Source organism: Lepus europaeus, chromosome 18, assembly GCF_033115175.1.
Source record: "Lepus europaeus isolate LE1 chromosome 18, mLepTim1.pri, whole genome shotgun sequence".
In the NCBI taxonomy this organism is placed as follows: domain Eukaryota; kingdom Metazoa; phylum Chordata; class Mammalia; order Lagomorpha; family Leporidae; genus Lepus; species Lepus europaeus.
The window spans coordinates 64261675-64333763 of NC_084844.1; the positions used below are offsets into that span (position 1 = coordinate 64261675).

The 72089-nt window shown below is 41.4% G+C and overlaps 2 pseudogenes; one reads left to right on the top strand and one right to left on the bottom strand.

The window, feature by feature from the left end:
- Positions 1-7993: 7993 nt before the first annotated feature.
- Positions 7994-8496, bottom strand: LOC133746903 (nuclear transcription factor Y subunit beta-like; annotated as a pseudogene).
- Positions 8497-25813: 17317 nt separating this feature from the next.
- Positions 25814-27289, top strand: LOC133746775 (nucleus accumbens-associated protein 1-like; annotated as a pseudogene).
- Positions 27290-72089: the final 44800 nt, after the last annotated feature.

Genomic DNA, 72089 nt, shown 5'->3' on the forward strand with positions numbered 1-72089 from the left:
TTCCACTGTAGTGGTCACCATGCTGATTGTGTTGACCAATTTTAATGTTGCAAACATGGAATGAAAGACACAGATAGCATTGCTTTTAAGAGATTTGTCTTAACTATGAGACCCTGAATAAAGTGGAATCCTGATTGTTGAATGAGCTTACTGATTGAATTTGCACAGTACCTTCAACTGACTCCATTGTTGGGGATACAGTGTTCTTTGGCAAGACATGGATTTTTCTGACCTTCTGTATGGAATGGGCAGTCGATGTTCTTGACCTTCGACTTCCTTTTCATCTAAAACACTTTAGACAAGATCCTGGAACAGTATGACAATAAAGACAGCTGTTGACATCCCAATGGTGGGAGACCACAGAGAAGTGTTTAATCATTGCAGTTCCTAATTTTCATCCCAGTTTTCACATTCAATCATGCAGAACCATCTTCTAAATCACAGTTGGATGTTAGGCAGATCTTACACTTTGATGAACATTTCCTACCAACAGTTTGCTAGTGTAGCTAAATACCTTTGTTGAGATGAGAGAACAGGGACTTGTGCTTGATGATTCAGATCTTAGAGAGAAGCTGCTTGTACCTGAGAAGTTGCAGAGTCCTCCCACCCCCCCACTCCACCCCACAACCAGCATGTGTCTAAGTTCCCTGTTTTGAGATGTGGAAATATTTATATGGCCCGTGTTGTGTTGTGTTTGAGCTCAAGTGATTAAGAACAAATGAATCTACATCAAGCCTGATTGTCTGAAATTCTTCAATTTTCACATGCCTGGAAGCACAAGCTGACCACCTGGTAGTGATCGAATGCAGGGAGGATAACTGACCACAGAGGAGAGGATAGAAATTATTCTCCTTCCTTTTGATATGTAGGAAGCTTTACAGCTCATGGACAATCTCGGTCAATCTTATGTTCCTCACATAGCCCCAAGCTATAGGCAGATCAGAGCCCCTTTCATGTGATTTACTATGAAGCAAATTGAAAATTAGGCATTGTCTGTGAGTTGTCCACATTCATAACACTGAGAAGTCATGGACCTAGGACAATCTCATCATTGGTTCCCTAAAGGATAGAGGACCATGAATATCTCCACTAGAACCCTGGACTAAGAACTCTAAGTGGCTTTCTGACCTCTTCCAGGGCAGCATTTCCTTGGGAACAGTCTTACTAGGGCAAAGCCCTGGAGACAAGAGAAATCATGACTCAGATGCCTCCCTGACTTAAAATAGGTTTCTATTTTAAGTTTCTAACAGGTTTCTATTCCTGACTTAAAATATGACACTTTCCTCCAGGACATCCTCTCTGAGGGTCTGGAGAAACCCAAACTTATGCCCATCATGGCCCAGCATCTTCACACTATTACTGGCTCAGCCTTATCCATGGCCAGATGTCCCCACAGGGCCAGTGGTGTATTTGGTTTTAAAGCTGGGTCAAAACTCAGGACATCCCAGAGACACTGCCATGTGAGGGTGAGCCAAGCATTGACTTCTCTGCTGTGGCCAATGCTGCATGAACACTGAACAGAAATTCACCCAAAATGGGGCCATTCCATTGTTGTGGTGCTGGGGGATGGGGAATTTGTGATCAGATTGTTGAAGGGAATTCATGTGGCTCTCTCGGTACTGAACTGGTTAATACTGGGGAGGTTCATTAGAACATAAGGCCAACCCCTCTTCCTGTGTCTCTTCTGTGTGACTCTGCTTGCTCTTCTAATTTTCCATGATGATAGGACACAATATGGACACTTGATATGGGTATCAGATCTTTGAAACCTGGGCTTGAGAATACTGAGCTTATGGGTCTTTCTTTATAGTTTACCTGTCTCATGTGTATTTTTTAATGTCACAAAAAAACCTAATACTCATCCTTCATAGAAAGTGGCTGAGCAGTCTAAAATCTCTGTCTGATAAAAAGACAGTGTCTGTACCAACTCTGTGTGCCCACCTTCATGCCCATGACTTCCCTCACCAAAACCAAGTCCCTAGGAACTCTTCTCCTCTCACTAGACCCTTCAGGATCAGCATATACAGTTCCCTCTCCCACTGGTGAGGCTCATCCATCATCATACTTGCCCCATACAACCTGTGATTCAGGACCCTCTTCTCTCTGTCTTCAGATGTCTGTCCCAGTGACCAACAGCACTGTCCCTCCTTCCTGTTTTCCTGACAACCCCCAAACAATGGGTTTCATGTGCTTATTCACCCCATGGAAACCCTCCCTGAAATCCCACTCTCTTTCCAATGTGATAAAAATTATTTGGATTCAAACTGTTCTTACAGTCTTGGTCTCAGATGGTGAACTCTACAGACAGAAGAGATTGGCTTCAAAGTTCCTTTTTGTGTGATGTCTATGTGTTTGGTCTTAATTTTACCTGACCTGATGACAGTAGTGTGAGTTTCTTTCATTCATTCTCTGAATAAGTAGTGAACAAACTCAACATTAGGAATACTGTACTTTTCAAAATTTAGGAAATATTTTGAAACAACAAACTTAATAGCAGCATCAAAAGTAGAAATTGAGTAATACAAATGACAAATGCGTTTAGAAATCTGTAGACAGCCTGGAATGGGGGAAATGAAAGTTCATGAGGAAAGTGTATTAAGCAAAAGTTAAGTGGCCCATTGGAAGAAACATCATTGTGAAAGTCAGTGTGAACCTACCTGCTGGACAGCAGTTGAGATTTCCCATCTTGGACCACTCTGGATATGATGATACGCATGTTACCACTGCACTCAAGTTTGAACCTTTCAGCTCAAGAGAGTGATGGTTGGAATGGCAGGATGATGTCATTCACCATGTTACCATGGTGACAGGACACCATGAAATTTTTAAAGTGAGCCATACCAGACTTTAGGTGATGCTGTGCTGCTGTCTACATAAATATTTTTGTGTCCAAGCATGTTTTTTTAGAGTCCAAGTTTTGTTTCCTAAACTGACTCCAAGACAGACATGTTATCATTCTCTTCTTGTGAAGGAAGTTGAATGACTTAAAGGACCATTACAGTTGATGGTTAACAGTTTTAACGTGAGGCACATGTACTGAATCATGTCATCTGCAAACATGGCTATTTTGATTTTCTCTTTTATGGGTTGTGAAGCTCATTGTTTCTTTAATTCTGTAATTGCTCATGCTAATACTTTAAACACTATATCAAGTAAGAGTGGTAAAAATTGGCCATCCTATTCTTGTTCTAGATCTGACAGAAAATGCTTTCAAGTTTTATGAATTCAGTATGATACTTGTTGTTTTGTCATATGCATATATGTATACACACTTGTAGCTGTATCATTTTGAGAAATTCTCCTTGTATAACTAATTTTTGAGAGTTTTTATAAAGAATGAATGCTGAATCATAGCATATGATTTCCCTGCATCTATTGAAATGATATTGTGTTAGTTCTTCATTCTGTGTCTGATCTTTTTGATGTAGCATTGGACTCAGTTTGCTAACATTTTGTTGAGAATTTCTATTTCTGTGTATATCAGGAAAATTGGTCTAAGTTTACTTTTCATGTTATGTCTTTGTTTGGTTTTGGTGTCAGAGTAACACTGGCCTCATAAAAAGAATTTAGCAGAATACTCTGCCTTGAAAACAGTAATTTCATGGCTGGTGCAGTAGGCTGAGCTGGTCCATGTCCAGCTGCACTTCTTCTGACTAAGCTCTCTGCTTATGGGCTGGGAAAGCCACTGATGATGGCCCAAGTGCTCAGACCCCTGCACCCACATGGGAGACCCTGAGGAAGCTCAGGTTCCTGCCTTTGGAACCAGCAGACGGAATACCGTTCTCTGTCTTTTCTTCTCTCTGTAATGCTACCTCTCAAATAAATAAATCTTTTTAAAAAAAATCCTAAAAAACTGAGCCTGAACAGTAATCCCTTTGATTTTGATTCAACATCATATATTTTGTGTATCTTAAGGAGAAAAATTTATAAATAAATAAATATATATATATATATATATATATATATATAAAGATTTGTTTATTTGAAAGGCACGGCTATGAACAGAGAGGGAGAGGCAGAGAGAGAGAGAGAGAGAGAGAGAGAGAGAGAGAGAGAGAGAGAATGAGAACCTTCTATCCATTGGGTAATGCCACCAGAAAATGAACCAGCGGATTCAAGACCAGTTCTTCCACCCTTCCTTCCTTTCTCTCTCTTTTTCTCTCTCTCTCTTTCTCCTGAGATTTAAAACAGTTTTGAGATCCATAGAGTACATGGAGAAATGGTAGTCATAATAGGAATATTTACTTTTCTGTTATTAGATGCTAATTTAAATTAGGTAGTTCTACTTACAATTGTCTTTATAATTAGTCTTTTTTTCTATTTAGTTACAGAATCATGAATGAATTTTTCTCATAAATTTTATTGTACTATTCTGGTGTATGTGTAATGTTATGTACTCACTAATTTGATGAGTTAATGTCTTAAATTTCAATTTTATTAAATTTGCTGTATCATTTTCCATTCTCTTCCTTTGAGTCATTTTTGATGTTTAGTATGGCCACTGACAGAAGTGATGATATAAGGACACACAAGTTTGGCACATCATCCTTGTGTAATGCACAAAATAAAGTTTTGGTCATTAAAGTATCAGAAATAATGCCTTTTATTTACTAAGAATAAAGAAGTGCAAATGTTTAATGATTTTAGGTGTTTAAGGAATAAATATATTCTGTTCCTACAGGACTAAGAGTCTTTTATTCTTCCATTGGAACCAATATTTTAAATATATTGAGTAAAATGCTCATAAAAATGATGGCTTTATTGAGGACTTACATTGTACTACATACTACACTAAGCACTTTATATACATTTATGTCCTTTATTCTTCCTAATTCCATTTTGTCATATAAACTACTAGTTGTCTTAATTTTGGGGAAATTGAAGAAAACCTATTTTTAAAATTTTATTAGAGAGGCAGTCAGAGAAAGAGACAGAGAAAGCCCCTTTCCACTGGTTCACTCTCAAAATGCCCACAGAAGCCGGAGACCAGGAACTCCATCCAGGTCTCCCACATGGGTGGCAAGTATATAACCACTTCAGCCATCACCTGTTGTGTCCCAGGGTGTGCACCAACACAAAATTGTAAGTGAGAATGGACCTAGGACCCAAACCCCACCACTTTTTTATGAGATGCAGATATCCCAACCTATGTCTCAACTGCTAGGCCAAATGTTCTCCTCAAGCATGTGTTTAGATCCGTGTTGCCTGTGCCTTAGCTTTTAATCATGATGGTCCTGCATCCTGTTTTTTTTAAACTGAATGTGACAGTTTAAGTTTATCATTTTTGCTTGGGGGTGCGGAAAAATCTTTAAAGTTGAACCAGGGATCATTTAAAGCATTTTTATGCTCCTTAAAATCTTAAACCACTGTATGTGTATGTGTATGTGTATGTATCTGTTTTTGTATATATCTGTACATCTATCCATCCATTGTCTATCTGTTTATCTGTCCTGGACATATTTGTATTATATTTCAGAATTTTCCACTTTTCATTTGTCATTGATTTCTTATTTTCTCAGGATCAGATGATAATTTGTAAGATTTCAGTCTTTGAAATATATTGATATTGGGGGCCGGTGCTGTGGCCTGGAGTGCCTGCATCCCATATGGGCACCGATTCAAGTCCTGGCTCCTCTGCTTCTGATTTAGCTCTCTGCTGTGGCCTGGGAAGGCAGTGGAGGATGTGCCAGGCCCTTGGGCCCCTGCACACACGTGGGAGACCTGGAGGAGTCCCCTGGCTCCTGGCTTCGGATCTGGCCATTGCAACCAATTGGGGAATGAACCTTCAGGTGGAAGACTCTCTCTCTCTCTGCTTCTCCTCTCCTTGTGTAACTCTGACTTTTAAATAAATAAATCTTTAAAAAAAAGAAATAAATTGATACTGACTGTGCCCATACCACCCTGAATGCTGCTCCCAATCTTGTCTGAAATATATAGACACTTACTTTGTGGTCTAACATATGGTCTGTACTGCAGAATATCCCATATTCAATTGATTTATTTACATATTCTTATTTTGTTTGCTGATGTTTTCTTTCTTTTTTTTTTGACAGGCAGAGTTAGACAGTGAGAGAGAGACAGAGAGACAGAGAGACAGAGAGAAAGTTCTTCCTTCCATTGCTTCACCTCCCAAATGGCTGCCACAGCCAGCACTCTGGGGCTGGTGCGCCATGCCGATCTGAAGTCAGGAGCCAGGTGCTTCCTCCTGGTTTCCCATGCGGGCGCAGGGCCCATTGCTGGTGTTTTCTATATACAGGGGGACTTGAAAAGTTTCTGGAAAAAGTGAATTAAAAGGTAATTCCATTGTAGTGCAAAAATGTTTAAATCCATCCATAGTTCTTCACATAGTATGAAGTTCTTGAAGACCCTGTATTCACACAGATCTGATCATTTATAGTGTTGGGCAGAGTTGTTGAAGAGTATAGTAGTCCATTTGTTAGTGACTTCCCAAACTATTTCTGAAAATACTTACTGATTGTCATACGTAGTGATTGAGGTCATTGTTTCTTGTGTTTAACAGAGATATTCTTGAATGTCAGGAGCTATTAAGAGCAACAGCAATCACAACAACAAAACCCTAGTACTGGAAAACCAAGTGGCACCATGTCTTTGTAGACTGTGCTGCCAGAGTCCTTAAACATTTGCTCAGGCTTGCACTCCTTCCTGCTGGGGAAGCTGTCTTCTCTGTTTCTTTCGATCATGCCTATTCCTCTGAAAGGCACATGGCCTTCTGCCTTCTCCCACGTATATGAGTCCTTTTGAATGTCCTAATTTCCCAAAGAAACTCTCACTAGTTTTTGCTCCGAGGCATTGGGTTGGTCTATTTTGTGTTTCACTTGTAATCTTTTGCCCCAGGCATCCCTGGGCTCTTAGTTTGCCTTGCAGTATGTTCCAGTAATGCCTGATGCTTTCTTCTAAGTTGCCTAAACAAAGAGAAATGCCTTTTTGGCTACTCCTTCAGATTGCCCCTGAACAGGTTCAAGCAGATGTGCACAACAACTTACAAAATGATCTGCTGTGCTCTATCTGGATCCAGGTACCAGAATCCCAAGCTGGGTGTGTGAACTTCCCTCTTGAATACTGCTACAGCCAAGGTAGAGGGTGAGCTAAGGGCAAGTCAAAAATGCCACAGAATTTCCAAGTTCTCTTTTTCTTGATTCTATATTCATTAGACTTTTGCAAATCTTTGACTGTGTCTCAGAGTTTTGACACAGTTTGCTTGATTAATTGCTTGTCTTTCAGTGTTTCTATGGGAGGACAAGTACTTGGAGTTTCATACTCTGCCTTTTTGCTGATGTCAGCCTGCTTTTTTTAAAAAAACTAATTCTGTTTATGATTTAAAAGGAATTACAAGATGTCTTCTAAAATTAAAATGGCCTACCCAAAAGTGTTTTTTATTTAAAATAGTTCACTATATTTCTGTTTTAAATCTGACCTTTCTTCATCTAAAAGAGGAAAATTTAAAATGTTAGACAACTCATTATGAACACTAAGATATTAGAATGCAGATAAACTAATAACACTCAATGGGAAATTACAAAATTCACAAATTTCACATCTTGACCTTAGCACTGACTCTTAAAATCTAATGGGTACTGCTGAAATTTTAGCATAAATAGTTAGCCTGTGAAGGTTTACGGTTACTCTGATTCCTGAAATGAGGTGATGTCCCTCTTTTCGCTACTGGTGTGTTTATGTCATCATAAGAATATACTTTTCTCATAGATTTCTCAAAGTCATTCACTTTATTAGGGATTTTATTATTTTTTCTCATACAAAACAAAACTATTTTAATACCTTTAAATTCCAAATTATTCTTTAAAATCATTCATGAAAAAGATTCTCAAGTCAGAATTAACACCTCAATTAGTTAAGCATCAGGAAACTACATTACACCTATTTAATGTGTAAAGAGACATTTTTTCACGTCATTTTCTTCTGATGTCTGTTCCAGAATCACAGACTCTTGCTTCTCTACACTTCCATCCATCATTTCTGCAGATCATGAAAACTGAATTTGTTGAACACCAGAAAGCTGTTGATATGATGTTGTATAAACCATAACATTTTGTTGCTGACCATCTGCAGTTATTAAGCCAGCTGGTAACCGGTTAGTGAATGCCTCCTCTGTAAGCTCTGCTCTTAGTCCATCTGTAGCTGTGACTGCTCCACCAATTCCTTTGTCTCCTTTCATAGCCTCTCTGAATTTCTGAAGGTACAATTTCAGAGGTTCCACATAACTGTCAAAGCCCAAGGTGGACATGGCAAAGAGAATGTCTTCTCCATTGATTGTCCTCTGTTTCTCTTGATGGCACCTTTCACTGGCTTCAGATGCTATAAAGCTAAGAACTCACTTACACGTTGAACACATTCTTTGGCATCTGTTGCGATCTTTCCTGTTTGAGGTATGGCGTTCTTCATTATCCTAGCCACATTTGCAATTGGAAGATATATTTCTTCTTGAGAAGCATCTGTGGTAGAACTGTCACCGTCCATTGTCACGAAATACTGTCAGAACCTTGGTGTCAGTGGTGCTCAGAGCACCTTTTTAACAAGGTGTCTAATCTTTGCTCAATTCCAACCCGTGTTTAAAGCATCTTGTTCTAGTACTTCGGGCGAGATAACAATTTGTGGGTGCTCTGTAATTCTTTGTTCTCCGAGACTACTGCTCCGTAAGCCCCTGCTTATCCTCCTGCCTCCCACCAGCGATGATCGAAACCTTAGTGCAATCCCAAAGGCTTCCTTCGCAAGTCCAGGGACCACAAGCTACCAGACGGCTGCATTCTTTACGTGCAAACCAGACTGCAGGACACCAACGCCATTCCTTCCTCCCAGGGACCTCGCTGCCTCCCCACGCAGGTGCGCGGGGTGGCCGGAGGCCCCACGGCCGAGCCCACCTACCTGTCAGCCCCACTAGTGCTGCGCGGACCCCCGATGGCCCAGCCAGCCCGGACCTGCACCCAACGCCGGTCTCCCGCCCGCCGCGCGGGGCTGGAGTGCGCTGGCGGACAAAGCGGCCGGACTCGGCCAGGCCCCGCGGACCCACGAGCCGACGGGCAGGGGGTGCTCCGCGGGGCCCGCGCGGCTGCAGAAGCCGAGGGGGCAGGGTCGGGGTGGCGGCGGGGACCCGGGCCACATCCCCGCTAGCCGGCCTGCTCCCCGCACAAAATGGAGCCGGCCCAGGGCGCCACCTAGAGGGACCCCGACCGTGCCCCGCCGGCAGCCCTCTTTGGCCTCGGCCTCGGAGTTCAAGGGTGGTGAGTGGGAGGTGGCCTGGCCCAGGCCCAGGCCCAGGCCCAGGTCCGGGCGGGCGGGTGGGAGGGTAGTGCCCAGGCCAAGGCAGCATTGGCGGCGGGGATGGATGGTGCTGGGACGATTTTAACTAAAACACTGTAGTTGATTTAATTAAAAGACGGAAATCCTTTAGGATCTTTACACCACCCACCTGGGACTGTTTTCGTCTTCCTTTGCACCAAGTCATTTTTCTCTTCGTATTGTTACATATCATACATAATTGGTGATGATCCTCTAATAATTCAGAGACCATGTCTTATTTTTCTATTAGATTTCAGAATTCATAGCTAGTGTGAAGTGATGTGTGACACCCAGTGTTTTCAGATGTAAACTGAAGGCACCTTTGAGTAGGTGCTCTTACTGTGTAGTGTTGTTCTGGCTGTTTTTAGCTTAACCTAGAAGCAGACAGATGTTTGTGCATAAAACGGACTGCAGAAACCTGTTGCATATCTTCCTTTACCATGATTGCAAACTGCACTGATAAAACCTGTAGATGCCCTGAGCTAAACTTGACTTCAGTTCAGGAGTCTGAATGCCATTCCCTCTGTTAAAAGTATGTTAGAAATGACTTGTAAAATACTGTGTTTTCTATCCTTATTTAAGCCAAGACAATTTACTAACATGTATTTTTCAAATTCCTAAAATACTTCAATTCTGAATGTTATAAATTCATTTTATAACGTTGTTTAATAGTTAACATTATGTAAATTTTAAACTCTTCTTGCCCTAAGTAATTGGTGAACTGTTTCTTTAGATAGAAAATGTATTGTGTTTTTACCTATATGGTGACATCTAATACGTATAGTACATATTATTTATGCCTGTATTTAAAATGCATAAAGAACCATACCCAGATTATTTTAGTGCCTGGTTTACATTACTTATTGATATACCTCTAAAATTACAGCTGTATTCTAGAAACTTACTGTTAGTTAAATTATTACTCAAACAAATGAAATGTGTTAGCTTAAAACATTTTTAGATATTGGTACAGTTTGATCATTTAAAGCTCCTTAGGTAAAGTATGATTGGAAAACATCCTGAGCATTCTTGTTACAATTATGGCTGCCTGACAACTTAGTTCAAAATCAGAATAGCAATGAAAAGCATCATAGTAAACTCCCTTGCACCCTTTATTGTTATTTTTGGGCAACACTACACATAAGTTCTGGTGAATGTATTGTCATTATGCTTATTTAAATCCTTGATAAAATCATTACTTATTTTGCTTACCTAGAAATTAGATTCAGAGGTAAAGCAGCGTTTGTTTGTAATTATTAGTTGGTATTCTCTTGTGTCACCAGATGTGTTATGGGAAATGGGGAGAGTACCACTCAGAGACTGAATTTGGGTAAAACTTTATTGATGAGTTGCAGACTGATTGGCTAGGGACATAGTACATAATTGGGAGCCACACTGTGTTGCTGGTTCCCTGTCTAGCAAGACTTATATGGGGCAAAACCAAAATGTAGGTGGCAGGGTTCGGTTACAATTTTCTGGTGTAATAAGTAGAGGTTTTCAACTATGTTTGCATGAGCTAATGACATTTCTTGGAATTGGCAAGGTTACAGAGGAACTGGCTGTCTTTCAGCTAGGATGTGGTTAGGCAATAGGACATTTCACAGGGTACATGCAACATAGAATTTTTTTAACTGCATGGGTGGGGGTAGGTCACTTCTTGGTCATAAGTATTCAACATGGCATTTGTCCTGCTCTCTCTAACATATGTTTATATCATGTAACAGCTTAGATGAAATATGGAGCTTTCTGTCTGTCTTTGATTTCTCCTGGTTACCAGTATTAATCCCCTCCAAATGTTTCACACAAATGAAAACTCTACGGGATGTAGCCCATTGAATGTACAATTTTCCAGAATTACAAGTTCTGTCCTCAGCTCCCGGGCAGCCCTAGAGAGCTGGTGCAGGCGGCATGGAGGGTCACGTGCTCTCAGCCCGCGTCTGGGCCTGCGGGAGAAGGCCCTGCTGAGGGTCCCCGGCAGTGCCCCATCTGCACAGGCTCTGCCTTGGGCCACCTTAGCCCCAGCTGCCCATGCCAAGGCTGGTGCGGGATGTTTCGGCCAAGACTCTTAGCGCTCCTGGGTTCGGGTGTTCGCTGGCGCCCCGCGACCAGGCAGGGAGCACGAAGACTCCTGCACCCTCAGTCCGAGGACACAGACACCCTGTGGCAGCCCCGTCGCAGGTTCTGATCCTTGTCATTTGTTAGGAGGAACACATGATATATTTAGTAGTATACAGTGTTTTCGTAACTAAATGTTGAAATGTGTATTTAAAAATTAGACTATTAAATCTCTATCAGTAAGGACATATATTTTACATTGGGGCATTGATAAGTGTTTTTATAGTTTCTTCAGTAAATTTATTTTTATTCTATACAATTTAAACTGATAGGTGTGAATTTGTTCTAACTTTTATTTGATGAATATTCCCATTTCTTAAGTAAATATTTTTTCTAGATGTTTGATAGTATTGCAGGAGACATGAATACTTTTTGGTATTTCTGTTTTCTCATGTTTTAAATCACTGAACTTTTGACAGATCTATTGTAAGTTAGCAATTAAAACATAAATATTTGGGTAAACCTCTAAGGTGTATTAGAAGTTCAGTAATTTTTTTTTTTTTTTTTTTGCTTTCCTTCTGATTTATTTGAAACGCAGTCAAAGCTAGAGAAAGGGAGAGAGCGCGCCCATCCGCTGGGTCACTTCCCAAAAGGCCGGCGCTGGGCCAGGCTGAAGCCAGGAGTCTGGAGTTCCATCCAGGTCCCCCACGCGGGTGCAGGGCCCCCGCACTTGAGCCCTCACCGCTGCTCCCAAGGTGCGCATGCGCAGGGAGCTGGGCCCGGAACACAGTCTGACCCGGGATGCCCTGGTCTCAATCCCAGTACCAAACACGGGCCCCTAGGTCCCCGCAGGACGAGGCACCCAGCGTCTCAGGTCAGAGCTCAGCGGCCTAGCCTGAGAGGGGAGCGCTGTGTGCGGGACCCCAGGGCAGGCTGGGAGGACGCCCGCTCCCCCCATCAGATCCTGGGTTCCAGCTCCAGCTCTGCTCCGGACTCCAGCTGCAGGGGTGGCTTGGGCACTCCGGGCCAGCATGGGGAGACCCCGATGGAGCTCCCGCCCCAGCACTGCGGGCCTGGGGAGTGACTGGGAAGGGAGCTGGGTCTGACTTCCGCCCCCAGCACTGTCTTCCATGGCACAGCTGTGGACCCCAGTTCCCCCGCTGCTGTCAGCAACATGGCTCTGCCGAGGGGAGGGGGACATGGAGCAGCCCACCGTGACCCCTGGGCCTCTGGCTGTTCACCTCAGGTGAAGGGCGGGGCAGGGGCAGGGCAGGGTGGGCGGGAGGCAGGGCGGGGCGGGCGGGGCCGGGCATGGGCAGGGCTGGCGGGGGCGGGGCCCGTTGCTCGCCCAGGATCTCCCCCGGCTGGCCCACTCTGGGCCTTCCCTGGGCCCCGGGGCTCCGCAGCCGCCACCACCACACACGTCCATCACCAACACCATCAACACCATCATCATCATCACCACCAACACCGTGAACACCGTCACCATAGCCCTCGCCAGACCCGTCCTGCGGGGGCCCGAGGGGCGGCAACACGGCCCCCACCCCAGAAACCCCACCCCTTCCCAGTGCCCCCGCCCCTCCCCAACCCGAGGCCCCTCCCCAACGCCCCGCGGCCCCTCCCCAGAGCCCCCACCCCTCCCCAGCGCCCACAACCCCCTCCCCAGAGCCCCCACCCCTCCCCAGCGCCCACAACCCCCTCCCCAGAGCCCCCAACCCTCCCCAGCGCCCACAACCCCCTCCCCAGAGCCCCCACCCCTCCCCAGCGCCCACAACCCCCTCCCCAGAGCCCCCCGCCCCTCCTCCGAGCCCCGCGCCTCGCCCTAGCGGGGACCCCCGGATCCCCGAGGCCCGCGGGGGAGGCCCGGGCCGGGCGCGGCCGCCCTGACCCCGACCCGCTGCCCCGCGCAGCTGCGTCGTCAGCAGCCTGGAGTCCTGGTGCCCGAGGACTACGGGATCCTGTACCTGAAGGGCGCCATTCCGGCGCAGGATCCAGCTCAGGACGCGCTACCCGGTGACAGACAGGAGGTGAGGGCGCGGCCGGGGCCACGCGGTGCTCCGCGCTCGGTCCGCCGGCCCCTCAGCTGCCCTTGGCTTGTGGACCCGGCACCGGCCCGCCCCTGCCGCCCTACAATCTGTTTCTGGCCACTGCCTGCCACACCTGCTTTCTGTTCATCTCCGCCTCCTCAGTGTCTGGCAGGTGGAGACATGGGAGCTGGAAAACCTTCCGGGCCTGTTCTCTCCTGAGTTTGTCTTGGGCTGTCCCGGTTGTTAGCATGGAGACTTGGTCACCAACAGAAAACTCCCTTTTATGAAAATGCTAGCGTGTAACTAAATGGTTTATGCCTTTTAGGATTTTCTGTCAGTTTTGTAATTTTGTGAAGAACGAATGATCTGTTTGATCATGGGAAACTATTGTTCCATAACTAAACTTTGAAATATATATTTTGATAACTTTTACTTAATATATATTATTTTGGCATTGATTAGCATTTTAAGTTTCTTTAGTAAAAGTATTTTTATTCTACCAAATCTGCTTTCTGTTCATCTCTGCCTCCTCAATTTCTGTAAGTGTATAAATTTATATATATAATATATGTATCAATGTATAAATGTATAATTTTTTATAAATGTATAAATTTTTAAGGAAAAACCTGTATTATACTTCATTTATTCTTCTTAGTAATTACATTGATAGCATTACACTATTATTATGCAAATTAGGAGTACTGTTGGTTTATATCGTGGCTTCAAAATGAGTATTTTTCCTAAAAGAAGTACAGAAGATAATTTAGGGAAGGGGCAAGGGGACATTTTATTGTTGGCTAATAGACTGCATAGAACTGTTACACAGCTGTTTAACTGAGACGTTGCTTTGCAATCTCCATTATTTTACTGTGTTTTTAAAATTTTTTCCAGGAGATTCTAATAAAAATGGAAGAAGAACCAAGTTCTGCTTTGGACTCTGAAGAGACTTTTAATTCTTGTAGGTAGGTAGTAAATACAGAGATATATAATATTACAGGATAATGTGTAAGATCCAATATCTTAGAGGAGTCTAATCTTAGAATAGCAAGGAATTAGGACTTGTGCTTTTAAAATGTGATAATATTTAAATAGTACTGATATGTGATTATCTGCAGAAATAATGAGTATCAGAAAATGTAATAACCCAAATTCTTGTGAATGAGCTTACATCAGATATCTGTTGCTCTCCTATCCTACAGTACACTAATTAGGACAATGTACATATAGTATTAACCTTCATTATAATCTGCTTTTTGTTTTTCCCATATATATTTTACAGTAGTAAAGACTTCTTTCGGTGTACCTAAGAAAGGTTAAAATGCAAATGTGATTGAATTAAGAGCTGTTTGTTAATGCCCTTTTAGGGCTCTTCAGCCAATAGGAAGGTTACAGCTCAAACAGGAAAGGATTCAGTTGGCAGGGCAACACTGCTGTTAAATGGTTTTATAGTATTTAAAGTGTGAAATTAATATTTTTCTACCCAGTAGGCAGCAGCTCTTATAATGTAATAACTTAATTGTAAATTTGGCACTTGGGTTAAATGTAGAATTCATAGAAGCACAGTGCTGGTGCATATTTTCTTATTAATATTAATAGACAAAACCTAGAAAAATGTAGCAGTGTCACATTAAAATAGCCACAGAATTATTGGTAAAATTTGCTTCAGAAGATGAAAATTATTTTTCTGTTGCCATTATAGCTCTTTTAAACTAGCTAGTAACAGGTTATTAAAAAATACATAAATTTTCCAGTGTTCAGAAGTCCTTTTGTGTAACAACTATTTAAACTGCCTCAGAAATCCTAACCTTTCTTCATAATCAGACAGCTCAGGCCTTAAGCCTACCACTGACATACTAGAGCTGATGTCTAGGGTAATGAGTTAGTTTCTCATCTGTAAAAAGGGCATTATGTTGTCTGATCTGCTTCCTTCCCACAACTTTTAAATACTGGGGTAAAACATGTAAAACAAAGCCTCTTGAAAATCTAAATGCAGAGCATGTTCCACGGCTCGCTAGTCTAATCCTCCGCCTGTGGCGCTGGCACCCCAGGTTCTAGTCCCTGTTGAGGCGCTGATTCTGTCCCGGTTGCTCCTCTTCCAGTCCAGCTCTGCTGTGGCCCAGGAAGGCAGTGGAGGATGGCCCAAGTGCTTGGGCTCTGCACCCACATGGGAGACCAGGAGGGGGCACCTGGCTCCTGGCTTTGGATCAGCGCAGCGTGCTGGCCTTAGCGGTCCTTTGGGGGTTGAACCAATGGAAGGAAGACCTTTTTCTCTGTCTCTCTCACTGTCTAATTCTGCCTGTCAAAAAAAAAAAAAAGTGCTATCTGGAACTATAACAAATAAATTATGGAACTTAAATCTGTGGACACTAACTACAGCTTCATATGTCTAATACTCACAGATTTATTTTTATGGCCTATGAGGTTTTACAATGATTTGTATTTCTTAGTGGTTTTCTTCATTGATTCAGATAGGTAGAAAACAAATGGATTTAACTCTTGAGACACTTGTAGGGGGTTATATGATGCCTGAATGGTTTTAGGCCACAGCTTGCTTTGGAAGTGTTGATTTAAATTTAAGTATTTGGCTTCCAACTAATTTGCAGTGATGTGTTATGAGAATGTATTATTAGTTTTATGCAATACATCTTACAGGTTTTACAGACCACTGTTACATGTTTTTTTGTCAAGTTACGTGTGAGACAACACTGCCAGATGTGAAGGAAGAGAGAGAGTGTCCTGTGTGTGCTGCAGTGGATGTTTAACTTAGGGAATGGAGCACACATGTCCACATGGTGGAAGGAATATTGTTTCTCCATCCTCCCCTCCTCTTCCCAAGGGCAACTGACCTTCTTGCAAAAAGAGGCGAGTCCTTGCCAGCACAGATGACTACAGACTATTACATTAATCTGTCTAGCTGCAGGACCAGCTGCTTGCATGTTTTTAGTTATCTTATTAGATGGTATAACAGTGACCTATGAAATAAATTGAAGGTGAACATATTTAACTTTCCTTTTATTATCCTATGTTTCCCAAAATCTTTTTGATTAGATTATAACTTTCTACAAAAGTCCCTAGGAAGTCTGTTTTGTTTCTGATTCATGTAATGCTTTTTTTAAGGTTTTTAAAGTATAATGTCATAGTGCACAGTATAGAAAATAATTTAATTTCTGTCTCATTTATTGATAGATTTTAGTCTGTTTATATAGTCAAAAAGCCATAGTAAACTTACCTTATTAGGCAATTAAGTTAGATGGAACTCAGACCAATTATTTGGCATTCTCTGAGAAACTCAAAATACTCCTTTATCTTGGCATTGCAGAAATGGCATAGTATAGAATGCAAATTATTGTATCTTGCTCTAAAATAAATTTTAAATTATATTTAACTCTTCTCTAGGTTCTTATATATGGTAGTTGATCACCAAGTTTACTCTATTTTTTAATTTAATTTAACTTGGCATCATTGATGAGTATATTTTCCCAAGCTGTGCTGTTAGGAAAAAATGTATTATTCTCTGATTTTTGACAAAGGGATAATTTTGAAGCAATAATCTTTAAATGTGATGTTGACTTTAAGAGACACACAAAATAATAAAAACTAATGATATTCAATTATAAGTCTTAGCCAATGTTCTATTATAATAATTTAGCTAGGGAACCTGATGCTGAATCTAAGAAAATAAAAAAGTTCCTGAATGCAAGAAAATCATGAAATACTTCTAAGTGTCTTTAGATAATAAATCCTACAACTGATATAGTAGGGTGACTGGAGACTTAATTCTTAAGACATGATATTTGTGAGTCCTGTTTCTTTTTTTTAAAAAATGTATTCATGGCCGGCGTCATGGCTTAACAGGCTAATCCTCCGCCTTGTGGCGCCGGCACACCAGGTTCTAGTCCCGGTTGGGGTGCCGGATTCTATCCCGGTTGTCCCTCTTCCAGGCCAGCTCTCTGCTATGGCCCGGGAAGGCAGTGGAGGATGGCCCAAGTGCTTGGGCCCTGTACCCGCATGGGAGACCAGGAGAAGCACCTGGCTCCTGGCTTCAGATCAGCGCGATGAGCCGGCCGCAGCGGCCATTGGAGGGTGAACCAACAGCAAAGGAAGACCTTTCTCTCTGTCTCTCTCTCTCTCACTATCCACTCTGCCTGTCAAAAAAAAATGTATTCGTACTTTCTGACAGGTGTTTTACTCTGAAGAAATACTAATTTCATATTTCAAAAGAACTTTAATTGAAGAATAAAAGGAGTGTTTCTCTCTCTCTCTCTCTCTCTCTATATATATATATATATATATATATATATATATATAATATATTTTCTAAGGAAAGACAGTAAAAGGCACTTGGCTTCAAATAGTGGTGGTCTAATTCCTTATATTGAAGAGAGCTTCCAAAGTCACTTCCCTTTCTCAATTTGTTCTGTTCTCCATATCACTGAGACAGAGACTACCTTGGTAAAATGTCTTTTTATTATTATTCTATTAAAATATTTTTATTAGCATGCAATACTTTTGTGGTACAGTATTTCAGTACATATACAAAGCATACATCAATCAAACCAGGAAAATAGCTTTTCTATGTCCTTAGCTTTGTTCTGGTAGCTACTAGTTGCTCTCTCCTGGTTCTTTGTGCAGTGTATAATACATTGTTGTGAGCTGCAGTGGAACAGGAGCACTGTGCTGTGAACACTGGAACCAGTGCCTTCTGTCTGTGTTTGGTGCCTGTTATCCAGTCTCCTTCCATTCTCTTGCCACACCCTTCCCAACCTCACTGTGGTTTTGATTTACATGTCCCTGAAGGCTAGCGATATTGAACATTTCTTCATGCTTTTGTTTTCTTTTTGTCTCTTCTCCAGAGAAATATCTATCCAGATACTTTGCCTGTTTGGTAACTGGATTGTTCGGTTTTTGTGGTGTTTGGGGTTCTGTATATGTTCTGAGTCATAGTCCTTTGTTAGATGCACAGCTTGTAACTGTTTTCTGTCAGCTGTGCTTTGTTCCTTTTGCTGTACAGAAGCTTCTTAGTTTGGGATGATGATCACATTTGTATGTTTCTCCTTTCCTCTCTGCTCTTAGGGTCTTAGGGTCTTTTTTTTTTTTTTTTTTTTTTGACAGGCAGAGTGGACAGTGAGAGAGAGAGACAGAGAGAAAGGTCTTCCTTTGCCGTTGGTTCACCCTCCAATGGCCGCCACAGCTGGTGCGCTGCAGCCGGTGCACCATGCTGATCCGATGGCAGGAGCCAGCTGCTTCTCCTGGTCTCCCATGGGGTGCAGGGCCCGAATACTTGGGCCATCCTCCACTGCACTCCCTGGCCACAGCAGAGAGCTGGCCTGGAAGAGGGGCAACCGGGACAGAATCCAGCACCCTGACTGGGACTAGAACCTGGTGTGCCGGCGCCGCTAGGCGGAGGATTAGCCCAGTGAGCCGTGGCACTGGCCCTTAGGGTCTTTTTCAAAAAAATTTAATGTTTGCCAGTGTTTTCCCCCAGTGGTTTCAAAATTTCAGGACTTACATTTATATATCTTTTCCATTATGAGTTGATTTTAGATTACGGTGGGAGGCATGGGATGAAATTTTGGATTCTGGGTATGGATTTTCTATTTTAAAGTTTTATTTATTTTTACGTGAAATACAGAGTTATAGAGAGGCAGAGGGAGAGAGAGGTCTTTCATCTGCTGGTTCACTCCCCAGATGGCCACAATGGCCAGAGCTGCACCGATCAAAAGCCAGGAGCCAGGAGCTTCTTCCAGGTCTCCCACGTGGGTGTAGGGGCCCAAGAATTTGGGCCATCTTCTTCTGCTTTTCCAGGACACAGGAGAGAGCTGGATCAGAAGTGCAGCAGCCAGGACTGGAACCAGCGCCCATATGGGATGCCGGCACTGTAGGTGGTGGCTTTACCTGCTAAGCCACAGTACTGGCCCCATGGGTATGGATCTTTAGATTTAGATTTCCCAGCACCATTTATGGAAGAGACTGTCCTTTCTCTGGTATGAGTTTTGGTAGATTTATCAAAGAGCAATTAACTGTAGGTATGTAGATTAATTTTTGAGATCTCTATTCTGTTCCAATAGTCTGTATTTCTGTTTTTATGCTGATACCATACTATTTTGATTACAGTAACTCTATAATATGTCTTGAAATCTGATGTTGTGATGCCTCCAACTTTGTTGTTCAAGATATCTTTATCTATTTGGGTCCTTTTAAAGTGCTTCTATATAAATTTTAGGATTGTTTTTTCTAGTTCTGTGAATAATGTCTTTATTATTTTGGTGGTAATTATATTGAAGCTGTGAATTGCTTCAGGTAACATGGACTTGTACTAGTATTAATTTTTCTAATCTGTGTACAGAGAAGAACTTTGTGTTTTCTTTTGTCTTCTTCACATTCTTTCATCAGTGTTTTGCAATTTTCATTGTAGATATCTTTCATGCCCTTGGTTAAATTTATTCTGGGTGATGGGAGAGCAGATCTTGGCCTCACTGTTAAATTGTTAAGACTCTTCATGTCCCATTTGGAGTGCCTGGGTTCAATACCCGATTTCACTACTTACTCCAGCTTCCTGCTAATCCAGACCCTCAGAGGCAATGGTAATGACTCAAGTAATTTGCCTTCCATTTCTGGGACCTGTGTTGCGTTCTTAGATTTTAGGCCTGACCTAACCCTTTTTGTTGTGGGCATTTAGAGATTGAACCCAGGAGTGCAGTGGAGGTTAGCCCAAGTGCTTGGGCCCTGCACCCCATGGGAGACCATGAGAAGCACCTGGCTCCTGCCTCCGGATCAGTGCGGTACACCGGCTGCAGTGTGCCAGCCGCAGCGGCCACTGGAGGGTGAACCAATGGCAAAGGAAGACCTTTCTCTCTGTCTCTCTCTCTCATTGTCCACTCTGCCTGTCAAAAAATAAAATAAAAAATTAAAGATATCTGTGGTCATAGAATTAAATTTTTATGGCATTTATTGGGGGAATATTCAAATTATTAGGAATATAGATAACACAATAGCAAATTTAATATACCAAAGGGAAAATCAGGACCAGGTTTAGGTTCTATTAAAGTATTTGAACTTTAAAATAGTTTAAAATTTTTGTAATAGGGTCACTTTTAGCTTACAGAGTTTTGATGAAAATTTAATTTGGAAAAGGAAATAATAAGAAAATGGTTAATCTTTCATTGTGATTTGGAGAAACTATTTTTCAAAAATTAGTAAGAAAAATACTACTCCTGGAGCCAGCACTGTGTGCAGCTGGTTAAACTGCTGCCTATAGTGCCAATATCCCATATTGGCACCAGTTCAAATCCCGGCTGCTCCAACTCTGATCCAGCTTCCAGCTACTATTTCCGGGAAAGATGGTGCAGTAGAAGATGCCTCAAGTGCTCAGGCCCTTGCACCCCTGTTGGAGACCCAGATGAGGTTCCTGGATCCTGGCTTTAGCATTGACCAGCCCCAGCCAATGTAGTCACTTGGAGAGTGAACCAGCATACTCTAACCAACCAGAATATAATCAGAAACTTAGAAATAGAGGAGAATAATTGGATGGCTGAAAGGCCTGTTGATTAAAGTCACAGGAAGGCTTTACCAATCAATCCTATTTTCTTCCATTTAGTCTTATTTCTCATTTCTCCCTTTATTTAAACTTTAAGAAGATGATAGTTTATGATGTCAAAATAGACTGAAATATGCAATAAATGTAAAGTCTGAGCAAATGACAAAGGTGTATAGATTTGAGATTTCTAAAAGCTAATGTCCAGTAGTCTCCTCTTATTCCCTAGTACATTCTAAGACCTCAGGAGTGTTGTGTACATCAGTAGATGCATGAAACCACAGAAAATTCATGCCTTGGCCCTCCAAACTAAGTCCTTACTATCACATACTATGGCTTAAACTTCTGTAATTTTAGGCGCAAGGCTAAACTAGCCTGACATTCTTTTTCTCCTCTCACAAAATCATTGATAAAAGTTTCATCCCTAATGTAGGTCAACATCAGGGTATATTTTTTTTTCTTTAATAAGTCAAACTGTTTTACCTTTTTAGTTTGCTTTTCTGTGAGATACCTGAATTACCACATCACTATTCTTGTGCTTTGGAATCATTTTTAAACAGAATAAAGCTTCCTTGAGCATAAGCATTGTGACTCCCTAACAGCCACTCTGATGACTTGAAATGGCTCCCAAGTGGCTAATGGGTGGTAGTGTGCACAGCATGGATACACTGAGTGAGACAGAGCAAAATGGCGTGAGATATCATAACGCTACTCATTACCACGTACAGTTTATAACTCTGAAATTGTTTATTTCTGGAATTTTCCATTTAATATTTTTGGACCCTCATTGACCAGGCATAACAAGCCATAGAAAGCGAAACTGCACATAAGTGAGGACTACTGTATGAGCATTAAATGGACTGGTAACAGATAGCCCTGATGGGCATATGAGAAATGCCTCTAAAATAGAAAGGAGAGGTCTACAGACAAAACCATTATTTAATGTAGGGACACATAGCCATGTATTTTTGAACTGTACACCACATATGGGCAAAAACAACTTTTAAGTTTTGGAATGTATTGGTACTCTGCCTGGCGCTGCAGGTGGATGAAGGGTGTTCAGCCAGTAAAGTCTATGCAGATCTTCCAAAATCTTAAAAATCTGAAGCACTTCTGAATCCTAACCATTTTGGATAAGGATGTTCACCTTGTAATGATTTTTAGTGAGTTTTTTAGGAGGCTTAGGTGGTGATGTACATCTGCAGAAGCCTCTGTGAATTGTTTATTCAAGTACATTAATCCCAACAAATTTGAAGTACATATTTGACCTTAAACTAAAGTTGATCACATGACCCATTTACTTTCTTTTTAACCTGTCCTTTCTTGGTTCTTTTAGACAATCTGTTGCTGAGTCTGGTTATATCCACATCTGGTTCAGGGTCTTTCCAGCAATGCCACCATTGGTACCTAATAGAGCTAACACTGTTGCCACTGAAGATGGTCTTTCCTCACTTTCACATGTGTATGTGACAAGAGTTTGGTGAGAGGAGACAGTGGCCGAGGGTGGTGGTGTGACAGAAATACCATGGGAAAAGGCAATGAGAGGGATGGGAAAGAAAAAGAAACTATTACATACTTATCTGATAGTTCTGACTAGTGCCACTATGCATTTAGAATTATGACATACTGTATAAAAGCCTCTTTTCAGGAATTACTTTGATTTATTTTATGAGTTAACTTAAAAAAAGTTTTTTTTTAATTGAATTGTATTTAGTTACACAGAAATGCACAAATACACACACTCAGTGAGAGAGGAAAGAGGAGAGAGAGAGAGAGAGAGAGAGAGAGAAGAAAGAAGAGAGAGAGAGAAAGCTTAGATCCCCTAGTTGGGGTGGAGAGAGAGAGAGAGAGAGAGAGAGAGAGAGAGAGAGAGAGAGAGAACAAGCTTAGATCCCCTAGTTGGCTCTCCAAATGCCACAGTGGCAGTTAGGCCATGCAAACACTGGAGCTGAGAACCAATTCAGGGCCCCTCCTAGGTGGCAGGGACCCAAGTACTTGAGCTATCACCTGCTGCCTCCCAGAATGTACATTAGCAGGAAGCTAGAAATGGGAGTAGAACTGAGATTCAGATCAGATACTGATATGGGATGTGGGCATGTTAACTGGCTTTTTAACCACCAGGTCAAATGTCTGAACCTTTTTACTTTTAATGTTTGTTTTCTTTCTCCAGTTGTACTACATATGATTATGTATCATGTGTATATTTATCTTTATATTCCTTGAGACTTTACAGTTTTGCTTTAAAACCAGTGTGTGTGTGTATCTGTGTGTGTATGTGTTTGTGTGTGTGTGTGTATTATCATTGTTAAAACATTTTGAGCTTCACTGTCCAATATGGGAACCATTAGCCATATAAATTTTGACTTAAATTAGTTAAAATTAAATATGTAATTCTTCAACTGCATTAGCCATATTTCAACTTCTTAATTACTATGTGTGATGAGTGGTTACCATTTTGGACAGTTAGTTATGGAACATTTCTGTGTTCTCAGAAAATTTTGTCGGATAGTGGTGGTGTAGAACTTGTGCAGTGAATGATGTATTCACTTAAAATGTAACTTATTTTCATCTTTAAAAAGAAAATATTTAACAGAAACATCTATTTCTATTTTTATAATATTCCATAAGTCCATCTAGTGTTGGAAAACATGCTTTAAGAGATAAGATGGAGACCAGCATCATCGCGCAATGGGTTAAGCCACCACCTTTGACAGCAGCACCCTGTACAAGGGCAGGTTTCAGTCCCAGATGCTCTGCTTCCGATCCAGCTCCCTGCTAATGCCTGAAGAAAAAGCAGTGCAAGATGGCCCAAGTACTTGGGCCCCTGCCACATATGTGGGAGAATGGATGGATTTCCAAGCTCCTGGTTTTGGCCTTGCTCAGCCCTGGGTATTGGGGCCATTTAGGAGGTGAGCTGGTGGAAAGAGGATCTCTCTCTATCTCCCTCCTGTCTGTGATTCTACCTTTCAAATAAATAAATCCTTTTTTTAAAAAAAGAGATAAAATGACCTTTTAATTAGGACTTGGGATTTTACTAAATAAATGCCTTTTTTTTTTTTTGACAGGCAGAGTGGACAGTGAGAGAGAGAGACAGAGAGAAAGGTCTTCCTTTTGCCGTTGGTTCACCCTCCAATGGCCGCCATGGCCAGTGCACTGCAGCTGGCACACCATGCTGATCCGATGGCAGGAGCCAGGTGCTTCTCCTGGTCTCCCATGGGGTGCAGGGCCCACATACTTGGGCTATCCTCCACTGCACACCCTGGCCACAGCAGAGAGATGGCCTGGAAGAGGGGCAACCGAGACAGAATCCAGCACCCCAACCGGGACTAGAACCCAGTGTGCCGGCACCGCTAGGTGGAGGATTAGCCTATTGAGCCATGGCGCTGGCCATAAATGCCTATTTTTAAATTGTTGGAAAATAATTTGTTCTTGACTGTATAAGTATTTCCTTTTCTGTACTGCTTACATTACAAACTGTGTGGCCAATTCTTTACCTTGTTATAGAAAGTTAGACATCAAGCTTATGTCAGTTATCCTACATACCAACATAAATGAGGTAGGATGGCAGTAAGAAGAGCGTGGGGGAGATATGCAGAGAAACGTCTCAAGGAAGGGCATTCTTCCTTATGTATTAATGATATCAGAAAGGCCTTTAGGGGCAAGTATTTGGCCTATCAGTTAAAATGCCTACATCTCACATTGGAGTACCTAGATTTGATCCCTAGCTCCAGTTCCCGATTTCAGCTTCTAGCCAAGGTGGACCCTGGAATACAATGGTGATGCCCAAAGTACTTGAGTCCCTACCACCCATATTGGAGCTGTGGATTGAATTCCTGGCTACCATCTTTGGGCTGGTTCAGGCCTGGCTGTGCAGGCATGTGGGGAATGGGCCAGTGGATGGGACATCTCTTTTTCTATCTCTGTTTCACTCTATATCTCTCTGTCTCTCAAGTAAATCAAGAAAAAAATCAAAAGAAATCACAGTAGACCACAGAATAGAAAATTTATTCACTTCAGATCATTTCACAGAGATTTCCTGGTACAGTATCCTTTCCTCACCTCATTCCTAAATGTTGATCCTGTTTTAAAAAAATAACATAATGACATGTTATATATTACAGTTTTATGAAATTAAAAAATGAGGTAAAAACATTCCATAAAGTTAAACTTATGCACATTTTCTTGATTGCTTTTATGAAAGAATAATTGAATTTCCCTACTTTAATGTGACTTTAGAGACTGCTAAATTTTAGTTTTGAAGGAAAAATATATGTTTTTGTACAAAATCAGGCATTATATCTGACAGTCCACAAGGTTTTTTTAAATTCAGTTCTTTATGTCCTTGTGGATATTGAGGTGGAATCTCAGGCTTTCTCAGTTCAAACCTTAACCTAAAATCATCGTAACTTTAGCAGTCAGTCCCTCATGCAGGGAAGTGTTCGTTGCTTTTGTTTCAGTGGGGCCTCCTCATATGGGAACATGTTTCATCTAGACATATGAAGATATTTGTATTAGGCAGATGATAATTGTGCATTCTGTCTTTATATGTATTTAAAATGTGTCAGTGATGTGCCCTGATGTTTCATTATGGAGGGAAAAAAGCACTCCCAGGCCACAGCAGAGAGCCGGACTGGAAGAGGAGCAACCAGGACAGAATCCGGCGCCCGGACCGGGACTAGAACCTGGTGTGCCGGCGCCACAGGCGGAGGATTAGCCTACTGAGCCATGGCGCTGGGTGTACATCATTTTTTAAAACAATTAAATTTAACAGTGAGTGGCCGCCGCAATTGCCACTGCTGCTGAGGCGGAGGCCATGGAGGCCATGGAGGCCATGGAGGTGGAGGCCGAGGCCCCTGCGCAGGGGGCATGCCCAGGGCTCAGGCCAGGCCTCAGTTGCCACGGTGCAGCCCCACCATGGAGCAGAGCCTGCAGATGGAGATCCCCATCTTCGGCCACGGCATCTTGGAGCGCCTCAGCGAACAGCGGCTGCAGGGCTGCCCTGTGACGTGTCGGTGGTGGTCAGTGGTCAGGCCGCGCTGGCCACCTGCAGCTCCTACTCCTATTCAACAGCAGCCGCAGCGCCGCGGTGGACCTGCCGGCGGCCATGCAGCCACTGTCGTTCCAGCAGACCCTGAGCTGCTACACGGGCCGCTGAGCACGGACGTGGGGGGCCAGTTCCTGCTCATGGACACAGCTGGCTTCCTGCAGATCCAGGAAATCCTGGAGAAAGGGGCCAAGTTCTTCCTGAAGGTGAGCTCCTGGAGTGGCATCTCCCAGGGCCTGCACGCCGAGGGGCGCCCTAGTCCGAGCCGCAGAGCCCTGTGGTGCAGACTTCCAGCTGGCCGGCCTGCAGCTCGCCGCTGCCCCTCGTGTCGTGGGTCAGGACGGAGCAGCAGGAGTCGGACTCAGTGCAGTGCATGCCTGAGGCCAAACGACTGTGGGACGGTGGCCCCAAGGAGGCCGGGGGCTGCGGCGGCAGTGGTGGTAGCCGCAAGATGGCCAAGTTCTCCGTGCTGGACCTGGCGGCCAACAGGCAGCCCCCACAGCAGGCCCCCACCAGGGTGGCCTTGGCCATGGGGGTGGGGCAGGGCAGCCAGCCAGCGGGGTGGTGGCAGCAGCTGCGGGCGTGGGGAGCGGGCCCAGCATGTCAGAGCGCAGGAGCCCGGGCACCTGGAGCGCCTACACCAGCGACAGCCCAGCTTCTACCACAAGGAGGAGGACGTGGGGGAGGAAGGCTAGGACGAGCAGTGCCGGCAGATCTGCAACAGGTACACCGTGCACAGCGCGATGAATGTGGGCCCGACAGCTGAGAAGGTTGAGGCCCTCCCAGAACCTACAGTCGGATCCGGGTGTGGCAAGATTGGCGTCGCTCCCGGCCCAGCTCATCGACCAGATCGACACCCGTTGTCATCCCAAGCTCCAGGACGAGGGCGACCCCTCCGAGAAGCCAGAGCTGGTGGCAAGCGCCAAGGTGTGCATCAGAGGGCGCAGCTCAGGAACCCGGCACGAGGTCTTGCCGTGGTCGCGCATCGCCGCCTCCTTTGACCTGAACGCACTGGCCCACAGCTGTGGCACCAGAAACCGCTGGACAGCCGCACTCTCCACGCTGTCCAGTACCACTGCCGGAACTTCAAGGAGAGCGAGAGGAACACCATCGCGGCCGGCGTGTGCCCCAACGCATGCCGGATTGTGCGCCAGAGCTGGATGCCCAAGCTAAAGCTGCTCACCTGAGGGTGACCCTACACCACCTGCATCAGGGACTCAGGCAAGATGGAGCTGGAGGTGACAGGCAGGGAGTATGGCTTCCAGCTGGCCAGCTATGGGGCAAGGCGGCCCCTCCGCAGAGGCCCTGCAGTAACTGCGCCCCCATACCCCACCCAGGAGGGCCATCACACTCCCCCCACCTCACCCAGGGGGGCCGTCACACTCCCCCACCCCACCCGGGAGGGCTGTCACACTCCCCCCACCCCACCCAGGGAGGCCATCATACTCCCCCACCCCACCTGGGTGGGCCGTCACACTCCAACCACGCCACCCCCATGTCCTGTCACACTCCCCCCACCTGGGGGCCCATCACACTCCAACCACGCCACCCCCATGTCCTGTCACATTCCCCCCACCTGGGGGGGCCGTCACACTCCCCCACTCCACCCTTCTGTCTTGTCACACTCCCCCACCCCACCCAGGGGGGGCATCACACTCCCCCCACCCCACCCAGGGGGCCATCACACTCCCCCACCCCACCCAGGGGGGCCGTCACACACCCCACCCCACCAGGGGGGCTGTCACACACCTGACCCCACCCGGGAGGGCTGTCACACTCCCCCACTCCAACCGGGAGGGCCGTCACACTCCCCCACTCAACCCGGGGGGGGCTGTCACACTCCCCCCACCCCCATGTCCTGTCACACACACCTTGGTCAGCAGCTACTGTCTGTCCCTCCCCAGGCCCCGCGGGGGGGGCACTGCATGCTCCTGGGCCCCCCTCCCCTGTCCCAGCTCCTTCCCCATTGTGAGAGGCCAGGAGGAGTCAGCAAGGGTGGGCAGGTGGGTGGGGGGCAGGCCCGGGTTTCCTTCTTCCACACACAGTTCCCCCCTTCCCTCACCCCAAGCGTTGTGCCCCCTCACTCACTAATTCGGGCACAGGGCAGGGGCCTGCCTGGCGGAAGTCCTTCTTCAGACTCCGCTGGGACTCGAGGGGGGCTCTCAGGACCCCTCCCCATCCCCCAGTGCTTCCAGGCCTCCAAAAACCGCCTCCCTGCCTCTTTCTCAGTCCCTGTGCCTGGGGGCTGGGGGTGGCAGCCCAGCACCCTGCTCTTACCCCTCCATCTAGCCTGTTTGCCCCTCCCCCATCACCTGGAGCCCAAGGGAGGGAGATCCTCAGCCAAGGAGGCTCTTGGGGCGCCCACCTCAGGCTAGCGGAATGTGTGTGTGAGTGTGTGTATGTCTGTGTGTGCGCATGTGCGTGCAAATTGAATGAAGGTAAAGAGGCAGAATTGGACCAGGGTGGGCATGGGGGGAGTAGGCTGGGAGGGGCGAGGTTGCTGCCCTGCCCTCCACTCCCTGCCCCTGCCCTGCTGCCACCCCACCCCTGGACAGGGCCCCCAGCCCCTACCCGTGTACATAACTTTTTAAAACATTTTTTAGCGACTGAAATATTGAAGTGTAAGATTTTCTTTTATTTTTCAAACCACCGGGACTGGGTCTGACCCCACCCCCCATCTCCAGGTCCCCGGTGGGGGTGGGACGCAAGTGGAAGGCAGGATACTGGGGGGGCGTGTGCTGGGCAGGCAGGCAGAGTGTGCGTGGAGTGTGCCTGTGTGTTCCTGACACGGGTCCCATGGGTCAGACCCTCTCCCCTCCCTCCCTCAACTCCCCCCCCCACTGCTGTAGTTCAAGGAAGGTCCTGGCCTTGGCTGGTTGGGTGAGCCTGGTTACCCCAGGGGCAGAGCAGGGTCCACTTGGGCCGCTGGCAAAGTTTTTTCTCTCACCATTCCTCTCCTTCTCCTCGCTCAGGGCAAGTGTGTGTGTACGTGAGTGTGCATAAGTGGGTGTGTGTACACGAGTGTGTGTAAGCAGGTGTTTGTACCTGCACATGCGCACACAGAGTGTTCTCCCCGCCCCCATTACCCGGCCTTTCTGCCCCCTGCCTCTGACTTCTGTGTGCCCCTTGTACCCAAAGATCTTGCTTTCCAGAGGAGGCTTTTTAGGGGAGGTTCTGGTGGGGGGGCCGGAGGGGGTCACCCCTCACTGGACCCTTCCAACAGCGTGCCGCCAGCCTGCTTTGGGGGGAGTCATGGCGCTCTTTTCTCTTAGCCCGGCCCGCGCCTTAGCCCCCAGCCAACCCGAGGGTGTTTGTGGTGGGGGGTAGTCGGCACCCCCTGCTAAAGCGCAAACATCTTAGTTCACGCCACCCCCACCCCAGCGCCGACCCCAAAGCACAATATCCTGGTGACACTTAGCAAGCAGCTGGGGCCGGGGGCAGGCAGGGGGCTCCAGCCAGACCCTCAGAAGACAGTGGGCATGCCCAGGTGTGCCCAGGCCTCACAGGCCTGAGCAGGGGGGACTGGCTCTCTGGAACTGGGGTCTCCTCCCTCTCCACCTTTTCCCACGGTGGGGGCACTCCGCTGTACCCGGGCCAGGTGGCAGAGCCCAGTGGTCTTCAGGGATCCCGGGAGGTGGCCCCTGGTTCCTGGGACTGAGGGGGGACTACCCACCAGGAGAGCCAAAGACAGGGCTGTGCCTTAGCCCAGGGGCCCCTGGGCGGCCAGCTGCTGTCCCTCCTTGCCCTGCCCTGCACCCCATGGTTGCTCACCCTGGGCAGCCAGGAAGGAATGCAAACAGGGGAGAATCATCCACGGACATTAAAAAAAAAATTGAAAGAAAAAATAAAAAAGACTGTAGGGTTTTCCCCTACCTGCGCTCCCTTTCCTCCCCCAGCCACCCACACCCGGGCCCCCAAGCCCCTTTTCACACAGGGCCAATCGCCCCGACACCTGGCCCCACGTGAAATGCCAAGGCCCTCCCTTCTCGCCCCCTCCTCGGGCCTGGAGGTGAGATTGCACATGAACTTCTGTAAACGAGGAGCGTCGTCGGGAAATGTGAACCCCAGAATGTCCGTGATAGAATAAACTAAACGCCTTTGTAAGAGAAAAAAATTCAAGTCTCATGACAATTTATGTTCATATCTTTGGAAAATATGACATTAATATGATTAGAAATAGATATTCCTCTGTAATCAGCTACATGTACTTACTATTTATATGTATTCATTGCATAGTCTAGTGCATTTCCATGTCAGAGAAAACTATTGCGGGACATGGTGCTATCTAAGCAGGAATTCTCACTGCTGTTAAAGTTTGATTCCCTGAGAAATCATGATGACATTCATGGCCGTTGTTATTAGTCAGGCACAGTGTTCCTTTCTGAGGACAGGGATAGGTTCAGAGTCCTTCTCAACACAGTGGCTCACGACAGCCTCTGGTCCATTAACCTCAGTGTAGTGATGAAACCTAGATAGGGTGCCTCTCCCAACTTGGGTGCTCATTGTTTTCAGGGATCCAGTGCCTGCAAGGTAGATTAGTTACCACTAGATGGCAGTCCAACCTTTAAAAGGAATCCTTCAATGCCCATGCCTCTAAACTAGTCCATTCAAGGCTTTTGTACACCTAAGTGACCCAGGTTATGAACCCTCACAACAGCTGTTGTTAACCTACCTTCTGATTGCAACTGGTGAAAACTCATCTCCATGTCCTTAATTGTGGTACTCAAAAATGAAAAATTTGGGGAAGAAACCACAGATTTCAACCTTGCCTTGTTGCTAGAAGCAATTTTGCCCATAATATCTGGAGTATCATGTGTCCTTTTAGTGTCTCTTGTCTTCCATCTTATTCCAGGGAGGTGTGTTTTCTAATTCTCATTCCTTTTTTCTCTCCACCAGTTATTTAGTTTTCTTCTGAACCTTAGATTCCTCATTTGGAAAGGAAGATTAAAAACACTCTCTCAGAGGGTTATTGTAGAGGGTAGAGGTGAATTATGGAAAATATTCTTTCATAAACAGGTTTTTTGGCATTTTAATGATATCATTGTTAGAGTTTTGCTATTTATTTGTGCTCTCTCTCTCTCTTCTTCCCTCCCTCCCACCCACACACTCCTTCTCTCCACATACCTCTATTGTGAGTATTCAAAAAATTCATGAAAAATGTGTCTTAAGAAAGAACTATGCATGAATTTTGAAATGTTTGCACTGAAATAAACTTGTCCTTTTAAAACAAAAAATTATTTATTTATTTACTTTATTTACTTATTTGAAAAAGTTGGAGAGAGAGAGAATCTTCCATCTGCTGGTTCACTTCCCAGATGACTGCAATGTCCATTTTTGGGCCAGGCTGTAACCAAGAGCCAGGAGCTTCTTCCTGGTCTCCCACATGGCTACGGGGGCCCAAATACTTGGGCCATCCTTCGCTGCTTCCCCAAGCACGTTGGCAGGGATCTGGATTGGAAGTGGAGCAACCAGGACATGAACCAGCTCTCATAGGGGATGCCTGTGTCACAGGTGCCAGCTTTACCTGCTACGCCACACTGGTCCCTAAATTTGTCTTTTAATACTATTTTCCATGAACTTTTTGAAGTACTCTTATATATATGTTTTTATATGAAACAAAATTTAGCAATATCTTTTTATTTTGTTAATGAACTGAAAAATTCCACAGCTCTCTCCTTGATAGTCCCCATTTTTTCACATGTGTTACTGAAGTTCAGGAGAAGGCCCACTATTCATTTTGTGATGTAAGAAGCTTTCATTTGGGCCTAGCTCCCCAGAAGTGCTAAACCTTTCAGCATTTTTCTTTCCGGGGTTCTCGTAACCTCTAATCGTTTGGTACTAGTATTTCAGTTCCACAGGTGCTGCAATTATTTTATAGCCTCAGTTTTAATTTTGAAGTATGAAACCATTTTTCCCTCCTCTATACCTACCAGAGTGCTTTGTATCAATCAAATTTGCACATCCATTGTTCCACTCCCTTCACTTCTTCCAAAAAAAAAAAAAACACTCTATGAATCTAAGGGCATAGTAGGCACTTAATTAATGTTTATTTACCACGTGTCACAATTTATTGATGAAATACTATTCCATGGGACGAAAAGACAGTGAGTAGATTGTCTTGCAGCCTTTCTGCTCCTCTGTTATTAGAGCTCTTCATCAATGTGAGATTGTTATGCCTTAATTAGAACTTAAGTACCCATGAATACATTTAAATGATTGTAAATTTCAGAGATAATGTTTCCAATTCACATACCTTAGTCTTTCTCTGTATCAAGGTACAGGGTGTTATTTAAGCTAACAGATAATTATCTTTCATTACATTAGCAGTATGCAACTTGACCTTAAAAGCCTGCTTACCTTAACAAGATGGCAATGAATCCAGCCACCAGCTGTGCCTCCCTGTACTCCACAGTTCTTGGTACCTGTGAATGGATCTTGATTTTGGAAGACTGAAGGAGTCCTTCATATTCCCGTGGTATCCAGAATTATTGGTGTTTTCAGGCCATAGCACTGCAAGATCTCTCATGAATTTCTGTTGGACTCAAAATACTTTTGAATTCTGTGTTTTTGTTCTGATTGTTCCTAGACCTACAGGTATTCATGCATTTCTGAGATGTGTTCCTCTGATGTGCATATGTGCCTATTGCCTATCCTGTCTCAGATTATTGCCAAAAACTAGATGAAAACAAAACTTCAGCAGTATGAGATTTGAGTGTACATGAAACTGTTTAGAAGTAGAACATATTTAACGTGCTATAAGTTACACAAATGAAGTAAGATGGTTTAAAAAGAAAACAAGCCAAGATTTCAGTGACTATTTTTTTGACCTTAGAGTGACTAAAGTTTTCTTAACAATGGAAAAAGCAACAAGAGAAAATAAAGTTACAACTAAATTATACATGAATTAAAAATTTTCAATGTTTTAAAAATCTAGACAGTTTGATAAAAAAAAAGTTCTGGCTGATAAATTTTTGATGTCTTTGATGTGTGAAAAACTTTCTTCTTGATCATTAAGGCATACTAAAATAAAAGCAATATTACAATTATTATTAAAAACAGTGTTAATTTTAAAAAAAGATTTTGTTTATTTGAAAGGCAGAGTTACAGAGAGAGGGAGAGAGAGAGGGAGAAAGAGATCCTCCATTGGGTGGCTCACTCCCCAAATGGCCACAAGGCCAGGGTAGGGCCAGGCTGAAGCCAGGAGCCAGGAGCTTCTTCCAGGTCTGCTGCATGGGTGCAGTGGCCCAAACACTTAGGCCATCTTCTTCGCCTTCTCAGGCCATCAGCAGGGAGCTGTAGCTGACACAGAACAGCCAGGACAAGAAGTGCCACCCATATGGGATGCTGGCATTGCAGGTCATGGCTTTACCTGCTTTGTCACAATGCCAGCCCCCATCACCAATATTAATTTTTAAAAACATTCTTTGTTGGATATCCTTCTCCAAACTTTTCATGTATTCTTTTTACTTTCATTATAATTCTTTGAATCGATGCTATCACTCCATTTCACAGATGAAGAAATTAAGATGCTGTTATTACTGCAGTTCACATGGGAGGCTAAGTAACTTGTTCATGCTGGAACAACTAGTACATTGTGTACTCTTCCTAACTCTAAGACTGGTTTTGTTGATTCTGGAGTGTGACTGTTTTCCATGCTCTTAACTATTATCCTGTACTTCCTAAAATGAGCAAAGGACAAGAAAGGAAGTTTTCAAAAGATGAGATAAAATGACTCCAAAAGCATAAGCATTTTGCAGTTTCACTAATAAATGCAAATTAAAACTAAAATGCAGTGTTTTTTCTTGCTAACAGAGTGATGACAATAAGAAATTTTTGTGGAGTGGTGCTGGAAATGCATGAGTTTCAGCATGGGGTTAGAACGTGTGTCCCTGTTGGCGGAACAGATATGATTGAGGATAGATGTCAGGTTAAGGCTGGAAATTCTGCTGCTGCCAGTAGGGAGCGGCCATTGTCTTTGGTTGCACTTCTGGAGCACTTTGGGAAAGATGCGTCTTTCCCATGGTCAGATTTTTGAGCTTCAAGTGATCAGTTGGTTACATTCATGGCTGTTAGCATAGTATGCAAGATTGTCTTTTCCTCAGATGATAGGGTCTGGTGGGTAATGACTGAACGCACATGTGTATAGGATGACTAGAGGTTTCAGTGGCTTTCCTTTCAGCAAATCTCTCAAGATGTTGTTGCCAGGGTTTCAGCACTGATGATAAATTTTAAATTATATGTTTATTTGTGGTAAGATGAAATTTGAGAGAAAATTCAAAAAACTGATCTTACTTGCCTCCACTGTTGACAAAGGATTCTTAATGTTTGGTTTGGTACAAAATGCAGGGGATATAGCTCTAATTCCTTTATTCAAACTCAGTAAATAGTTTGCGACAATGAATTTCCAGTTGTTTCCAAGTAGAGAAGATTTACTTGTATATTAATGAGGCACAGGTGTTGGGCCCCTGGTGCCTGCATGCCTGGAAGGCATATTTCAGTTGTTTATCTACTCAGCAATAGGTACTACAAGGTATTCAGGCTTGCCTTAGCAGTTTTTACAGTGAGGCTTTTAACCTTTTGATATTTTTTTCAAATTTACCCTCACCTATTAAAATTTTAAAACTGATCATGTAGAAAGAAGTTGCAGAGATTTCAATAGTGAATAGCAGTAACAGCTAAAGAAAGTAGTCTTATTATACTTAACTGCCCAGCCTAACATTAAAGAGAAACAGGCTTATCTACATGAATATTTCATGTGAGAAATCAGTGTAATCAACAATTCATCTTTTCTTGCACATTTTTTGAGGAAATATGTCTTTGGCAGTCAAGTATTTATTTGGAGTCAACTATTTATATTAATATTCAGTTTTTTGTTTATTCACTGAACTGTACTACCAGCATTTTGGTGGAGATGGAATAGCCTCCTTAGACATTATGAATTTCAGTTGCTGGCATAATTATAGCTTTCTCTCTGTATCTCTCTCTCACTGTCCACTCGGCCTGTCAAAAAAAAATTCTTTGTTGGATATCCTTCTCCAAACTTTTCATACATTCTTTTTCATACATATTCATTAAATCTACAGAAGAACTGTCTCCCAAAAGACAGCCATGGATTCATAAACAGTGCAAAACTAAATATACACATTTTAAAAATTGCATTTCTTAGACTAGTTTAAAATTAATTTTCTGTAGAATTCCTCTTGAAGCAGAAGAATTCTAGCAAAGGGATTCCCATGCATTGGTTTCTTTTCTGTAGGAAATAATTGGAGGAATAACTTGTAAACAACAGTTACTTGGCAACAAGGGCAGAAGGGGATTCATGGGCAGCTGAGAAGCAGCCGGTTCTGCAGCATTTGCTGGAAGATAAGAAGAAAATATTTATTTACAGTTTGTGATTGCACTAGATCAACACATTACCTGATGCCCTGGAAGATTACCCATGAAGGGGATCACTGAATTTTCCAAGAGACTTCACTCCTAATCATTTGGCCTTTCATGTTTATCTTTCACAGAACATTTACTAATGAGATTGAGCCACCTTTAGTCCTGAGTAACTGGTGATGATAGAGCAATCATTTGCAATAACCATCTTTTCTTCTTTGGATGGTGCAAAAATCAGAGCAACACTTTTATGTTCTCCAAAATATTTGCAGAAACTCTTGAGCTGGGCAGGAAAGGGAGGGGGCAATTAGCTTTCAGGTTCTTACTGTATCAAGTGCCTTAATTTCATCATCCTCTCTTTTCATAAATAGAGGATCAGAAGGATCTTTCTTTTGTTTAAAAGCACAAAAAAGTCAAGGCAACAACGAGAAATAGAAGGAGACTGGGTTAGTGTCTTTGGAAGGGAAGAACCTTTGGTTACCTAAACTGGTAATGATCAGCAGCTATTTTTTAATTGCTTTGAAATAGTACTCCCTTTTGTTCTCCAACAATGAATTAATTGGGATTTATACTGGTTTTTAGAACAACTTCTACTCAAAGATTTTAGGATTATCTGCATAAATTGAGCATACTTTGTCTGTGCAGGTAAAAGTAAGAAATGCATGATATGTGAGACAGTTTTAGATTTAATAATCTAGATTGAATAACTAAAATACATTTTTCTTCTGTTATATGGAGGCAGTAAAGGCAGGAGACCTGCTGCTAGAATATTTGTATACAAAAATTTGTATACCACCTCCAATCCCTGTTGTTTAACTTTTAGTATTCTTCATTAGCTAAAAATAAACACAAATCCAGATTTATTTTAATGTTTATTACACTGAATTAAATAAGATTTGTCTTTTTAAGATTGCTTGTTTTCTAAGCTGATTGCCAGTTATAAATTACATTTTTGTTGTTGTAAGAGGAATCACATCACGTTGCAGACTGTTTTTCTCTACTCTTTACCTGTTTGTTTTAAAACAGAGCCTACACGTAGAGTTGTGCTTCTTAATAATCCCTACCACTTCAACGAAGATTGGAATCATACTCAAGTATGATTCAAACCTTAATATTTTTTATTAATATAAATGTGGAGAGGGTTTTGATTCCATTTAATAATGTAGTTTTTTACATCTTGCTTTTTAGCATGATTGTTCATTTCTTGCATCTTGGAATAATGTATTTATAAAATATCCCCAAATATAAATTATTGGGAGTAATATTGATGATATGAATATGAGACATCATAAATATCATAGCTCTTTTCAACTTTTAGATGATTGAATTTGGCCTATTTTCACATTTTATTATGATTTTTATGAAGATTTTCTTTTTTTCTTGACAGTTATTTCTTTGCGTTCTTTCTCAAGATAAAAGTCAGTGGATAAGTAGAATTAAAGAATTAAGAGCATGGTATAGTAACATTAAAGAAATAGTAAGTAAATAGTAAATTTAATCGATGTAATTGTTTTCTTGTGTATACTCTATGGGTCAGAGTCTCTGTGTTTTTTTCTTTCCCAGCATATCACAAACCCAAGGAAGGTTGTTTGGCCAGCAAGATTGATGATGAATAATCCCCTTTCACAGGATGAAGGGGTAAAGTTGGTCTATATTAATCTCAGCCTCTTTTAGCTGTAGGAAAAGGCCAATGTGACCAGTTATCAGTTGTTCAGTGTATTTCATGTCAGCTGTTTTCTTTACTGCACATACTGTAATGCTAAAACCTGATGGAAATTACCTGACAGTGTACTGTAGGAGGTGTAGAAGCTCTTTCTGTGGAAAGGCACCAAGAGATGTCCTGGGGTTTATAGGAAGGAAGGGTAACATGTGAGCATAAAGTTGATGCCAGAGCCAGGTTGCCAAGGCTCCAGGGGACAAGGCGGCTGAGGAAAGCCTTTCTTCCTCATGAGAACAGACAAGGGTTCATCTTGAAGGCCTAACTCCCAGGGAGAAAAAAGGAAATATGCAGGAAGAAAAAAATACAGGAAAAAGATCAGACCTACCTCTACTCATATTCCAGTGAAGACTGGAATCTACTTTCAAGATATTGTGTAACTTCTTCGATTGCTGCTGCTCTAATTTCTATTTACTTGAAAAGGAAGGGGAGAGGTTGTCTTTAATTTATATTCTCTCCCAATTATGTATTTAATTAGTATAATACAGTCCTTGGTACAGCAGCATAAAGTGTCAAGTAACTTTTTAAAAATATTTATTTGTTTTTTGAAAGAGTTGCACAGAGAAAGGCAGAGAGAGAGAGAGAGAGAGAGAGAGAGAGAGAGAGAGAGAGGTCTTCTATATGCTGGTTCACTCCCCAATTGGCTGGAACGGCCAGAGCTGTGCTGATCTGAAGCCAGGAGCCAAGCGAAGGTACAGGGACCCAAAAACTTTGGCCATCTTCTACTGCTTACATAAGCCATAGCAGAGAGCTGGATCAGAAGTGGAGCAGTCGGGACTCAAACCGGCATCTGTATGGGATGACAGCACTGCAGGCGGCAGCTTTACCCACTATACCACAGTGCTAGCCCCTCAAGTAACTTTTAAAACTTTCCTTAAATTCACATTATAAAATGTACATAAAACCTATCAGGTTATAAAACAACCTTTATAGAGCACAGTACATGCCTTTCATAATGCACTGGTTATTCAGGTCAGATTCAAGCTGGGACCACTTGGCCAATTGGTCCTACTGTAATCCTTTTTGTTGTTTAGTGGCAGTAGCAAGTAAAGACCAGTGAAAAATACTGTTCCCTTAATATAGGTAATAGAAATTTTTAAAAATATAAGCAGTAATAAAAAATCAAAAAATTGATGTTAAAGATGTGTTTTTGAGATTAAACTGTGTTTTAATAAAAATTATTATAAGCTGAGTTTTCTTATCTGAAATACAAACAACTCAGGGAAGGGTAAATCTACTCATTTAAATTAGTAAATTGGATCAGGGCAGGTGTTTTAGCCTAGTGGTATAAGATGCCATTTAAAAAAACTAGGACCCATAGTGGAGTACTTGAGTTTGTATTCCTGGATCTAGCTTCTGACTCCAACTTCTTGCTAGGAGGTAGCAGTGATGGTCCAAGTAATTGAGTTCCTGCCGCCCAGGATAGACCTGGATTGAGCTCATGACTCCTGGCTTCAGCCATGGCCCAGCCCTGGCCATTGCAGGCATTTGCAGAGTCAACTACCTGCCTCTTTCTCTCTCTCCTTCTCTAATTTTTAAAAGTTATTAAATTGAAATCATAAAAGCCAACAAAGGTGTGAGTTTATTTCAGAGGAATTGTTCTTATTTCAGTGTTCCCTTTCCCAAGTGTATAGTTTCAGAAAGTATATCATCATTGCATTGTCACCCAAGAGACACACACAAAAAATATTTGAATAAAATGGAAGGAGACATTTCCTCATTAACCATTGACTATTTGGGTAATCAGGCTGTAATGCAGACCTCATAAAATCATAATGTGCAACACTGATTGTTAACCAAGCAGTAAAGGTATCTCTTTTAAAAAGTACTAGGCAGTTATCTTTACAAATTTGACAACTTCAGATTGGTCTGTCTACTAAGATTACAATTAATCTCTCTACACATGGATAATGAAAATGGAGGGACTATGGCAACTATGCAGAGTCACACACTCAGGTGCCATGAGAGCCAGGTTAGTTAAAAGAAATAGCAACCAACGTGGAAGGAGGGAGGTGGGTAAATCTCTGATAGCCACACCAAACAGGAAGTGGGGTTGGGAGCTGGCTCAGCATTTTTACTACTTGGCTCAAACATTTCTGTTGCACAGTGCAATAAGAAAAATTTTTTTAATAAAAAATTTATTTGTTGAAAGGTAGAGTGAACAGAGAAGGAAAGTGAGAGAGAGGGAGAGGGAGAGGGAGGGGGAGAGGGAGAGGGAGAGGGAGAGGGAGAGATTTATCTACTGGCTCACTCCCCAAGTGGCTGCAATGCCCAGGGTTGGGGAAGACCACAGCAAGGAATCAGGAGCCCCATCCAGGTGTCCCACATGGGTGGCAGAGGCCCAAGGACTTGAGCCATCTTTGGCTGCTTTCCTAGGCATGTTATCAGGAAGCTGGTTAGGAAAGGGAACAGCTGGGACTCAGACCAGCACTCTGATATGGGATGCCAATGTTGCAAACAACCACTTAACCTACTGTTTACCAACACCAGCCTCAAGTGTCAGTTCTTGAAAACTATCCTTTCAACTGTTTGGTTGTGTTTATTTTTTTTCAATAAAACTATAAAATACAAAAATAAATGATACAAATACAGATTATGATGAATCATTTTTTATTCAAATTTGTCTCCACTAGTGTATTTTAATTAAAGTTATAAAGCCAAGATTCAGAGAAAGCACTTAGTAAATGCTATAGGTTCATGTGTTGCTAGGGACTTCCCTCTCTTTTCATCATTGAAGGCTGTCCATGGCCTCATCCATGTTTAGATTTAGTTCCCAAGGCTCCTCTCCATATGTGTTCTGGCAAAGAACTTAGCATCTCAAGTAAAGCAGTCTGTCTTATTTTTAAAGCCACTAAACTGCTTAATTACAAAACCTGAATGGCTTGAATAATTTTCTACTGTGTTCTTCACAAACAGAATCATCATCTTGGTCAGTGTGGCCTGTAGATTTTGATCCACAAAACTCCAGTTTGTTGTATGCTCAAAAATCAAAATTTGTACGATGTCAAAATTGTAGGATTTTTTTTTTATTCAGAATAATAAACAAATGAAAGTGAAATGGCAACAAACACATTCAAAATGAGAAAAAAATGAGGGAATTGAGATGGACAATGATATTATTGGCTGATTCTCCCAAAGCTATGAAACCCACCTGGAATTCCAGAAAACCAAATCCTGTACCCTGATTTAAAAAGATCATTCACCCAGTTACCTGAATTCCATTACCCAGCACGAAACACAATGTAGCATCTGAATTTTATTAAAAATAGTGAAATTCACAAAATATATGCTAGAAAGCCCAAAGCAAGAGGCTGCTGCAAGATCTGATATTGAATAAGCCACATGAGAACAAGATTGTTCTCATTTGAGCCATGATAAATGGTGAAATTCCTGAGGAATTCTGAATCTTTATAACCAGAAAATCGCAAGCAAACTCATTTTGCAGAAAAGTAAAATTCTTCTGTCCTATCAAAGGCTTAACTTTCCTCTTCTAAACACAAACATCATCTTGGTCAGTGTTGCCTGTAGATTTTGAACCATTATACCCCAGTTTGCAGAGTGCTTGCATACCATAACTGATACTACGTCAAAACTGTTGTTTTTTGTTGTTGTGCTTGTTCAGAATAAAAACCGATCCTAAGAGATATAGCAAAAAAAAAAAAAATTCAAAATCAGAAAAAAAGGAGGAAATTGCAAATTGGCAATGGAATTATCAGCTGATGCACCCCAAACTATAAAACCAACATTGAATTCCAGAAAGCCCAATCCTGTGCCCTGATTAAAAAAATCATTTACTGGCCGGCGCCGTGGCTCAACAGGCTAATCCTCCACCTTGCGGCGCCGGCACACCGGGTTCTAGTCCCGGTCGGGGCACCGATCCTGTCCCGGTTGCCCCTCTTCCAGGCCAGCTCTCTGCTGTGGCCAGGGAGTGCAGTGGAAGATGGCCCAAGTGTTTGGGCTCTGCACCCCATGGGAGACCAGGATAAGCACCTGGCTCCTGCCATCGGCGGCCATTGGAGGGTGAACCAACGGCAAAGGAAGACCTTTCTCTCTGTCTCTCTCTCTCTCTCACTGTCCACTCTGCCTGTCAAAAATAAAAAAAAATAAAAATAAAAAAAATAAAAAAAATCATTTACTCAGTCACGTGAATTCCATTTTCCAGCATGAAACACAATGTTACATCATGAAATTCATTAATAATAGTGAAATACATGAAGTATACACCAGGAAGCCCAAAGCAAATAGGCTGTTGCAAGATCTGATATTTAATTAGCCACAGGGGAACTGGATTTTTCTCATTTCATCCACCCATAACTGGCCAAATTGCTGAGGAATTCCAATTGAGTGTAACGAGAAAATTGCAGGCAAACTCATTTTGCTGAAAACTAAAATGCTTCTGTTCTATGAAAGGCTTAAATTTCATCTTCACAATCACAAACATCATCTCAGTCAGTGTTACCAGTAGATTTTGAACCATAATACTCCAGTTTCTAGAGTGCTTGTATATAAAAATGAATACTACATCAAAACTGTTAGTTTTTTTTGGTCAGAATAAAAAACGAATGAAAGAGATACGGCAACAAACAAATTTAACACCAGAAGAAATAGAGGGAATTTCAGATGAACAATGAAATTATCGGCTAATGTGCCCAAAACAATTAAACCAACCTTGAATCCCAGAAAGCCCACTGCCGTGCCCTGATTTAAAAAGACCATTCATCTAGTTACCTGAATTTCATTATCCAGCATGAAACAAAATGTTACATCACAAAATTCATTAAAAATAATGAAATACACGAAATATATGCAAGAAAGCCCAAAGCGAAGAGGCTGTTGCAAGAGCTGAAATTGAATTATCCACAGGAGAACCAGATTTTTCTCATTTCATCCACTCATAACTGGCCAAATTGCCCAGGAATTCTGATTGATTGTAAGCAGAAAAATGCAGGAAACTCGTTTTGCAGAAAACTAAAATGCTTCTGTTCTACGAAAGGCTTAACTTTCATCTTCGCAAACACAATCATCATCTTGGTCACTGTGGCCTGTAGATTTTTATCCATAAAACTCATTTGTTGTATGCTTAAATATCAAAATTTGTACGATGTCAAAATTGTAGGTTTTTTTGTTTTTAATAAAAAACGAATGAAAGAGAAATGGCAACAAACACATTCAAAATGAGAAAAAAATGAGAAAATTGCAGATGGACAATGATATTATTGGCTGATGTACCCAAAGCTATGAAACCCACCTGCAATTCCAGAAAATCAAAACCTGTGCCCTGATTTAAAAAGATCATTCACCCAGTTACCTGAATTCCGTTACCCAGCATGAAACACAATGTAACATCTTAATTTCATTAAAAATAGTGCAATTCATGAAATACATGGGAACAAAATTGTTCTCATTTGAGCCATGATAAATGGTAAAATTCCTGAGGAATTCTGATTCTTTGTAACCAGAAAATCGCAGGTAAACTCGTTTTGCGGAAAAGTAAAATTCTTCTGTCCTATCAAAGGCTTAACTTTCCTCTTCTAAACACAAACATCATCTTGGTCAATGTTGCCTGTAAATTTTGATCCATAATACCCCAGTTTGCAGTGTGCTTGTATATCATAATGGATACTGTGTCAAAACTGTTTTTTTTTTAATTTTTTGTTCGAGTAAAAACCAAAAGAAAGATATGACAACAAATTCAAAAAAAGAAAAAAAAAACAAGAAAATTGCATATTAACAAAAGAATTATCCACTGATGCTCCCAAACCTATAAAACCAACATTGAATTCCAGAAAGCCCAATTCCATTTTCCAGCTTGAAACACAATATAACATCATAAAATTCATTAAATATAGTGAATTGCATGAAATGTACACAAGAAAACCCAAATCAAAGAGGCTGTTGCAAGTTCTGATACTGAGTTAGCCACAGGAGAACCAGATTTTTCTCATTTCATCTACACATAACTGGCCAAATTGTGGAGGAATTCCATTTGAGTGTAACCAGAGCATTGCAGGCAAACTCGTTTTGCAGAAAACTAAAGTCCTTCTGTTCTATGAAAGGCTTAACTTTCATCTTCACAAACACAAACATCATTTTGGTCAGTGTTGCCTGTAGATTTTGACCCATAAAACTCCATTTTATAGTGTGCCTGTATATGAAAATATAAGACGTCAAATATGTTAATTCTTTAGTCAGAATAAATAATGAATGAAAGAGAAGTGGCAACAAACAAATTAAAAACCAGAAGACATGGAGGGAATTGCAGATGAATAATGGACTTATTGGTGTGCCCTGATTTAAAAAGACCATTCATCCAGTTACCTGAATTCCGTTACCCAGCATGAAACACAATGTAACATCACAAAATTCATTAAAAATAGTGGAATACACAAAATATACGCAAGAAAGCCCAATGCAAAGAGGCTGTTGCGAGATCTGATATTGTGTTAGCCACAAAAGAATGGATTTGTTTTGCTTCATCCTCCCAAAACTGGCCAAATTTCGGAGGAGTTCTGAATGACTCTAACCAGAAAATCGCAGGGAATCTCATTTTGCAGAAAACTAAAATCCCTCTCTTCTATGAATAGCTTAAATTTCATTTTCAGAAACACATACATCATCTTGGTCAGTGTTGCCTGTAGATTTTGAACCATAATACTGCAGTTTGTAGAGTGTTTGTGTATCAGAATGGATAGTATGTCAAAACTGTTGTTTTTTTGTTCAGAATAAATAATGAATGAAAGAGATACAGCAAGAAATCAATTAAAAACCAAAAAAAATGGATGAATTGCAGATGAACAATGGACTTATCAGATAATGTGCTCCAAACTATAAAAACAACCTTGAATTCCAGAAAGCGCAACCCTGTGCCCTGATTTAAAAAGACCATTCTTCTAGTTACCTGAATTCCATTTTCCAGCATGAAACAAAATGTAACATCATTAAATTCATTAAAAATAGTGAAATACACAAAAAATAGGTAAGGAATCCAAAGCAAAGAGGCTGTTGCAAGATATGGTATTGAGTTATCCACAGCAGAACTGGATATTCTTGTTCTTCCACCCATTACTGGCCAAATTGCTGAGGAATTCCCATTAATTTTTACCAGAAAATCACAGGCAAACTGATTTTTTTTGTGTGTGTGTTTTTCTTTTCTGTACTTACAAGTTGTTACTGCTTGAATTCTTTAATTAGTGGAGGGTTATCCCTGTTTGTATATTAAATTAAATTTAAAGCATGTCATTGTAATAATAAGAGGAAATAAGAAAGGAAAAAGGAGGGAGGTAGACACTAACAGAGAGAGGGTATAGTGGAAAATATCATTATTCTCTTAAAGCCATGTATGTAAAATACATGAAAATTGTTACTTTCATTTACAGTTTTTATTTTTTTACATTTTTTTTGTATGAAAGACAGAGTTACATAGAGCAGAGGCAGAGATGGAGAGTGAGAGAAAGAGAGAAGTCTTCCACCTGCTGGCTCTCTCCAAAATGGGTCACAACAGCAGGAGCTGGGTTTATCTGAAACCAGGATCCAGGAGCTTCTTCCAGGTCTCCCATAGGGGTGCAGGAGCCCAAGGACTTGGACCATCTTCTAATGCTTTACCAGACCACAGCAGGGAGCTGGATCAGAAGTTGAGCAGCCAGTTCTTGAACTGGCAGCCATATGGAATGCCGGCACTGCAGGTGACACCCTTACCTGCTATGCCACATTGCTGGCCCCTCCGTTTATTTAAATAAAAATTATTTATAATTGGTAAATCCAGTATAGAAATGAAGATATATAATTGAACAATGAACTTAGGAAATACAATTCAAACACACCAATAATAAAAAAAAATGCAAAACAACAGTAGATGACATTTTAATGACTCAATTGATGATTCTATTTTAAACTTTTTTAATAAATATAAGTTTTTCAAGTACAGCTTTTGGATTATAGCAGATTTTCCATCCCATAACCTCCCTCCCACTTGCAACCATTCCATCTCCCACTCCCTCTCCCAACCCATTCTTCATCAAGTCATTTTCAATTATGTTTATATACAGAAGATCTACTTAGTATTTACTAAGTAAAGATTTCAACAGTTTCCACCCACACAGACATACAAAGTATAGAGTACTGTTTGAGTATTAGTTATGCACTTAATTCACATAGTACAACACATTAAGGACAGAGATCCTACATGGGGAATAAGTGCACAGTGACTCCTGTTGTTGATTTAATGATTGACACTCTTATTTATGATGTCAGTAATCACCCAAGGCCCTTGTCATGAGCTGCCAAGGCTATGGAAGCCTCTTGAGTTCACCAACTCCGATCTTATTTAGACAAGGCTACAGTCAAAAGGGAAATTCTCTCCTCCCTTCTGTTCTTCCCACTGGGATCTCACTCACAGAGATCTTTCGCTTAGGCCATTTTTTTTGCCACAGTTTCTTGGCTTTCCATGCCTGAAATACTCTCTTGGGCTTTTTAGCCAGATCCGAATACCTTAAGGGCTGATTTTGTGGCCAGAGTGCTGTTTAGGACATCTGCCATTCTATGAGTCTGCTGTGTATCCTGCTTCCCATGTTGGATCATTTTCTCCTTTTTAATTCTATCAGTTAGTATATGCAGACACTAGTCTTATTTATCTGATCCCTTTGACACTTAATCCTATCATTATGATCAATTATGAACTGAAACTGATCACTTTGACTAGTGAGATTGCACTGGTAAACATGCAACCTTGATGGGACTGAACTGGAATCCCCTGGCACATTTCTAACAATACCATTGGGGTAAGTCTGATTGAGCATGTGCCGAACTGTACATCTCCTCCCTCTCTTATTCCCACTCTTATATATAAACTACTTTCAATTTAAAAGATCATTATTCCTGAAGAAAGGACCTAGGTTAAATAACTTTAATTCTTCTGGAAAAATCTTTTTTTTTTAATTGTATTTAAGGTCTGCAAGTTTTGTGTATTTCATATATACAGATTTTGGAACATATTTTAACATGATTAATACAGTAAGGTTGTCAGTTGTTCATGAGGCTATTTCCATGGCTTAAATCCCCAAACACAAGTCCCCTCTCTCCCATTCACAATCTTTTCAGCTTTCAATAATAACCATCATACACAGTTTTCATTTAAAAATAAACGAGAGCTCATTTGGGTGCCTAATGCCTCACTTCAAATCCAGCTTCCTGCTAATGTTAATTCTAATGCTTCCATCAGTAGAGGATGGCCCAAGTATGTGGGCCATGCCACCCCAATAGGAGACTCAGATGGGGTTCCAGGCTGCTGGTTTCAGGGTCAGACCCAGCCTTTGTGGTCATTTGAGGCAATAAACCAGAAATTGGAAGATTTCTCAATATCTCTATTCTCTCTCTCTCTCTCTCTCTCATTCATGGCCTTTTAAAAATATTTTACTCTTTCGAAAGAGTTACAGAGAGAGAGAGAGAGAGAGAGAGAGAGAGAGAGGTCTTCTTTGCTTGGTTCATTCCCCAAATGACTGCAACAGCTGAGGCTGGGCCAGGCTGAGCCAGGAGCTTCTTTCAGGTACCCAACATGGAGGCAGGCACCCAAAGACCCAGACCATTCTCCCCCACTTTCCCAGGTGCATCATCAGGGAGGTAGATGGGACAAAAACTGGCACCCATGTGGGATGCTGGCACTTCAGATGGTGCCTTAATCTTGCTGCATCAAGGATTTCCCTCTATTTATTTTAGAGGCAGAGTTGGAGAAAGAGACGGGAAGGGAGAGAGAGAAAGAGAGAGAATCTTGCATTCTCTGGTTCACACCCAAATGGCTGCAGTATCTGAGGCTGGACCAGCCAGAAGCCAGGAGCCAAGGGTTTTATCCTGGTCTCCCACATAGGTCGAAGGTTTCAAACACTTATGTCACCCTGAGATGCTTTCCTGGGCACATTAGCATCAGCTGGAATGGATTTGGGGCATGAACCAGTGGATGGAAGACTTTTCTCTCTGTCTTTCTCTCTGACTGTAACTTGGCCTCTCAAATAAATAGACTAATCCCAATTAATGTTAACTGTTTAAACCAACTGAAATGATGAGATTCCCCCCAAACTCCTATTAAGCAGTTAGCATGATCTTAATTATAAAATCAGAAAAAGATACCATAAATAAAGTGAACTATAGACCAATATCTCTGATGAGCACAGATGCAGAAATCCTCAACAAATTACTATGAAATAGAATCCAACACCACATCAGAAAGATCATTCACCCAGACCAAGTAAGATTTATCTATTATATGCAAGGATTGTTTAACATGCACAAATCAATAAATATGATACATCATATTAGCAAATTGAAGAATGAAGACCATGTGTATGATTATCTAAATAGATGCAGAAAGGTGCCAGCATCATGGCTCACTTGGTTAATCCTCTGCCTGTGGTGCTGGCATTCCATATGGGCACCGGTTCTAGTCCTGGTCGCTCCACTTCCAATCCAGCTCTCTGCTGTGGCCTGGGAGGGCAGTGGAGGATGGCCCAAGTGCTTGGGCCCCTGCACCTGCATGGGAGACCAGGAAGAAGCATCTGCCTCCTGGCTTTGGATCAGTGCAGTGCCGGCCGTAGCAGCCTTTAGGGGGATGAACCAATGGAAGGATGACCTATCTCTCTGTCTCATGGTTTCTAACTATGCCTGTCAAATAAAAAAATAGATGCAGAAAAATCATTTGATAAAACACAAAATCCTTTCATGATACAATCTTAAGCAAATTGGGAATAGAGGGAACATTTCTCAACACAAGATAATATATGTCAAATATATACTATATGACAAATCAACAGTCACAATGATATTTTTTGGTGAAAAGTTGGAAGCATTTTCACTGAGACCCAGAACTAGACAAGGATGTCCACTTTCACCACTACTATTCAATACAATTCTGGAGGTTTTAACCAGAGATATTAGACAAAAAGAAAGAAAAGCTATAAAGTTGGGAAAGAAGATGTCAAATTATCCCAGTTTGCAGAGTATATGATCTGATACATTGGGGAACCAAAAGACTTCATTAAGCAATTATTGGAATTCATAAGAGAAATTTGCAAAGCTACTGGATATAAAATTAACACACAAATATCAAAAGCTTTTATATATACAAACAATGTCATAGCTGAGAAAGAACTTGTAAGGTCAGTCTCATTCACAATAGCTAATGTTAAACAAATAAATAGAAAAAGACAGAAAAAATGAAAAAATCATCCCTGTTCATGACTTGGAAGAAACAATTTATCAAAATCTTCATATTACCCAAAACAATTTACAGATTCAATGCAGCCTCATTCAAAATATTGAAACATTCTTCCCAGATCTGGATGAAATGAACCTAAAATTCATATGATATCATAAGAACAAAAATAGCTAAAGGAATCACAAACAATAAAATTAAATCTGGAGGCATCATAACATCAGATTTCAATAAATATTACAGCACAGGTATAATCAAGTCAGTTTGGTATTGGCAAAAAATTAGACAGATTGACCAACGGAATAGACCTGAGACCCCAGAAATTAACTAATGCATCTACAACCAAGAAATCTGACAAATGACCTAAAATCACTTGCTGGGAAAAGGGCATTCTTTTCAACAAATGATGTTGGGAAAGTTGGAACTCTGTATGCATGAGTATGAAACAAAACCAGTATCTTATACCCTATACAGACACACACACACATGCATGCACACTATGACACTATGGAATGCTATTCAATCATTAAAAAGAATGACATTTTTTCTTTTGCAAGAAACTAGATGCAACTAGAGACTATTATGTTTAGTGAAATATACCAGCCCCATAAAGATAATTATCATGTTTCTCTGATTTGTTGTAGCTAATATACAAAATTTAAAAAATGTAGTGCATACAATCAACATTGATGTTTTTACATTTGACATTTTTAGCCCTTGTCTATACTCTTGAGGATCAATTTTTTTTTACTTACAGCTTGTTACTGGTTGAATTCTTTAGTGGAGCATTAAGCTTGTGTGTATAAAGTAAATTAAAAATATGTCATTGTAGGAGCCAGTGCTGTGATGTAGTGGCTAAAGCCACTGCCTACAGTGCAGGCATCCCACATGGGTGCTGGTTCGAATCCAGGTTGTTCTACTTCTGATCCAGCTATCTGCTATGGCTTGGGAAAGCATAGGAGATGAAGTAGGAACTCCTGGCTTCTGGCTTCAGTTCAGCTCAGGACAGCCATTGGGGCCACTTGGGGAGTGAACCAGCAGATGGAAGACCTCTCTCTCTATCTCTCTCTCTCTGTGTAACTCTGACTTTCAAATAAAATGAATAAATTTTTAAGAAAAAGTATGTCATTGTAAAATAAAAAGGAAAATAAGAAAGGAAGGAGGGAGGGAGAGAGAGGGGGTAGAGTGGGGAGTATCATTATTCTCTTAAAACCATATATGTGAAATATATGAAATCTGTTCCAGTCATTTAAATTTTCATTTTTTAAGATTTATTTATTTGAAAGGCAGTTACAGAGAGGCAGAGAGAGAGGAGGGAGGGAGGGAGGGAGGGATAGAGATATAGATAGATAGAGATGAGAGAGAGAGAGAGAGAGAGAGAGAGATCTTGTATCTGCTATTTCAATCCTCAATTGGCCCAGCTCTCCAAAACCAGGAGCCAGAAGCTTCTTCCAGGTTTCCCATAGGGGTGCAGGGGCCCAAGGTCTTGGGCCATCTTCTAATACTTTCCGAGGCCCCAGCAGGAAGCTCAATCAGAAGTGGAGCAGCCAGGTCTTGAACCAGCACCCATATGGGATACCAGCACTGCAGGTGGCAGCTTTAGCCACTATGCCACAGCACCGGTCCCTCCATTCATTTAAATAAAGATAATTTTAAAATTGATAAAGGCAGTATAGAAATGAAGAAATATAAATAGACAATTAACAGGAAATAAAATTCACATACACTTATAATAAAACAAATTTAATGCAAAACAACAGTGAGATGGCATTTTAATGACTGAATTGATGATTCCTTTAAAATTTTTCAATACCTCTTATCATTAAACATTTTCTCAAGAAAATTACTCTTATACAATTTTGGTAGGTAGCTAAATTACTGGTGTCTTTTCGGTAGGGAAGCTTAGCATTATTTATCATAATACTTAAAATGTCCCTACTCTGGGGCCCAATAATTATTCTCAGGCCTAGTAATTCAACTTACACAAAGCAGTCTAAACTTAAAAATCAGACATATGCATGACTTTTATGAAGAGTGTTTCCTATAGTTATTCATCATATGAAAAGTGTTGAAACTTAAGTAGATGGAAGGAGAGGTTAATATTTTCAGCCAATTAAAATTATGACCTTTAAAAAGAATAGTTAACAACATGAAGGGAAAAACTCACTACACATTGTTGAGTAGGAAAAGTAGACTACAAAATACCATTTATATTTTGGTCATAGTTTTGATTGTAAAAGTATATGTATATATGTGTATATCTGTGTGTAAATGTTAAATGATTAAATATAGAAGGAGATCTGATCTCTTCCCATAGCCTATACTAAATTTCCAAATATTCTGTGATATACATATAATGCACACATGTAAATGGAGATATATTTTTAGAATGAAGTTAAGGAAAATCTTCAAATATTTATTTATTTATTTATTATTTGGCAGATAGAGTTACAGAGAGAGCCAGAGAGAAAAGTCTTCCTTTCATTGGTTTACCCCTCAAATGGCTGCTACAGCCAGAGCTATGCCAATCCAAAGCCAGGAGCCAGGTGCTCCCTCCTGGTCTCCCATGCAGATGCAGGGCCCAAGCACTTGGGCCATCCTCCACTGCACTCCTGGGCCGCAGCAGAGAGCTGGACTGGAAGAGGAGCAGCCGGGACTAGAATCCAGCACCCATATTGGATGCCGGCACCACAGCCAGAGGATTAGCCAAGTGAGCCACGGTGCCAGCCCTGGAAACTCTTTAAATATTTATAAAGGTAGTTATAGAGACAGTGAGGGAGAGAGAGATCTCCATCTGATGGTCCACTCTCCAAATGTGCATAATAGCCAGGACTGGGCCAGGCTGAAGCCAGGAGCCAAGAACTCTATCCAGGTCTCCCACATGGGTGGTAGGAGTCCAAGTATTTTTCCCATTCTTCTGCTGTTTTGCTACGGTGCATTAAGAGGGAGCTGGCTCAGAAGGGGTCTTTGGGAAAAGTGGTCTCATAAAATATTATTGTCAGTTTTGGCAACACAGTACAATAAATAATGATCGTGACAAACATTGAGACTATATGTAGTTTAAAAGTAAATTTACAGGAGGAAACAGTAATACTGTCAATCTCAAACAAAAATCTTGAGAAAATTATAAAGTTGAATATGAAATTTATTGAACCCCTGAAAGCCAAGTGATATTTTAATTTATCTTCTCAGTAAACCAAAGTCATAGAACATGTACTAATATACAAGGTGTCTGAACACTAAAATCTCTGCACCAGAAAATAGGGACAAATATGCATTTTATCACACTGCAGGTGCAAATTCTCAAATTCATAAGCCTTTCTCCACAGGTGGTCTTACCCTCTCAGGCGGCTTCACTTGGCTCACATTACACTCTGACTATAACTCTCTGGTGCCAAAAACTGCTGGGTCCCAAACTTTTCAGGTCTGGGGCTACTTAGCTAGAGTGGTTTTTCCATGTCTTCTGTGACACCCTTCTCCCTTCTCAAGTCTGAAAGAATCAAGTTGCATATACCAGCATCTGAGTAACTGACTGTTATGTCTCCCAGAAATGGAGAAGGAAATCTGAACGTCCCAAGGGCTTAGAGATACAGACAGCAGATATACCAGGAGTTTGAACCCAGCTCAAGTCACTGCTCCCAGGAAAAGGCTCAGGGCCAGGGGCTGCCCCCCAGGATGAGTGACACAGGGGCTGGCATTCATTAGGCACTCCTGGAGGGAGGTATTTTGGACATCAGGCATAGGCAGTTTTAGGAACCAAGACAAGGAAAAAAAGGAGGGTGGGTAGAGGTGACATCACCATGCAAAGTCTGCAAAAGGAAACAAACCCACTGATGTTCTAATGTCCGCACTTAAGAAGCATAAAATGAGGAGAGGCTCACGGATATTTTGTCCTGGAGGGTCGGGTGGGCATTCTCTGCTTTCCTCTCTTGTGAAATGGTCACCAAAGTACACCCTTTAAAGTGTCATGGTGATGCCTGCACTGCCTCTGAGCTCTGCCAGCAAGTTCATCATCAGATGCCAACCCCAACCCTGGCCTGAAAAGCTGAGCTGAGCAAAATAAGACTTTCATTTCTTTTTATTTATTTTTTATTTTTTTATTTTTTATTTTTTATTTTTTTATTAAACTTTTATTTAATGAATATAAATTTCCAAAGTATAGCTTATGGGTTACAATGGCTTCCTCCTTCCCATAACTTCCCTCCCGCCCGCAACCCTCCCCTTTCCCGCTCCCTTTCCCCTTCCATTCATGTAAAGATTCATTTTCAATTCTCTTTATATACAGAAGATCAGTTTAGTATATATTAGGTAAAGATTTCAACATTTTGCCCATATAGCAACGTAAAGTGAAAAAACTACCATTGGATTACTAATTATAGTATTAAATAGCAATGTACAGCACATTAAAGACAAAGATCCTACATAATTTTTTTTTCAAATTAATTAATTTTCTATGCCATTTCATTTTAACACCAGGTTGTTTTTTTTTTTTTTTCATTTCCAATTCTCTTTATGTACAGAAGATCAATTCAGTATATAATTAGTAAAGACCTCATCAATTTGTGCCCACACAGAAACACAAAGTATAAAAATACTGTTTCAGTACTAGTTATAGCATCACTTCGCTTTAGACGACACATTAGGGACAGATCCCACATGGGGTGTAAGTACACAGTGACTCCTGTTCCTGACTTAACAATTTGACACTCCTGTTCATGGCGTCAGTAATCTCCCTAGGCTCTAGTCATGAGTTGCCAGGGCTATGGAAGCCTTTAAAGTTCGCTGACTTTGATCTTATTCCGATAGGGTCATAGTCAAAGTGGAAGTTCTCTTCTCCCTTCGGAGAAGGGTACCTCCTTCTTTGATGGCCCCGTTCTTTCCACTGGGATCTCACTCACAGAGATCTTTCATTTAGGTCTTTTTTTAAATTTTTTTTCCATGATATCTTGGCTTTCCATGCCTGCTATACTCTTATGGGCTCTTCCACCAGATCCGAATGCCTTGAGGGCTGATTCTGAGGCCAGAGTGTTGTTTAGAATATCTGCCATTCTATGAGTCTGCTGTGTATCCCGCTTCCCATGTTGGATCTTTCTCTCCCTTTTTGATTCTATCAGTTAGTATTAGCAGACACTTGTCTTGTTTGTGTGATCTCTTTGACTCTTAGACCTATCAGAGCTATCAATTGTGAGCTGATATTGATCACTTGGACTAGTGCGATGGCATTGGTACATGCCACCTGGATGGGATTGTGTTGGAATCCCCTGGCACATTTCTAACTCCACCATTTGCGGCCAGTCCGATTGAGCATGTTCCAAATTGTTCATCTCCTCCCTCTCTTTTTCCACTCTTAGATTTAACAGGGATCACTTTTCAGTTAAAATTTAAACACCTAAGGATAATTGTGTGTTAATTACTGAGTTCAACCAATAGTACTAGAACAACAACAACAACAACAAATACTAAAAAGGAGCCCACCTAGAGGCATAGTATAACGAGAAAAAAACACCACAGCAAAAAAAAAAAAACATAAATTATCTCCAACATGCCAAACAACAAACGTAGAAGCAGAGTTAACAAGAGCAAGGAAGACACTATGATGCCTCCAAATGAACAAGACACGCCAATGCAAGATTATGAAGATGAAGAGATAGAGGAAATGCAAGAAGCAGATCTCAAAAAACTGATAAGAACATTAAGAAGTTCTCAAAAACAAATTCTTGAACTACAGAAATCCTTAATGGACAAGATAGAAAATCTCTCACATGAAAATGAAATATTAAGGAGGAATCAAAATGAAATGAAACAACTAGTAGAACAGGAAACTGAGATAGTGACAAAAAACCACAATGAAATGAAGAACTCAATAGATCAAATGGCAAACACATTAGAGAGCCTTAAAAACAGAATGGGTGAAGCAGAAGAGAGAATATCAGACTTAGAAGACAGAGAACAGGAAAGGAAACAATCAAATCAAAGAAAAGAAGAAGAAATCAGAAATCTAAAAAATACTGTCAGGAATCTACAGGATACTCTTAAAAAACCCAACATTCGGGTTCTAGGAGTACCTGAAGACATGGAGAGGGAGAAAGGATTAGAAGGCCTTTTTAGTGAGATACTAGCAGAAAATTTCCCAGGTTTGGAGAAAGACAGAGACATCCTAATACAGGAAGCTCATAGAACCCCTAATAAACATGACCAAAAGAGATCCTCACCACGACACGTCGTAATCAAACTCACCACAGTGAAACACAAAGATCCTAAAATGTGCAAGAGAGAAACGCCAGATTACTCTCAGAGGATCTCCAATTAGACTCACAGCTGACTTCTCTTCAGAAACCCTACAAGCTAGGAGAGAATGGCGAGATATAGCCCAGGTGCTAAGAGAGAAAAACTGCCAGCCCAGAATACTATATCCTGCAAAGCTCTCATTTATGAATGAAGGGGAAATAAAGACCTTTCACAGCAAACAGAAATTGAAAGAATTTGTCGCCACTTGTCCAGCCCTGCAAAAGATGCTTAAAGATGTGTTACATACAGAAACACAGAAACACGGTCACCAATATGAAAGAAGGTAAAGGTAGGAAACCTCACACCAAAAGATCACAGGAATCTCAAACCATATATTAGAAAGTATCTTTGGCTAATGGCAGGGCAAAGTTACTCCTTCTCAATAGTCTCATTGAATGTTAATGGCTTGAACTGTCCAGTTAAAAGACACCGATTGGCTGATTGGGTTAAGGAACAAAACCCATCCTTTTGCTGCTTACAAGAAACCCATCTATCCAACAATGATCCATACAGACTGAAAGTGAAAGGCTGGAAAAAGATATACCATGCCAACAGAAATGAAAAGAGAGCGGGCATAGCCATCTTAATATCGGACAACATAAACTTTACCACAAAAACTGCTAGGAGAGACAAAGAGGGGCACTATATAATGATTAAGGGATCCATTCAACAGAAAGACTTTCATTTCTGACTTCCCCAGCTTGTAATGTGCACGGCTGGGGAGGAAGGAGGGACCGATGACCCCCAACCTCCTTGCTGCATGAACGCCACAGCCCATCCACCCTCCCCGATCTCCCTCCGTCCTTCCCACACGACCTGGGGAGAGGTGGACTGCATGCACGGAGACGGAGAGAGAAGGCTCTGGAGGGAGCCAAGGTCGCTGGAGCAGGGACGGGGCTGTCGCCCGTGTCCGGACCCGGCCCAGCCCTAAGCGGTGGGGTCCGCGGATGGAAGAGCTCACCGGGGGAAGTCCAGGTCCCTCTGTAGCTGGTTCTGCAGGATCCATCCGCCCACGGCCCCTTCTGGGAAACCTGGCCCCACACACTCACCACTTCCCGCTCGCGAGGTCTCCGGCTTCCCCGTCTTAGAGCAGAGAAGGCCGAGCCACCGCGGGGACGCTCTTCCCGCTGTAGTCTGGACACCACTAGGACACAGGGGACTAGCGAGATGAGGAAGTTGTCCGCTACCCTCACCGGGGCCCCTGATTGGACAGCTGCAATGCCAATGGGCGTGAGGGGCGTCACAAAGGCCATAGCCAATCAGCACGCTCGCTGGCTGAGTGGGCGTGGGGAGGTTGTTGCCAGGCGACGAGAGTGCGGGCGGGGTTTGGGGTCTGAGGCCGCCCGGGTGCCTGATTTCCGGGCGGGGTCGCTGTGGCCTCCGTGTTCCTCGGGGCTCTCGGGACCTCCAGAGTTCGCCGTGAGCTGCAGAAGCCGCTCCAGGTGAGTCACCGCCAACTGCGGATCATCGACTTCTGATCTTTGTGATTCTTCATATCCGAACAATTTCTCCTTTGGGAAGTTTCTGTAATGTTCGTTTGAACAATGTTTAAAGATATTGCGTGGTTAATCTTCTTGATTCGTTTTCCTTATAGATATGTATTTTCTAGTCTTTTGCCCTTTAATATGATTTCCTATTGCTGTTAGTAATGACAGGTTTTAAAGATCATTTATTTGGAAGGCAGAGGGAGAAGGAGAGAGGAGAGGGGAGGGAAGGGGGAGGGAGAAGTCTTCTGTCCACTGGTCACTCCCCAGATAGCCACAAGGCCAGAGCTGGGCCAATCCGAAGCTAGGAGCCAGGAGCTTTTTCCCTGTTCCCGATGTGGGTGCAGGGGCCCAAGGACTTGGGCATCTTCCACTGCTTTCCCAGTGAGCTGGATGGGAAGCGGCGCAGCCGGGACTCGAACTGACACCCATATGGGACATGCCGGTAATGACATTTTACCCAGTGATCTCGTTACCCTCACTTGTCAGTTGTATGTAGTTCAGGATTACATTGATTGCCTGTATGTAATGGGTGTAATCTGGGTATATTGACACATTTGCTGGTTTACTTAAAGGTTGATGCTTTTTTGTTGTTGGATTTCCCTGTTAAAGAGAGATGGGGGAGAAGGCAGGCATGGCTGGGTCTGTTCCCAGGGGAAAAACTTTCCCTGATCTTGTGTTAAGTAGTTTGTTGTAGTCCATTTTAGATCACATACTGGAAATCACTGTTTTTGCAATTTTGCCAAAAGTTGATTTTTCTGTCTGGATACTGAATTTTATTATATATTTTTTAACACTTAATATAAATGAGCATATAATTCCCTCACTTTTTCTACCTGGGTCTACTTGAGAATGTTGAATGCTCTTCACATTTTACTGTCTCACTTGTTATTGACCTACTATGTTTTCCTGTATGAATGAATTCACATAATAATTATTTGCTTAGGATATTACCTGTTTATGAAACAGATGCTATTTAATTTCATTTTTAATTCATATCCTGAGGTTTTTTGCATCATATATACAACACTGGCTTCCTAAAAGAAATTGAAATATATTCTCTGTTTAGTTCCAGTTGAAGCTTGTTTGGGAAATTTAAGCTTTTTTTTCTTTCTTTTTTTTTTTTTAAATTTTTGACAGGCAGAGTGGACAGTAGAGGGAGACAGAGAGAAAGGTCTTCCTTTTGCCATTGGTTCACCCTCCAATGGCCGCAGCGGTAGCGCGCTGCGGCCGGCGCACCGCGCTGATCCGATGGCAGGAGCCAGGTGCTTCTCCTGGTCTCCCATGGGGTGCAGGGCCCAAGCACTTGGGCCATCCTCCACTGCACTCCCTGGCCACAGCAGAGAGCTGGCCTGGAAGAGGGGCAACCGGGACAGGATCGGTGCCCCGACCGGGACTAGAACCCGGTGTGCCGGCGCCGCAAGGCGGAGGATTAGCCTGTTAAGCCACGGCGCCGGCCTTTTTTTTCTTTCTTAAAAGTTTGGAATATTCTGGCCTGCACCACGGCTCACTAGGCTAATCCTCCACCTGTGGCACCAGCATCCCTGGTTTTAGTCCAGGTCGGGGTGCCGGATTCTGTCCCGGTTGCTCCTCTTCCAGTCCAGCTGTCTGCTGTGGCCCAGGAAGGAAGTGGAGGATGGCCCAGGTCCTTGGGCCCTACACCCACATGGGAGACCAGGAGAAGCACCTGGCTCCTGGCTTCAAATCAGCATGGTGCACTGGCCACAAAAAAAAAGAGAAAAAAAGAGTTTGGAATATTCCATATATCTGGACCCAAAATTTGTGTGTGAAACTTATTTATTTATTTATTTATTTTTGACAAGCAGAGTGGACAGTGAGAGAGAGAGACAGACAGAAAAGTCTTCCTTTACCATTGGTTCACCCTCAAATGGGCACTGCAGCCGGCACACCACACTGATCTAAAGCCAGGAGCCAGGTGCTTCTTCTGGTCTCCCATGTGGGTTGCAGGGCCCAAGGACTTGGGCCATCCTCCACTGCACTCCTGGGCAACAGCAGAGAGCTGGACCAGGAGATTGGCAACCGGGACAGAATCTGGCACCCCGACTGGGACTAGAACCCTGGATGCTGATACCGCAGGTGGAGGATTAGCCTATTGAGAAGTGGTGCCAGTCGGAGCTTTTTTCTTGGTTGATTTGGCTTCTTAAAAATCGGTTCAACTTATTAAATTATATGGGAATTTTTCTATTTGATCTCATATTTGTGTTTTGGGTAATTGATTTTCAGAATCTAGCAGATTTTCATCTCTGGAGTCAAATTTTTACTTTTATGAATTTAGCAAAATCCTCTTATTAAGTTCTGTAAGCTCTATAAAGAATGATTCTGTTTTAATTTCCTGATATTAGTTATTGGTTTATTTATTTTCTTAACTTTTAAAATATGTTTTTCCTTATATGTTTCTGTAGTACTTTTGTGACTACCAACTTTTTAAATTGATGTCTGTTGTCATCTGTTACCTGCTTTTATTTAAATGTTCTTCAACATTTTTCAACTGTAATTTTTGAGAAAGAAGCTAAGATGATTTTGGTTTCAGTGTCCTAATATATTCACTTAAGGATTCAATTTTCTCTAAGCACTAATTTATCTGTATTCTCTTAATTTTCTCATTTGTTTCCAAAACCTATAAGTGTAGACCCTGTCTGCCCCAGTGTCTCCATCCCCATGTGCCTGGAACCATGTCAGGCTTCATATATCTCCATTGCTGTGCCTGAAACCCCATGTGTTTTCTGCAATGTCACTCTCCATAGAACTATGACCTCTCTTCACTGTTATATGTTGTCATTTGTAAAATCTCTGTACTCCATGTCAGCTCTTGAAAGTCCTATTCCTTGTGCTTTAAGCATGTGTCTTCATGGGTCTCCATCCTCTGTGTCTCCATCCTCTGTGTCTCCATTTTTAAAAGACTTATTTGAAAGTTACATAGATGGAGAAACAGAGAGAGAGAGACAGAGACAGATAGAGAGAGACAAAAAGAGCTTCCATCCACTGGTTCACTCCCCAAATGGCTACAATGGCCAGGGCCATTTTCTAAGATGGCTCTGGAAAACTGGATTCATGAAAGTCCTCATGGAAAAAAATGAAAAATGTTGAGGGATTTAATTATTTTACAATGATAAAGCCAATACCAATTGCCATAAATTTATACTGCTAGGATTAAATTACACCAACATGGTAAAGACGTATATAGAGGTGATACTTGTAAATTCTAACTTGAAAACAAAAAATGAAAAAAGAATAAATATGTTGTCTAACAAAGAATATTGTAATCAATTTGAGAAATGATTAATTTCTTTTTTTTTGTAAGGGAAAAGGTTTATTGTTGGGTGGGAAAACCCAACAGGCTGTCTCCCACTACAGAGAGAACAGCCGAGAAATGATTAATTTCAAAAAGGAAATGACAGAATGAAAAGCAGATACAAGGGAATGGCTGAAAAGTAGGTCATTTCAATTACAATAAAAATGGGGAAAAACTGAAAATTCACAAGGAAACATAAATCAAAGAAACACTTCACATACCAGAATAAAATAAAGGAAAGATTCTTGTATCTATAAAAAATTCCAATAGAGGGTCCGGTGCTGTGACGCAGTAGGTTGGTCCTCTGCCTGCAGTGCCGGCATCCCATATGGGTGCCAGTTCTAATCCCTGCTGCTCCTCTTCCAGTCCTGCTCTCTACTGTGGCCTTGGGGTGCAGTGGTGGATGGCCCAAGTCCTTGGCCCCTGCACCTGCATGGGAGACCTAGAGGGGGCTCCTGCCTCCTGGCTTCACATCAGTGCAGTTCTGGCCATTGCGGCCATTTGGGGAGTTAACCACCAGACAGACGACCTTTCTGTCTCCTCTTCTCACTGTCTGTAACTCTACCTCTCAGATAAATAAATAAAATCTTAAAAAAATCCAATAGATCTTGAAAAAATAAAACACCAATTTATAGTCCAATAAAAATCCAATAAATTTAAAAATACATTATCTGGAAAGGGGGAATCACTACTCTGGCCCAATTTGTGTTTGAAACACCGGGTGTATGAACATTACCAAGGAAATCCAGGGTTTTTGTGGACCCTATAACCTCACAATGAAAAATCAACCAAGATGCTCACATGTTCCCAACAGTAGAATTGAACTTCATCAGCATGTTAAATGATACACACACACACACACAGGTGATTGATATGAAGACAAAAAGAAAATTATACTGAGATAATGAAATTTAAAATATATGGTGATTAAAGGGAAATATATGAATATTTTTTTAAATTTTTGACAGAGTGGACAGTGAGAGAGAGAAAGAGAGAAAGGTATTCCTTTGCCATTGGTTCACCCTCCAATGCACACCGCAGCCAGCACACCACCCTGATCCGAAGGCAGGAGCCAGGTGCTTATCCTGGTCTCCCATGGGGTACAGGGCCCAAGCACTTGGGCCATCCTCTTCTGCACTCCTGGGCCATGGCAGAGAGCTGGCCTGGAAGAGGGGCAACCGGGACAGAATCTGGCACCCCAACCAGGACTAGAACCCAGTGTGCTGGCGCTGCTAGGCAGAGGATTAGCCTGTTGAGCCATTGTGCCGGCCACTATATATGAATAATTTAGAAGGAATGATATTGCTGCCTATATTTTTACATTATTAACAAAAGAAAAATAATTACCTTTAAAAGATTAATATTAGAAAACAGGGAGCTGGCATTGTGGTGCAGCACCTTAAGCCACCACCTGCAATGCCAGGCCTTTGACACCCACAAGGGAAACCCAGATAGAGTTCCAGGCTCCTGGCCCTGTCCTCACCCAATCCCAGCTGCTGCAGCTATTTGGAAAGTGAACCAGTGGATGGTTCTCTCTCTCTCTCTCTCTCTCTCTCTCTCTCTCTCTCTCTCTCTCTCTCCTAGTCTCTCTTTCTCTATGTCACCCTGTCTTTCAAATAAATAAATATTTTTAAAGGTTTGGAAACAAAAGTAAGTCAGGAGCAGACAAATGAGGATTTGGGGATGGATCCCTAAGAATTTTCCTTTGAAATTTGCAAACTTACCTTGTTCAACAAATGGACTTAGCCAAGATGTTGACCTGGTGGAGGATATCTGGACAGTTTCCCTTGGAGATTTTTTGGAAAAGTTTAGATTTATCTAAAACCTCTCATAATGACCAGATACTATTGCTCTTTGGCCCTCAACAATTAAAATGCTTCAAACATCCCAATAAAACCTTGCCATGGTTTTGCCTTTGTCAGTCTTCTCAACCACCTTTTGGTAGTTATTGGTTTGATGGGGTTTTCTTTACAATTGTATTGGTACCACCATGATTCATCCCCAGATACAGTTCTTAGAAGATATGCTTTAGGATATTATAAAGAACAAATAAATTTCTGGTATTATGTTCTTCTGGATCTATGTTCTTCTTACTTTTACTTATTCAATATGATGGCTAGTGTTGAATTAAGCCTGTGATTATAGAGTGGATTGAAATTATGTCTGCAAAAAGTAAAGAAAAAAGAGAGGAAGGAGAGGGATTGAGGGAGGGAAAGGAGGAGAGAGAAATGTATAGCTATCTTCTTAGAACTGTACCTGTAAAATACATGAAATCTGTTCTCTTTATATTAATAAAAATTTAAGAGGAAAAACATTCCTGCAGAAATGAAGTACCACAGACTGGGTGATTTAAACAACAAAAATGTATTTTACCACAATTTTGGAGAATAGAAGTCCAAGATGAAGGTGTCAGTAAGGTTGATTTGTTGCAAGTCCTCATTCCTGGGCTGTGGGTGGCTGTCTTCTCCCTCTGTCACTTTCCCAGTATTGTTAATCAGTCTCATAAGGGCATCAGTCATAATATAGTAAAATAACCATTTTACCTTAATTATGTTTTTAAGGAACCTATCTCCAAATATACTTACATGGTGATGTACTAGGGCTTAGAGTTTTACACGCAAATTTGGGAGAACACCATTCAGCCCATAACCCCATGGGAATAAAAAAACAGTTTTTAATTTTTCTATTCCAGTGCCTCTGCCAGCTCTATTTCTTACTTTATAAGCTGTTTTCCTTATTCAACAATAGTCCTTCTTGATGGTTTTGCGCTCGTAAATTATGGGGGTTAGTTCAGATATTAGCAGATGCCCCAGGTGATGAAATACGAAGAAATATAATTTTCATTGGTAACAGAAATCCTATACTCTTAATTGATACATAAAAATTATCAATATTCCATATCAGAGTGCCAATTTCAAATCTAGATATGCTGTACAGATCTAGTTTCCTGCTAATACATCTTGGGCACAACAGGTGATAGCACAGGTGACTGTGCCCCTGCCACTCACATGGGAAATGCTAATGGAGATCCTGTCTGCTGGCTTCAGCTTGCCCTAGCCCTTGATGCTGCAGGCATTTAAAGAGTGAACCAGCAGATGTAAGATTTTTTCTCTCCCTGTCTCTCCATCTCCCTTTCAAGTAAATGAAAAATAAGTAAATAAACATCTAAAAATATATTTGTGGATTGTCTTCTGATGTTTCAACACATATATCCATTACATAACATTCAAATCAGGGTAAAGACATCAATATCCTCAAACATTTAGCATTTTTAATCATGAAAATATTCAAAATCCTTTCTGTTTTACTTTTAGAAAAGTGCACAGTATATTATCTATTCACTCCATTCTGCAGCAGAACACCAAAAATTTTTTATTCTATTTTACTGTAATTACTACCCACTGCCAGTAACCAAATTTCACCCATGCCTCCCTCTCTTCTACTCTCCTCTGTCTCTGATAACCACTATTTAACCACTATTCTAATTTTATTCTATTTTTAAATATGTATTTACTTATTTGCAAGGCAGAGTTACAGAAAGAGGCAGAGGCAGAGAGAGGCAGTGGTCCATCTGCTAGTTCACTCCTCAGATGGCTGCAAAGGCCAGAGCTGTGCCGTTCCAAAGCCAGGATTGAGAAGCTTCTTATGGGTCTCCCACACAGGTGCAAGGGCCAAGGCCTTGGGCCATCTTCCACTGCTTTCCCCGGCCATAGCAGGGAGCTGGATCAGAAGTGGAGTAGCCAGGATTCAAACTGGTACCCATATGGGATGCTGGCACTGCAAGTGGTGTCTTTACCCACCATTCTACTGTGCCAGTTCCTACTTTCAACTTTTAAATAAACTTTAGATTCCACATATGAGTGAGATCATATTGTAGTTGTCTTTCTGTGCTTGACCTATTTCACTTAACATTATGACCTACAGTTCCAGCCATGTTGTCACAGATAACAGTGCTGACTGGCAATCTATTTTATTTGTATGTATAAGCTACGTTTTTTCACCCATTCATCACTTCATTGGCATTTAGGTTGTTTCCGTTCTGTAGGATGTCTGTTTACTCTGTTGATTGTTTCCTTTGTGGCACTTCAGTTTAAGGAAGTCCTATTTGTATGTTTTTGCTTTTGTTTCTTGTGCATTTGCAGCCTGATTTTATAATAACCTTGCTATAATCTGTGTCTAATCATATCCTATGATTTCTTTTAGTAGTTTCATAGTTTCAAGTCTTGCATGTAGGCCTTTATGCATAGTGAAAGATAGTCTATTTCCATTCTTCTTCCTTTAGAAATCCAACTCTCCCTGCATCATTTATTGAGAACATGTCCCTTTCTCTAATGCATATTCTGAGCACCTTTGTCAAAGATCAGTTTCCTGTAGATATGTGCGTTTACTTATAGGTCTTTATTGCATTCCATTGGCCTATTTATTTCTTTTTATTCTAATACCGTTCTGCAGCATATCTAATATATTTTTCTTGCTTTGTTCTTTTTTAATATCAAGATTACAAAGCTGTGTTCTGCTCCTCCCTTGAATTGTACTTAAAAGAATCCACTTTGAGAAGTTTCTCAGGCCTTCCTCTCTTGGCATTCCCTTCCTAACACTATTGCAGGAGGTTTCTGACTTCAATAAATATACTCTGAAGAGAAATTTATAAAATTGTGACCCATAGGCTACAGAATACAAATTTGCAATAAGTCAAAGCTAGAGAACATGGCAGATCCAAAAGAATGAAAGAACTGAATTGTGGTGATGCTTTTTATACTCTGAATTAAACTATGTCTGAAGTCAAAATTTTTCCCAATCTGTTTCATCAGTCAATATTAACCTTTTTGTATTAACCATTTGAGTCTGTCCATCTGCCATTCTCAATAGAAATAATTTGAATTAGGATAAATGTCTTACATAGATGAAAGGGAAAAGTCAAACCAAGGAGTAGGTTGAAATATAAATTAGAAAAGTGTACTTATTTTTAATGTTGGCCTCATGCAGAGCTTTTGTGTTAAATTTCTAAAAGTCAAGATTGTATTATTATTTGAACATATGCCTACAAAATGTTGACTATGAACATACATTCTTGACCGAGATGGTACTGCCCAAAGTGGCAAAAATGATTTGTCTCAGGATTGAAAAATCTTACTGTGTTTATGTATTAACATAGATATGCATTCAATATATAAAGAGATCTAGAACATATTGGTAGTATTAAAATTTAGTGAAGGGAAGGGAACAATTAGGGATGAAATTATACCGTAAAGTTTTCAGTAGAGGACAATAATGGAATAAAGTTAAGGAGAAATTCAGAGAAATGCATATGCAAACAAATGTCAGTGCTATAAGCAGTATGAAGAATATACAAGTTATAATAAGGATCAAAGATAAATTATTTGTAATACTGAAGTCATAGATGATTAAATGAGGAATAAAATTATGTAATAAAGTATACTCTACCTTATTCATAAAGCTAGGTGATCAAAGGGAAAAGGCACATCTAGTCACAGGGGCCTGTGTGAGTCAAAGCATGGAAGCATAATACAGCCTGGCTCAGTATGTCTGCAGTTTAGGCTATGAATAGAGCAAGCAAGCATATCAGAGAGAAACATCTAGTAAATAGTGGATTAAACACAGAAAATATATTTTTGTCTCTTCAGAATTCTGGAGAGTTTAGTTCAGTGGCTCAAGGATATCTAGGCTGGCATCTCTGAGATTTCTTTTGACTTTTCCTATGTTCCTCCCACTGCATCTTCATTGATTGTCTGCAATAACTCCAGACAACTATGATTAAGTCCAGAAGATGAAAAATCACACTTATTTTATTCATCTATCAGTGCTGATAATGAAAATAAAATTTCACCCTGAAAACCATTTTCCACTGTACCCATTCTATCTGTTGAATAATCTGGGTATCTCAGGCAGTCCCCATTCTCAAGGAAGACTGGAAATAGAGACCAAATGATTGTAATTACTTGTTTACATATTATGACACCTGAAGATAGGCATGTTGCTGCTGCAGTTTAACATCAGGGCTGTTAGAAAGAAATCGGCAGGAATAGTTAACTCTGGCCTCAGCCTATGTATATATAAATATAGATATATACTTTTAGGTTAAGAAACAAACTATAAAATATGAAATTATTGGCTGGTGCCATGGCTTAATAGGCTAATCCTCTGCCTTGCGGCACCAGCACACTGGGTTCTAGTCCCGGTTGGGGCGCTGGATTCTATCCCGGTTGCCCCTCTTCCAGGCCAGCTCTCTGCTATGGCCCAGGAAGGCAGTGGAGGATGGCCCAGGTGCTTGGGCCCTGCACTCACAAGGGAGACCAGGAGAAGCACCTGGCTCCTGGCTTCGGATCAGCTCAATGCGCCGGCTGCAGCGGCCATTGGAGGGTGAACCAACGGCAAAAAGGAAGACCTTTCTCTCTCTCTCTCTCTCTCACTATCCACTCTGCCTGTCAAAAAAAAAGAAAGAAAAAATATGAAATTATTATTTGGTTTCCTATAGTTAAGACTAGTCGACAAAATTCTGAAGTAATTAAGAAAATTATTACAGATAAGATAACATTAATTCTTGGTAATTTTTTTAATTTGACAGGTAGAGTTATAGACAGTGAGAGAGAGAGAGGCAGAGAGAAAGATCTTCTTTCCACTGATTCACTCCCCCAAATAGCCACTATGGCTGTCACTGCACCGATCTGAAGCCAGGAGCCCGGTGATTCCTCTTGGTCTCCCATGCAGATGCAGGGGCCCAAGCACTTGAGCCATCCTCCACTGCCCTCCTGGGCCATAGCAGAGAGCTGGAGTGGAAGAGTTGCAAATTTAATATAGTAAAATGTCTTAGTTATATAATCAATAAAAACATATTATAATGCTTTTGTAAGATAGACCCCAATAAAATGATTACCTGAGTAACAGAAGCAGACTGTTTTAGCAACTAAGCTGGTAACTAAATTTAATGTTTTAAGGTAATTGTACCACCAGATTTCATAGAAAATATGTAACGACATTAGTAAGACATAACAGTAGAGAAATACTAATTATTTTTTCTGAAATCAATTTATATTCATCTTGATCATTGCTCAAGTTTTTGAAATTTTGGTAGTCAGTTGTTGAACATAGCTGTTATTTAAAATTAAACTTTATATAAACTTAAAATTCAATAAAAACTACTGAAAATCTTAACTTCTGAGGCCAGCATTATGGTTCAGTTCCAGGTTAAGCCACCAGCTGCGATGTTGTCATCCCATATGAATGCTAGTTCAAGTCCCAGCTGCTTCACTTCTGACCCAGCTCCCTACTAATGTGCCTGGGAAAGCAGCATAAGATGGCTTAAGTCCTTGGACCCCTGACACAGGTGGGAGATCAGATAGATCTCCTGGCTCTTGGCCTCAACCAGACCAAGACCCAGCTTTTGCAACCCTCGGGGCAGTGAAACAGCAGATGGAGAATCTCTCTCTCTCCCTCTCTCTTTTTTTCTATCTCCCAATCTCTCTCTTTGCCTTTCAGATGAATAAGTCAAATGAGTACAAAATGTTAGTCATACCATTACTCAGAAGCAATGAGAATCAAAATCATGGGTAATAGAAATCCATACATGACATGGAAGAAAGATCCTACCATGGGATTGAGATTATGAAAAAAAATCAAAGAAAATATTAGAAATGAAGAATTCAATATGTCAAATAAAAATACAGAGGAGAGCTTTAGCAACAGACTTGGTAAGGCAGAAGTAAGTATATCTGAGCTAGAAGACAAATCTTTATAAACTTCTTAGAACAAAAAAATAAGAAATTTGAAAAATTTTAAAAATTATTTGAGATTTATAAGATACTATCAAATGATCCAACATATGGGTGTTAGGAATTTCTGAAGGTGTTGAAAGAGAGAATGTATTGGAAGACATAAGCAAACAATAGGAATATTTAAGGAAAAATAGTAGAGTCAAGTCATTACTTATCAAAAGTAACCTTGAATGTAAATGGGCTACATTCTCCAATGAAAAGATACAGACAAGCTGAATGGATTATAAAACAAGACCCATTTAATTGCTGCCTACGAAGAACATGCCTCAACAACAAAGATACACACACACTAAAAATGAAAGAATGGAAAAAATGGACCTAATAGCTACAGAAACTTTTAACCCTTAGTTGAAGACCACATATTCTTTTCATCAGTGCATGGAACTTTCACTAGGATATGCCATATAATAGCTCATAAAGCAAGTCCCAGCAAACTGAAAAAAAATTGGAAATCATACCATACATGTTTTCTGACCACAATGGAACAAAGCTGGAAATTAACAACTCAAGAATCTCTAGAACAAAAAGACCAAGCCACAGAAGCATTCTTAGTATAGTATCTAAACCAGACAGAAGAACTCAGAAAACAAAGTGTTATTCTATAGGATAAACAATGTTTGCCGGTGCCTCGGCTCACTAGGCTAATCCTCCACCTGCGGCACTGGCACCCCGGGTTCTAGTCCCAGTTGGAGTGCCGGTTCTGTCCCAGTTGCTCTTCTTCCTGTCCAGCTCTCTACTGTGGCCTAGGAGTGCAGTGGAGGATGGCCCAGGTCCTTGGGCCCTGCACCTGCATGGAAGACTTGGAGGAAGCACCTGGCTCCTGGCTTCAGATTGGCATAGTTCCAGCCATAGTGGCCATTTGGGGGGTGAACCAATGGAAGGAAGACCTTTCTCTCTGTGTCTCTCACTAACTCTATCTGTCAAATAAATAAAAAAAGTTCTTTCCTTTCTACTTTTAATAAAACATAATTTTGTTGTATAACAGTGGACATAACACTTTAGCAGGATATCTTGGAGGTACTAAATAATATTGGAAATCCACTGAAAGGACTGTACCTACTCCCCACCCCTCAAAAAAACTACGATCTTTACAAATAGACAATGTTTGACCTAAATGAATTCTATAATATTGATAAAATTAAGTCATTATATTACATCTTAAAAAGTAAATGATTTTATCTATATTCTTTCATTAAAAAGGGATTCTATTTATTATCCCTGGTAGGGAATAATTCAGGATGAATGTAGAATTTCTTATGTACATGTTAATACTCTGAATGTACACTACATAGTGCTAAGCACTTTCTCAGTGGACACTACAGAAATAAAGCTGCCTACTGTTGACTTTATACCAGGCTATTATTAAAACATGCTTTAAAATATTTCAGGGTCATGCATTTTGCATTGTAGTTAAAACACCACTTGGATGCCTATATCTTAGAACTGAGTTCCTTGAGTTCAAGTCCCAGCTTCATTTTTAATACAGTATCCTGCTGACACACACCCTGACTGGCAGCAGATAGTGAATGAACTACTTGAGTTCCTGCCACCAACATGGCAGAACCAGATTGGGCTCAGACTCCTGGCTTTGGCCTCAGCCAGCCCACAGGCATTTCAAGATTGTAGCAGATGAATGATATATCTGTCACTGTTTCTCTGTGTATGTCTGTTTGTCTTTCCAATAAATACATAACTAAATAAAAGTCTTTAAAATATATTCTGTTAGGAATTCAAATTTGCTAGATGTACCCAGAAATTAAGTTCTATTTTTAATTAGAAAGGCAAAAACTTGAGATGTATTTTTGAACTACATTTGTGCCATGAAACAACACAAACTAGAAAATCATAATCTTTGTTTCAACTCTGTAAAATATAGCATAATACAAATGGTCCAGATGATAATAGAATTGTTTTTCACCGGTTACAAACTACAGCTGAAGTCTCTGTGTATGTGTGTATGCTAGATGGGGTTCCTAGCTCCTTGCTTTGGAGTGGCCCAGCCCTGCCGTTGTGGTCATCTCAGGAGTGAAACAAGTGGATGATTTCTTTCTCTGTCTCTTCCTCTGCCTTTCTCTGTTACTATGCCTTTCAGATAATTAAACAAATCTTTAAAAATAAATCCATGAGCATATTAGTATATTTTCAAATGTGTATCATTAAAAATTTCACTTAATAAATATTTCTCAGGCTAAATGATACAACACAAAATGGAAATTCTACCTAAAAAGGTTCTGTAATCCAACTGGAAAAGGTTGTTTTATCAATTGTGGTACTGAGAATGAGCTAAGGTGCAGATTATTTTAAGTGCTGATGATTCCCTACAGTTTTAAATTTTCACTAGAATATACAGGAGATGTGTTAGCAACATGTGGCTTAACTTTCCCCTGTAGGAAATAATATCAAAATAATTTGTAATAACAGGCCAACTTTTTGGTAGCTAACAGATAATTGGTATGTACTAGTTAGTAGTTATATCATAGTAAGAATAGAACCTTCAAAAATGGAATCATCAAGCATTCTCAATTCACATTCTTTTATAGTTTTGTGTCTTAATCAGTTCTCAAGCCCAAATCATTGACTATAAGTTGACCACTGTGAGCTTCAAAATAATTTAAAAGAAGTTCATATTTTACATCTCTATTTACCCAAATAGTAAACAAGGATATCATGAATAAAAGTTGTATAATTAAGATATGAAGCAATAATTTAAAAACCAATGTCCATGACTTTAGTATAAAATAAAATGGAACCTATGTATAAGTCATTTAATTTACTGTGTATATAATTAAAGTACTTTGAATAAAATTAAATAATACTAGCACATCGACAGAGAACTTAAAGCTAAAACTATTATAATAGACCACAGAAGTTACTAGAATGATACTTTCAAGGTCAGGATAATTCCTTTTATTATTGCAAGATAATTACCATATACCTTCAATCTTCCTTTAAATCTCAATTAACTCCTATACCAACCTGTATGGATAAGAATTATCACAAACTTCTGCCTGAATTAAAAAAAAATCTTGAAATTTAGAAGATTCTAAGAAGGAAGAGAATATTTCTATTGTTTCATGGATTTCTAATAGTTCCAATATATCAAAAAGATGTACTAGGGCAGAGAAAAATGCATTATTACCCTGTCTCTCAAGTTAGACATTTTATCTTTTACAGGTGAATGATTATGGGATATCTACAAAATGCAATGCAAGACCTGACCAGATCAGAAACCTTGTAGTTTAATGTCACTTTTCCTAGATAAGAAAAAAATTCAGTCATTCCAGGTTATCTTACTCCAACTAAAAATACTGTGGAGGAGACTATGTAGATTTTAAAATTATTTATGATCAAAATCATTTTACATTACCAACTTTTATCTAGGGTACAACTGAATTTTCATAAAACATATTTCAGTAATTGCTCTATAAATAAATTTTATTTAATATTTGTATATAGTGAGGCTGACATTGTGCCATAATGGCTTAAAAGGCCATCTGACATGTTGGCATACCATATAGCAGCCAGTTTGTGTTCTGCCTGTTCCAGTTCCAATCCAGCTCCCTACTAATGTACCTGGAAATGATGCCTCAAGTGCTTCAGCCCCTGCCACCCATATGGGAGACCCAGGACAAACTCATGGCTCCTTGCTTCAGCCTGTCTGAAACCTGGCCATTGTAGTAATTTGAGGATTGAACCACTGAATGGAATATCTCTCAGGGTCTATTTCTGTCTCGCCTCTCTACAAGTCTGCTTTTGAAATCAATATTTTTAAAAAAGGTATATGTAGTGTCACAATATTTTACATTGTTTATTCTTGTGTAGGTTCTTTCACAGTCAGATGCCAATAGTTCCATAAGAGAGTCCACAGTAATGACTAACACGGGGCCAGTGCCATGGCACACTTGGTCGATCGTCTGCCTGCAGCACCGGCATCCCACATGGGCACCGGGTTCTAGTCCAGGTTTCTCCTCTTCCCGTCTAGCTCTCTGCTGTGGCCTGGGAGGGCAGTGGAGAATGGCCCACATGGGAGACTGGGAGGAGGCTCCTGGCTTTGGATTGGCACAGTACCGGCTGTGGTGGCCATTTGGGGAGTGAACCAATGGATGGAAGACCTTTCTTTCTGTCTTTCTCACTGTCTATAACTCTACCTGTCAAATAATTAAAAAAAGAAATGACTAACACAAAATATGCCAACAAACTGGAAAATCTAGAAGGGATGGATAGCTGTCTGGAAACATACCATCTACCCAAACTGAGACATAAGACATAGAAAATCTAAACAGACCAATAACCAAGATGAAGACTGAATCAGTAATAAAAATCCTTCCAACAAGAAAAGCCCAGCACCAAATTACTTCACTGTTCAATTCTACTAAACTTCTAAAGAACTAATTCTATTCTTTTTTTTAAACTTTTTTTTATTTGACAGATAGAGTTATAGACAATGAGAGAGAGACAGAGAGAAAGGTCTTCCTTCCATCGGTTCACCCCCCAAATGTCCACTATGGCCAGCGCTGTGCCAATCTGAAGCCAGAAGCCTGGAGCTTCCTCCTGGGCTCCTATATGGGTGCAGGGCCCTAGCACTTGAGCCATTCTCCACTGCCTTCCCGGGCCACAGCAGAGAGCTGGACTGGAAGAGGAGCAACCGGGACTGGAACCTGGTGCCCATATGGGATGCTGGCGCTGCAGGCAGATGATTACCTAGTGAGCCACGGCGCCAAGAACTAATTCTATTATTCTCAAACTATTCAAAACAACTGAAAGGGAGGGAGTCCTTCCCAACTCCTTCTATAAGCTGGAATCATCATGATTGTATGTAACTCAACAACAAAACAAAGAAACCAGTTAAGAAATGTGCAAAGGACTTTAACAGGCTTTTTGCAAAAGAGGAAATTCAAATGGCCAACAAATACATGAAAAAAATGCTCAGAATCACTA